The sequence below is a fragment of the Lissotriton helveticus genome, chromosome 4_2 (assembly GCF_964261635.1).
Source record: "Lissotriton helveticus chromosome 4_2, aLisHel1.1, whole genome shotgun sequence".
NCBI lineage: Eukaryota > Metazoa > Chordata > Amphibia > Caudata > Salamandridae > Lissotriton > Lissotriton helveticus.
The window spans coordinates 118,772,776-118,844,864 of record NC_136064.1 but is presented as its reverse complement, the minus strand read 5'-3'; positions in this window follow the sequence as shown (position 1 = coordinate 118,844,864).

The following is a 72,089-nucleotide window of genomic DNA, read 5'->3' as shown; positions in this document are numbered from 1 at the left end:
CTTGTTTATGGGGATAATGGCAGGCATAGGCACCAGAAGGGCGCACGTGCGGAGGGGGCTTACCGTGAGCTTGCCTATGTTGCTCCAGATGCTGGTCCTAATGCAACCGCTGGGGGCGTCCTCTGGGGCTCTGCAGCATCAACCGTGGCTTGAGGACCGCACTCCGCAGGGGACAGAGACACCTTGCTCCCTTCACCTTGCTCCCCCTGCTAGCCGCTCACAGCTCACTGATGAAAATTCTGCCGCGTACAGGTCAGTGGGAGCGTCAGGAAGGTAGGCTGTGGGTCAGGGGGTTCTGAGACTTCGGTGGGGTCTCCCTCGTGCGTTGCAGTCAGAGTGAGAGGGAATGTGAAACCACGGACTGGAACACTGCTCACTTTAGAGGCTGTCAGTTTCGAACAGCTCCACGGAGCAGCACTTGGGCAGGATTGAGGCGAATCTCCTCGGCAGTGAATGATTGCAAGGACCACCCTTGATGCTGGTTCATGAGGCACGCTTAATTTCGGACCAATAGACCACATTGGGTCATCTTTTTCTTTTGACAGGGCCTACTCAAGCCCTAGTACAAAATAGAGTGGCCTATTTTTGTTAATCTATTTTAGGACAATAGGCATACTACATTTAGTGAGTTACCTGAGTTTTTCTAGTAGGGACTAACGAAGGTCCTGATGAGTAAGCAGTAGGGGACTGCTTATGAAACATGTCGATCAAGTATGGTGCATTCCAGCCCTACCACACCCTTTTTTAACATTTCCAGCAAGAGAAGCTAATAAATCATTTTTTTCTACTAGCCAGGACATTTTTTAAGTTCATTTATATTCACACACTTATGTCCCTACACATTCCTAATCACGTATACAACCATCACACCACACATAGCCTATTCTCAATAAAACCGAGTGCTCCCGCGTAGTTCGTAGATCGCAGCACGCCCGCCCCGTAGAGGGACGGGAAGACCCCATGATGAAGCATGACACTAAGGGATTCTTAGTGTGTGAGGGGTATTTTAAAAACACATAGTTCTTTCCTTTGCCTTCAGCAAATATTAGCCCTCCACTCCCCATTTGTTTTGTATAAATAAAATTCATTAATAAAAAAAAATATTTTCTGCATGCATCGATAGAATCCCATTGTTTGTATACATATTTCAGGAGGGTGATTCTATCACCAATACCTCTACACTTCCCTATCTGTTTATTCGGACTTTATAAATCTTCAGCAGGGATTCCCAGTACTGCTATCTTTGTTTTTGAGTTGTACACATGCTAGGCTTTAAGGGTGCCTGGAGAAGATTGAACTCAAGCTCTGCAGAAAGAAAAGTCATTCTTCTCAGTTGTTGCAGATATTGCTGGGATGCAAAAATGAAATCATATTATATGTTGTAGGGTTTATTGATGGATGCGCAGTAGTTTCCGTAGACAATGTGTTTGTTATGTGTACATGTTAAAATCTGTGAACCTATCAGGGTATGAAGGAAATGGGTACTGGCAGTCCCCTTGCAGATCACGACATGGAATTTGTTATTTTTAATTTTACTTCAAACCTGTCGATGAGCAGTTGAAAGTGATACTTCCTTTTCGGCTTCAGCAATTCCCAGTAGTGCTATCTGTGTTTTAGGGTTGTTCCCAAGCTGGGCTTTAAGAGTGTCTGGAGACTATCGGGCACACGCTCTGTAAAAAAACAGATAACCTTTTTCAGTTGTTTCAGATATTGCTGTGATGCCTACATGAAATCCTCTTTTATGTGTGTCTATCAGGGTAAGATGAAAATGGGTGCCAGCAGTCCACCTGAAGATGACTACATAAACTCTGTTGCATTCTCAGTTTCTTCTCATAAAGACCCCTGAATATGAAAACCACCCTTACAAAGTCTGAAGCCAGCAGATGAAGCAGCTCATTTTCTTGCCAGTGACTTAATCTTGTTGTGGCAATGCTCATAATGGGGTCAGATTGTCCTCGCAGTCATGCTAATGCTGTCATACATTGTGATAGTTCTATTTCTAATTTTACTTTAAATACTTCAAACATGTTCACAAGGGCAAGAGAATTCATCCTTTCCACAAGAGTGACTCAGAATAGATTCTCCAGCCTTGTGGAGCATAGCCTTTCTCTGCTACATCTCCATTGAAAGGAAGTGTACTGGAGCGTGTAAGTGTCAATGGCTACCATTTTCTTGCCTTGGCTCTCAGGTCTGCTGCCTGAGATGACCATGACCTGAATTACCAGATTCTTCTTCTCATGGTGCAGTCCATATATATTTTGTATTTGTTTCCTAATAGCTAAGGTTCATCAGCCGAAGAGGTCATACACTGAAGGAGCATCTCATGAATCTCAGCACAGAGACACAGAACAGCAAACAAAGATCTAAATGTACAAGTAGGTTTAGGTTGATTAGATTATGATAAGTTCAAAAACTTGTCTTTGTAGTTAAGATGAAAGAAGCAGTCTATACACCGCCCGGAGCAAAGCCTATGGTGTTGAGGCCAAATTACAATGTCTTGCAGTCAAGATCTACAATACAAGCTCAACATTGTCTGTAGAATATGTTAATTACAGTTAAACAAACATGTGCCTTATATGGTGCATAGGAGTGCCACAGTTCTTTATTAAGTACCAAACAGTGCCACTTTAAGCTTTTTAAAGATTATGCAAAAAACAAGACCTAAATGGTTAGTTGGTCATCTGACTCAGAAACATGTGTCCTGACAGATGTTCCAAAGATATGTCTATGGAGCAGATGTTCCCTTTAAATGAACTAGATTGTCCACATTTTTTGTATTTTTAACATTAAACATCACTAGTGAGTGGAAGAGTGCGTTTTGCTTCCATGTCTGATGTATCATTATATCCTTTAACTTTAACATGTCACTATCTTGACTCAGGCAGTGGTAATAAAGGTTAACAAAATAGCAGATGTTGTATTTGATTTTACAATGAAGTTAATATAGGCCTCAGCTATCTCGGATGGAGTAACATGACCTTGTACAGGCACTCTGGAAAATCAGTCATCTGGGTTCTGATCCTTTCCTGGATGATGGACAGTGATAAAATCATACTCCTTTAACCATAGTCGCCATTGGTCAATATGAGCGGGCATTTTGGCCTTTTGATTTCCAAAAATAATTTGAAACATGCCATTTCAGCAGCATTCTCAATGGCTTGTTTAATTTTCCTAAATCTTTTCTCATATTTATGTGATCATACCAAGAAATGAACAGACCATGGAAACATCTTGCGGGGGTTCAGCATTTGACTGTGTTTGTACTTTAAAACACACAAGATGATGGATGGAAGGTTGAACATTGGTAAAACAGTCACCTCCAGTCACAGATCTGGGTTTAATCCATCGTTATTTTGCTCACCACGCCACCCCAGTTCAGACATGGCCATATCAGTCTTGACCCTGTGCCTCATGGGAACAGTCTATCCCGAACTGCCAAGCCATGTCTTCCCTGGACCGGAATCAAGCATCCTAGGACCGGTTTCTGGCTATCAGTCGTCATCAGCCAGGATAGCTTGACTCCAGTGGCGTAGTGAACACGGGAACCACGTCTGGGCATACTTTTCCCACATAGGGTCAACAGCAAAACACACAAGATGATGGACGGAATGTTGCACATTGGCAAAACATACACCCAGAGTAACAGATCTGGGTTTAATCCATCGTTATTTTGCTCACCACGCCACCCCAGTTCAGACGTGAGTACTGTGCTCTCTATACCACTGGAATCAAGCTATCGTGGCTGAAGAGGGCTGAAATCCCGAAACCGGTACTAGGATGCCTGTTTCTAGTCCAGGGAAGACCTAGCTTGGCAGTTTGGGCTGGACTGTTCCCATGGAGCACAGGGTCGAGAGTGATTTGCATATGGCTGGGTTCAAACTGGAATGACACGGTGAGCAAAAAAACTACGGATTTAGGCCCAGATCTCTGTACTGGGATGAATGAATGACATTGTTCTGCATTCTGTCCATCAATTTTTGTTTTTGCATTTGTCACCCCGAGTGTGACGGGTATGCTCAGACGTGAGTCCCATGCTCTCCACACCACTGGAGTCAAGCTATCCTGGCTGAAGACGGCTGATAGCCAGAAACCGGTCCTAAGATCTTTGATTCCCGTCCAGGGAAGAGATGGCTTGGCAGTTCGGGCTGGACTGTTCCCATGAGGCACAGGGTCAAGGCTGATTTGCATATGGCCATGTCTGAACTGGGCTGGTGTGGAGTGCAAAAAAACAATGGATTTAGGCCCTGATCTCTGTACTGGGGTGAATGTATGACATTGTTCTGCATTCTGTCCATCAATTGCTGTTTTTGCATTTGTCACCCCGTGTGCGACGGGTATGCTCAGATGTGAGTCCCGTGCTCCACACACCACTGGAGTCAAGCTATCCAGGCTGAAGACGGCTGATAGCCAGAAACCGGTCCGAGGATGCTTGATTCCGGTCCTGGGAAGACATGGCTTGGCAGCTCGGGCTGGACTGTTCCCATGAGGCACAGTGTCAAGGCTGATTTGCATATGGCCATGTCTGAACTGGGGTGGTGTGGAGTGCAAAAAAACAATCGATTTAGGCCCAGATCTCTGTACTGGGGTGAGTGTATGACATTGTTCTGCATTCTGTCCATCCATTGTTGTTTTTGCATCTGGAAGATGAGTCACGTTGTAAAGCCCTGCGCCAGAATTAGGCGTTCCTGAGCAGGGAGGGGCGTTCCGGCGCTGGGACGCCTTCCAAAAGTGGCTGAGTGAAATCTACAAGATTTCACTCAGTCACTTTTGAGCCCATGCTGCGTCATTACCCCGTGCGTGCTTGAAGCAGGCGTAAGGATTGATGCAGCATTATAAAGATAGGGCAACCCAGAGCATTTCTGGAGCTGCGTCGTGCTTGCGACACAACTCCAGCAATGCGCCGCCTTTACGGCACAGATGTGTCATGCATCTGTGAAGTTTTTGCCCCATGGTGTGCCATATTGTAAATGTGGCGCATCCATGGTGGTGGAACCGTGGTGCACAATAACTGATGCATCCCTGTGTAGTGTAGTTCCTATATTCCCAATAGGCTCTGCGCATTGGAATAATATAAACAGCAGTGTATACGTAGGACTGAGGTCGACTAGGTCTCTACTGACTATATTAGACTTAATTAGTTTTGCCAGCTAGCTCAGAGGTCACTAGAAACTTTCTCGAATAAACAAGGCGGAGTTTAACTTCCATGGATAGACAAGAAGGGATTAGCTTCTGACAACCATAAAACATGACAACTTTGCTCCCTCAGAATAAGAGTGTATCTCTAGAGTCGTGTGAAAACAATAGACATCTATTTTACTCAGTCAATCGTGCATACTTAGTTTCACCAGAGTGCAGAGAATACAGAGACGGACGTTTTCAATACAAGGTGTTATTTATTGAGCAGTCTTCTTTCTCATGCAAGAGAAATGAATTGCCACAATTGCAATACTTATAGTAAAGTAAAGTGCCTACAGTAAAAGGAGTATTATTAAATAATACTGTAAAAGCATTGATATGGTTTCTTAGCCATTTGATACTTTAAAATAGATAAAATATATACATACATATATACATTGACTAACGAACTCAACTGGTGCTTCTAAATTAACCCTGGGCGTCCGAATCGGCTACGCCCACGGAGTAGGCGTAGTGTTGCCTTCTACGCATTTTGCGTAGACAGCGTAGCCGGCAACACTACGCCCACTCCGTGAGCGTAGCCGAGTCGGCCGCCACCCGCCTCCCTCCCGCCCTCCCCTACATACATTATTTAAGCAACTAACCTTAATAAAACAATTTTAAAGCACTTACCGTGTCCGGTGTTCGCCTGGGGCTCCCTTCTTGGAATAGCGTCCATTCCTGGATACCAATGCGCATGCGCGGCCGCCCGCGCATGCGCATTGGTATCCAGGACGACGCTATTTCAAGAGGGAGCCCCGGACGAGCCCCAGACACGGTAAGTGCTTTAAAATTGTTTTATTAAGGTTAGTTGCTTAAATACCGTATGTAGGGGAGAGCGGGAGGGAGGTGCGTAGTGGGGCTACGCGGAGTGCGGGAGTGGGCGTAGCTTCTCGCCCACTTCGCGTAGCTCCGCGGAGCCCCACTACACCCACTACGCCCAGGGTTATTCTAAATATGCCTACCCCGGTGTACCTGACCTAAGCCTAATACGTGGGAGGGAGTAAGTAAGTAGCAGTTTAAGTTAAGTTGGTTTTGCCAAGAATCTGAGTCAAGAATTCTCTTTAAGGGTTTAGTCAGCTCCGTACCTGGGTAATAGAAAGCAGGAGCGCTTGTATCTCTCTCTCAGGATTCGATATACCAGCAACCCGCAAGGGCGGCTGAAAACACCGGAGCTGGATTTTCTCGGCTGGAGAAAAAGACAGCGTCTCTCTCAGTGCGTCAAAAGGGAGGGGCGGCGTCCGTGGGCTCTCCGCATCAGCTGGGCTCTCGGGCAAGTAGTTAGCCGCTCTGCTCCAAACCACTGAGGTTCCGTGACAATTGTAAGTGATGTTTTCGACTCGCACGAATATGGTCGAGTCTGGTATCTAAGAACCGCAAATGACGAGTTTAGTAAGTATGCGCAGTTTCGCTGTGCTAACTTAAACCGTTCGTTTGATATGTGGGTTTTTCATCTGTACCCACGGGTTCCATCTTAGATACGGCATCCATTTTGTCTCTTGCCCTCAAGTAGCCAGCGAACGGACACTGTCCGCTTCGTTACCCTGGGACTTTCAAGATATTTGTGGAAGACACATGTTCTTTGTAAATATCTTTTACGATGAGGGGGATGATACTGTAAGGCAGATGGCCCCACTTGAGGCGTTTCTGCCGTGCCGGTTTATTGTCTCAGCCGTGCATCTCATTAGGCACGTCCCTTTGATGCCTGTATCTCGTGTTTCCCGATACCTCCCCTTTTACACCCTTTTCGATCTCCCCACTGTCTCCATCTTCCTCTGCACCTGTCTTTGTCCCTATTTCGATCTGTTTTACTGCCGATTGGAATTCACTAATGTTGGGAAGATGGGTTTTTACAGTTGGGAACTGCCAAATGTTTCCGCACTTATGTTCCGGACCTTATGTGTACCAAAGTGACCAAAGCGACCCCTCTGGGGGATAATTATGGGAACCAGGTTGTAAACTTTTGTGTACCATGTTGTCCTATGAATAAATTCTGTATAAAAGGAGCGCTCCACAGAACCAATTTGAAGCAGTCTCCCCAAGTTGCACGTGTTGTACTTGTTGTGACTACTGTGTTCCCTGCAGTAAATAAACCTTGAATCTTTGACGCCGAAGGAAGTGTCCCGTGTCTCTGTAATTTGTGCGCCGAAACAGGTATCCCATGAAGGTTATAGGTGTTGTTCCCTGGCACCGCTGGTACTGTTAAAAGTCCAGTCCTTCAGTTGGCGCCCAACGTGGGGCGACTTCAGCGGTACCGGTCCAAAGCCTGATGATCGTGAGGAACTTCGTGTGAAATCTCCGAGGGAAGGTGCACCCCGCTTCATCGATCCTGTTGTCGAAAAGGGTGGCCCGAAGTTTTTCCCTGCGAAGATTCCCGCCTCCTGACGGCTGCGACGGACCGATGCCCTGACTGTCGACCTGTCTTCGACGCCCGGCGTAGACCTTATGTACAAGCGAGACGATAGACGGGCCTTCCTGGTGACGCCATTGAAGTTCTGAGTTAAGTATTTGTGGGTCGCTCCCAGTCCTTGGTGGTTGTTCTAGCTTTTTGAAAGCTTTGTTGTTAACCTTTAAGGTTTTTGTTGTAATAGCTCACCGAGCTTGGTAATAGCCTCCTCAGGCTTTGTGGTTAGCTCTCCGAGCTTTGTGATAGCCTTAAGGCTTTGTTGTATTGCATGGTTCCATTGCATTTGTGGTTCTTAGTATTGGTCCTTAGTATTATTTGACAGTTGCAATTGCCAAAAACCGAGGGTTTTGACTTACACGAGGTTTTATTGCTTCGGTAATCCTTGAAGTTTGATACTAGGTTAGTGTGCACGATGCCTAGCCATAGTGGTTTGTTTCGTATTTTCAAATGTTGCGCAATGGATTCCCGGTTGGAGGACTCGTGTCCGATACCTCCAGTTGGAACTCCGATACATGATCTTTATAGTCGACATGGGGTGGGTCCTATAATATATAATGATTACTGGATCCGTTATACAAAGAAAGACGGTGACCTTAGATGGCCACCACATGGAACTTTTGAACTTTCGATTTTAGATCATCTTGAGGCTAAATTATTTTGAAAGAAAGCTAGGCCAGCTATGTTTGATTCCTTTCGGATATGGCGTAAAGAGGCCAAGCAGAAAGAAATCAAACAACTTAAAAAGGATCAAAAACAAGAGTTCGTTCCTGTAATGCAAGCTATAAAAGAGTGTAGACAAGACAAAGAAGAAAAAGACATGGAAATCGCTACTAGATTGCATCACATGAAAATAGATAAATGTTACCCAGTTTTACCGAATAAATTAGAAAAGAAAGAAGAAGATTTGAAGGAGGATTGCTTGCTGTCATATTTGATGAAATCACCACCTCCTTATGTACAGGGTGCTACTGCTCCTGTAGCTGCTCCTGTAGTACCTCCTGTTGTACCTCTTGTTGCTCCAGCGGCTGCAGGCCAGCCCGCTGTTAACCCTACGTTTGTTTCACCACCTGTTCTTGTTCCTACGGCTCCTGTACCTGTACCTTCGCAGACTGTTGTTTCTGCTACTCCGACTACCTTGTCCGTTCCTACTATGCCTTCCTTCACCTCCAGTGTTGTTGCCCCTGTTTTTCTTTCTCCTTCTGTTCGTAAGCGTGTTCCTAACTCTGTTGCTACTCTTTATTCACCTCTTTCTGGTCCGTTATTTACGTCTGATTCATCTGAAACTCCTCAGAGACGGAGTCAGATCCCTAGTGGTAGGGAGAAAGAGACGTTAGTAACAATGGCACATAGGTGGATAAGACATCCTGCTAATTACACTCCTCGTGTGGTCTTTGATACGTTTTCTCAGTTTAATGAGCCTACGCAGAGATTCGTATTTGAAGAGATGTGTAACTTTTTGAGAGAAGAATGGTACAATGATGAAATAGATAATGTACCGTCCGACATAATTGAACTTCAAAGTCACTTTTCGAACGGTATGATTATAGGAAACGATGTACGACGTGCCGTGGAACGCTTATTAGCATTCAGACCCACAGCACATTCTCGGGTGTCCTCAGATGATACCACTGAGAACTGGAAAGCGGTTCCTGGTCAGTATCCTATGAGAGAGGTCCCGCCACTGTGGGTGCCTGGAGATCCGCAGGGTAACCCTGTGGTGCTACCGCATTTTCGAAGAGTGTGGATACATCTTCCATGGAAACGATCAGAAGTTTTGCAAGTGAAGCAATCCTTACCTGATCCGCGTAAAAATCCGGCTGGTTATTATAAGGAGTTATCACAACTAGTGGAAGCTACTATTATGAATATTGCCGACATCGACATGTTGTTTGGCAATGTGGTACCGCAACCAGTTTGGGCTAAAATTCGTCAAGCCAATCACGCGGTTGAATTAGGGGGTGATTGGGCTGCACTGCTAGCAGCTGATGCATTACAAGTTGGTGGGGCCAAGCCTGAACAGCTGATTTTGGATTTGCCTCAGAAAATCATTACGCTCATGAAAACTCTCATGCCAGCGATGAAGGTGAACTGGGATAAGTTATCAGCCTGTAAGCAGAAGAAAGACGAGAGTGTCTCAGATTTCTTTACAAGGTTTGAGGAAGGGTTTGTCGACCACAGCGGTCAGGACATGGGCGCTGAGGGAGGCCAGCGGTTATTTGTTGACAAATTCGTGTCAAATTTGCTGCCTGAACTAAGCAACAAATTAAAGAATTCAGAGAGTGCGTGGGCAGTTTCAACCCCTGCGCAAATACTAGCAACGGCCCAGTATTATGAGAATAGGGAAAAGGAAGAAAGTGATCGTGTAGAAAAGAAAACGAAAGAACTCAAAACGAAGGTTTTGTTGCAGCAAGCATACCCTCCACGATCAAGCCAAAATGATTCGCAACAGCCAAAATGATTCGCAACAGCAGTATCGACCACGAGCACAGCTCGATAGGACACAGCCGCGCTCTGACAACTTTGATTCCAGATCTTCACTTGGGTATAATCAGTGCGCATATTGTAGGAAAGAGGGACACCTAAAATATGATTGTCTTGCCTTACGAGACCGTCTGAATGGTGTGTCGACACGTGGAAACCGTGGTGGTGGTCCTCAACAAACACCACGTGGTAGAGGTCGTGGTTCATTTCACAATCAGAGTGATCGTTATCAAAATCAATTGGATGCAAATAATTATTTTGACCAGCGAAATGCGGGGTCAGTTCGATCTGCACAGTATAATGTTGATGATTATTACCTAGAGCACGAGACTGTTGTAAATGACCATTACTAGGACAGCCAACGACAAAGAGAGGGAGTAGTGTCAGTTCCGGTCGATCAGAGTGGGCCTTACGTTGCAGTGGCTACATCAGGTGTAGTTGAGCCTTTTCTGTTAGACACTGGTGCAACGAAAAGTTCCATCATGCATTCAAAACTCCCTGGCGCACCTTTGTCTGGCTTAACGAACGTTTCCGTTGGATTCTCTGGCGCCCCTGTTAGTAACCCAGTCTCTAACCCTTTGCCTCTTATGATTGGACCTCGTGAGCTAACGGCTCCACTGATTCTATCTACAGGCTGCGGTGAAAATCTTTTGGGCCTGGATTTGTTGAAGCGATTATATGCAACATTGTATTGCTCCCCCGAAGGAGTGGAGCTTACATTGGGACGGAGAGTGATCTCTCCCATGTATTTATCGGTTGATAAATTCCCACCGGAATTGAGTTCTCTCCCTGCGTCCTTATGGGCCACAGGTCCCAATGACGTGGGTTTGTTAGACATTCCACCCTATGTGATTCAATTGAAACAAAATGCGCGATTACCGCGTTTACCTCAATATCGTATTTCTCTTGAGGGCGAACGAGCGCTGTTAGCAATCGTTCATGATCTCATTGGAAAGGGTGTTGTTGAAGAAACTCGTGGAAATGTATGTAATAGCCCTGTATTGCCGATTCTGAAATGAACTGACCCAACCAAACCTCCTGTATATCGTTTTGTTATAGATTTGAGAGAAGTAAATAAAATAGTGGTTCCACAATTTCCCGTGGTTCCTGACATTACGGCTTTATTAACAATGATTCCGGCATCTGCCTCCTGGTTCACAGTGATCGATCTAAAGAATGCTTTCTTTAGCATCCCGATTGCAGAGGAAAGCAGAGACCTATTTGGATTTTCATTAGGTGGTCGCAGTTTTAGGCTAAAACGCGCTCCACAGGGCTACTGTGAGAGTCCGTCAATCTACAGCCAAGCACTTAAAGGTCAGCTTGATGCTTTTATATTACCTAAAGGTGCAGCTTTGATTCAATACGTTGACGATCTTTTAGTGGCAGCTGATACGGAGGCTATTTGCAAAACGGCTACAGTATCATTATTGCACTATCTACATGACTTACACCACAAGGTGTCGCCTTCAAAGCTACAGTATTGTTGTCAAGAAGTTACCTATCTAGGTCACTTATTGTCAAAAGAAGGGAGAAGGTTGACCCCAGAGAGAATTGCAGCGATTTCCCGAATGACTGTGCCAAAAACCCAAAGAGATGTTCGCGCCTTTTTAGGTATTACGTCCTACTGCAGACAATGGATTCCAAATTTTTCATTGTTGGCGAAACCATTGATAGCCCTTACGTGCAAAGATGTTTCATCCCCAGTACCTTGGTCTGAAGAATGTCAGAAAAGTTTTTCTGAATTGCGTGATGCGTTGTGTTCGGCTCCTGTGTTGGGTACTCCTGACTACAGTAAGCCGTTTACACTATACGTTCACGAGAGGGATGGTTGCGCGTTGAGTGTTTTGACACAACCTTTTGGTGGTAAGCAACGCCCATGTGCCTATTTTTCTTCGACTTTAGACCCAGTGGCAAGAGCCTTGCCAAGTTGTTTAAGGGCAACAGCGGCAGCTGCGGCGTCCATTCGACAGTCCGCAGGTCTAGTCATGGATAATATGCTCACGGTAATGGTTCCGCATGCAGTCGACACTCTATTGAACCGAACGAAAACTCAACATCTGACGAGCGCAAGATTGTCTGGATATGAGTTGACGTTGCTGGCCAGTCACATACGGATAAAACGATGTAATGTGTTGAATCCAGCAACATTGTTGCCGATCGACACAGAATCAAGTGATGAAGCAGTACATGACTGCTATCTCAAAACTGAAGAGGAAACCAAGGGTCGCATTGACCTAAAAGATACTCCATTGACAGACCCCGATGGTACTTTGTATGTGGATGGTTCTTGTTTCAAGTTGCCGAATGGTGATGTGACAACTGCGTATGCTGTAGTTACATTGAGAACGATTGTGGAAAGCGCAAGGTTAAGTCAGAATTCGGCTCAGGCTGCTGAGTTAATTGCTTTGACGAGAGCGTGTGTGTTGTCTAAAGATAAACGGGTGAATGTGTTTACGGATAGTCAGTATGCGTTTGGTGTGGCACATAGTTTTGGACGACTGTGGAGAGAGAGAGGATTCCTTACGTCACATGGTACGAAGATTCAACATGGCCAGCTTGTAAATGATCTTTTGGATGCACTTACATTGCCTAAGCAAGTGGCGATTGTTAAATGTAGTGCGCATCGTAAGGTGACGGATGATGTTGGTCGTAGTAATGCGTTTGCGGATGAGACTGCTAAGGAGACTGCCCGGAACCTTAGCACTCGAATGTATGTGACGAGTTCGGTTAGGTGGCCTGCAGAATCAAGTATGTGTGAAAACACTATCGAGAGTGTGAAAGCAATTCAGAATGAGGCCACCGAGACTGAAAAGACGAAGTGGAAAGAAAGTACGGGAAAGTTGGATGCGAATGGTTGTTGGATTGACTTATCGGAACAGCAAAGATGGATGTTGCCTGATGCGTATGTGCTGGCTGTTGTGACTATGGCACATGGGTTAGCACATATTAGCGCGAAAGGTATCTGTAAATTGCTGTTTCCTGTGTGGAAGAATGATGGTATTACGAAATGTGCTGAACGCTTGGTTAAGAATTGTATGGTATGTATGTTGTACAATCCTGGTAAGGGAACCCCAACTCCTCCTGGTAGTTATGCTCCCCCTTCATGTCCCTTTGAGGTGATCCAATTGGACTTCATCCATATGGAGCGACGCAATAACTTGAAATACGTTTTAGTTGTTGTTTGCGCATTCTCCCGATGGGTTGAGGCCTATCCTCTCAAAGACAACACTGCTTTATCCACTGCGAAAATCCTACTGAAGGAATACTTTCCTCGGTATGGAATGCCTAGAATTGTGTGGTCAGACAACGGAAGTGAGTTTGTGGGGAGTGTGATGAAGAGTGTGTGCAAGGGCCTTGGAATTAATCAGAAATTCCATAGTGCCAATCATCCTCAGTCAGCTGGTTTGGTTGAAGGGTACAATGGCACCCTTAAACTAAAGCTAGCAAAGATTCAGGCTACGACAGGTCTTTCATGGCCTGACGCTTTACCCTTAGCATTGCTGTCAACAAGGGGGCAACTGTACACTCCCGAGTAGGGCTCAGTCCCTATGAAATAGTGTTCGGTCGTCCTGCCAATGTTTGGGGGGTCCCTAGACCGGGTGCCTTTTGTGATCTTGAGTATCCAATGTTGATCGATTATCTTCATGACTTGACTGCTAAACTGAGGTTAATTCACCAACAGGTTCACGAAGCATTGCCGACGCAGACGGAGGGTCCAGGCCACCAGCTCCAGCCCGGAGATTGGGTGGTAACGCGAAATTTTTCGCGCAAGAACAATTTGGATCCGAGGTTCACTGGACCCTATCAGGTCCTCCTTGCCACGAGAACTGCAGTTCGTCTCGAGGGGCGGAAAAATTGGGTGCATGCCACCCATACCAAGAAAGTCCCCATCCCGTTGCCAGCAGACTCGTGGGTGAGGAAAGGCATTGCATCAACTGAAACCGAAGGATTGCCGGCGTTTGTACCTTTCAGCGACGCACAACCTGTCGGAGAATCCTCAGTGCAGCAAAAAGGCATTGTTGAACGCTTGACATCAGAAGACTCAAGACCAGAACATTCAGCTGATCAACAGGGCGTTGTCCCTTCGACGGATCTTTTGTTTAACGAACAGACACGTCCTGGGAAAACCCGATATTTTCTGCGATCCAGCACTAAAGACTAATAAAAAACCCCGTTCTGTCCTTTGACAAGTGCATTATCCCGTTTTCCATGATCAGTTTGAACACTCATACTATTGTAATTATTTTGTACATATTCATTGAGCTTCGTTCCTTACACTTTTTGTTTCCACAGCTGAGAGACATTGTTTTCACATATATATATATTTGTGAAATAAAGGCCGTAGGGCCGCGCGTGTACTTCCTTCTGGTTAGTAGGTCTTGACGCTAGGTTAAAGACCGTCGGTTCCTGGGAACTCCTAGGAATTGACTATTGCTACACAGAACGAAGTGCGTCAAGAAACGTTGCGGGCGGTCATAGGGAATGGCATTTTCAAAGCTGATGGACTTGGAAAGAGCTCAAGCACAAAGATTCAAGCTGCAGCAACTCAGTCGTACCAAATGTTTTGTGTTCCAAATGTTCATACTGTTTGTGACTGTTTCTGCGTTATTGGTGGGTGGAGTATATTACACGATGTCTTACTTCTTGCCTTTTACCATACCTACTCCTACCCCTGACCTTAAACTCACCTCCACTGTTTCTCCTCATTCTTTTCACATTTTACCTGAACACGAGCAGGCTAGACGTGCAGAATTCCGCAACAATTCCTTTATTCAGCTCCTTCATCAGCATCAGTTAGTGGTTAACACTACTAATTGTTGGGTGTGTGGGTTGATGCCGCATGCTACGGATAAGGGAATTCCATATCTGGTGTTACCATATAGCTCCCAAGGGTCTGCTCGAGCATTTCAAACAATGTTTCGAAGCGCACTGGGTTTCCACCCCATTCGAGAACCACGTTCCCCCTACTCTGGTCCTACCTCGTACCAAAAATCTTTGTCTATAGCGATAGAGGATTTAGATAGCGATATCTATGATCCCTCGCTTATCCCTGAAGAAGAGGTACAAGCCTATAGGGTCCTAAGTAGAGGCGAATATAGTGTGTTCACTGGTGAAAAACAGCTTAAAAGCTCGCCTCCGATATGGGTCGTACCCCACATTGGCAATTTTTGTTTAATAGGTCGCGGCCGTAGATCGAAAGCCCGACTTGGAGAGAGTGCTTGCACTGAAAATTATATTTTGCCAATGGTCTCGTCCCCTGTGTTTTTGGCTGCCAAGGGTACATACTTTATTTGTCATGATCGTGCGTATGCATGGTTGCCCTCTGACTTCATGGGCTCATGTTTTATCGCAAACTTGTTGCCTCCGACGTTTACTGTAGATGCAGATTATCACAAAACTAGAGTTGTGAGAGACGTAATTAGCGAAGAGGATACTGCCGGTCAAGAGGCAGGAGACTTTTTCAAGGGTTTCCTCCCATTTTGGGGACCTGTGGTTAATAGTAGGAACCTGAGACAGTTGACTCGAGTGGTAGAATCGACAGCTAATATTACTGCCAGTGCCCTTGGTAATATCACCACAGAACTTCAGGCGGATAGACTTATGACGTTACAAAACCATATAGTTTTAGACGTGATCTTAGCAGATCGAGGTGGGGTATGTAAGGTGATCCATTCGAGCTGCTGTATTTTCATTCCTGATAACGCTCCGACTGTCTATCAAGCCATCTCGAAGTTGCATAAGATCTCCGAATCCATACACGTGGATGTAGGGGATTGGACGCTACTTGGATGGTTTTGGGGCCTGATGTCGACTTGGGGTTGGAAGATTCTGATGATCATTGGAGTCGTTGTAACGTTCCTGTTCACGTGTTGCCTTTGCGTGCAGTGCGGTCCTGCCTTATGTAGCCTCTGTGCTACAACGTGTATGAGACAGCCACCTGTTACCAAAGGATCTCGGTTGGACAGAGCTATGTTACAGCAACATCTCGAGGGTCTGATGAATATCGAATATGATTCCGACTAGTGCTTGCCTACATGAGGGCAAAAGGAGCGTCTGAGGTTCCGTGACAATTGTAAGTGATGTTTTCGACTCGCACGAATATGGTCGAGTCTGGTATCTAAGAACCGCAAATGACGAGTTTAGTAAGTATGCGCAGTTTCGCTGTGCTAACTTAAAGCGTTCGTTTGATATGTGGGTTTTTCATCTGTACCCACGGGTTCCATCTTAGATACGGCATCCATTTTGTCTCTTGCCCTCAAGTAGCCAGCGAACGGACACTGTCCGCTTCGTTACCCTGGGACTTTCAAGATATTTGTGGAAGACACATGTTCTTTGTAAATATCTTTTACAATGAGGGGGATGATACTGTAAGGCAGATGGCCCCGCTTGAGGCGTTTCTGCCGTGCCGGTTTATTGTCTCAGCCGTGCATCTCATTAGGCACGTCCCTTTGATGCCTGTATCTCGTGTTTCCCGATACCTCCCCTTTTACACCCTTTTCGATCTCCCCACTGTCTCCATCTTCCTCTGCACCTGTCTTTGTCCCTATTTCGATCTGTTTTACTGCCGATTGGAATTCACTAATGTTGGGAAGATGGGTTTTTACAGTTGGGAACCGCCAAATGTTTCCGCACTTATGTTCCGGACCTTATGTGTACCAAAGTGACCAAAGCGACCCCTCTGAGGGATAATTATGGGAACCAGGTTGTAAACTTTTGTGTACCATGTTGTCCTATGAATAAATTCTGTATAAAAGGAGCGCTCCACAGAACCAATTTGAAGCAGTCTCCCCAAGTTGCACGTGTTGTACTTGTTGTGACTACTGTGTTCCCTGCAGTAAATAAACCTTGAATCTTTGACGCCGAAGGAAGTGTCCCGTGTCTCTGTAATTTGTGCGCCGAAACAGGTATCCCATGAAGGTTATAGGTGTTGTTCCCTGGCACCGCTGGTACTGTTAAAAGTCCAGTCCTTCACCACCGTGTGTTTGCTTAAGGCACCGTTGGTATATTTATACCTGAAAGGTGCCGGGTTTGACGTAAGGTTGGACATACGACGTCAATAAAGATGTCACTAAGAACTGGCCATTCTTTCAGTGTTCACAGGAGTTCTAGGACAAATCAAAACAGAAGCATGGGGCAATCCCCTCTTCTGTTGTGCAAGAGTGAGTTTCCTCAGGCAAAAGTGTAAATGGCAGCAAAGACTGTACCTCATGTGGTACAATTTTCCGCTGGGAGAGTCATCCCAAATGGGAAGCAAATTGTTAATATTCTTTTTTTTTCCTGCGGACCCATATGGAATATACTACTTCAAGCTGGCGTGTTCTTTGTGAAATTTGAATGAAATGAAATTTGCTACCGACTTTCCCACAATGGCATTCAGTGTTCTTAGTATGATACCCGTGATATACAATTGTGGTTGTGCAGCTTGAGCAGTTCCTGCAGGGTTAATTCTGAGTGTTTGCATTATGAACTGTATAAGATTTGCGTAAATCTTTACTACATCTCTGTATATTGTATTCATTTCTGTATATATTTCACCTGCATTTGATTTAGCAGTGTTATGATGCAATGTTTACACAGCTAAAGCTGGCGAATTCACTCCTTCTACACTGAGCGGACCAAGTCTCACATGTTCAGTAGTTTGGGGAGTGACACCTTTAAACCACCCAATCAATCAATCAAGTAAGCTTTATTCAATTCATATAAAGAGAGGGACACAACCGATCATACTAGGAGAGTTATCTCTCTTTACAATACAGTGCAAGTGTCAGAGGACCCTATGGCTTTGTTTCTGCTCAATTTGGAAAAGGCTTTTGAAAGGGTCTGTAGAGACGATGCAGACAATGGGTATCGGACCAGGGTTTATACAGGCAATACAAGCTCTGTGCTTTTGTTTGCAATATATATTTATCCGTTCATACGAAAACGGGAGAGAAATGCAGCAATACCACTAGTTGTAGCGCAACAATATGACACTAACAGCCTGATTCATCATTCTTCCGTTTTGCGAGCCCCTAATAGCGATTCATGAGGAATCGCTATTAAGGACTTGCAAAACGGGATTCATGTAGGAATTGCAAAAAATATTGCGATTCCTACATGTTCCTTATTTGCGACTAGCAAATTGCTAATCGCAAATAAGGAATAACTCCCCATGCATTCCTACGGGTGTACAGGCCCATAGGAATGCATGGGGAGTTATTCCTTATTTGCGAGTAGCAATTACCTAATCGCAAATAAGGATGCGGTTTCAAGGGTGCAGGGGTGTCCAAAGGACACCCTGTAGCACCCCTGAAATGTAATCTACATTGGTGTTGCGCACACACATGTCCAAAGGACATGTGTGTGTGTAACATGCAACTTAGAAAAATGCATTTAAATGCATTTTTCTAAGTTTTTGCTATTTACCACGAGGTCTGACCTCTCGGTAAATAGCGGCCCAAAATTGCAATTTCGCAATTTTAAAATGATTCATGAATTGCATTTAAGGAATCTCAAATAGAGATTCCTTAAATGCAATTCTTTGCAAATGTGCGAATTCTTTAATAGCAAATTTTGCATTTGGGATGATGAATCCCAAATGCAAAAATTGCACTCGCAAAAGGCAAGATTCTGAGAATCTTGCCCTTTGTGAGTGCAATTTAGCTTGATGAATCAGGCTGTTGAATCCTAGCATATCCAGACAACAATGCTCTAGTGACTCCCAAACGAGAAATTTCCCTTAAGATAATTGGGAAGAAAACATTACAATTTGGGGAGATCTCAGGATACTCGTTGAATTAAGGCAAGATCCAGATTGTTACAAAAGATAAGATATTGATGGTAGTGGTAAAAAAGCAGTATATCTAGGGGTGAGCATTACAACCGACTCAGAAGAAACTGTTAAAGAACATTTTAATCCTCTTATTCGGAAGACCAAAAAGGAGCTTTCTAGATTAAATAATTTATACCTTACAATAGTGTGAAGATGCAACACAATCAAGCCGATTTGTTTTTTTTTAAATGTATACTGCTTTAGAGCTATTCTTTTAGAATTTTCAAATTATTAGTTGAGGATTTATTATGTTATATTCAAAATAATTCTTTGGGCTTATTCCCAACCCAGAAGGGCACTGAAATATCTTTTGCTCTCGAAAGAAAAGGGTGGGTGGGCTTTACCAAATCTCAAGCTACTTTATTTGGCTACCATGTTACAGTACAGCACTGTTCTATTTCAGGTGCCTATCAGTTGTTATTTGGTAGGGAAGCCCGGGGATGCTTAGGGAGGCAGCTTGAGCTTCACTATTAAACATTGTGCCTTCTAGGTGTTTATAAGGGATGGGCATCGGTTCGCAGACTGATGGGCATAGGAAGATTAATCTTCTATACACCTGCCTGAGATCTTAAAGGGATCAGTGGATTAAAAGGTGGATTAAAGCAGGGCAGTATATTGTATCCTCCCAGCGGAACTGTAGCATTAAATGAGGTTAAAAACGAGTTTAGTATCAGTCAATGGGAATTGTAATAGTACCTTCAAAGGTGGTGTCGCAGTATTTCTCAGAAGTAAATTGAAATAGAAATTAATAGCACACAGTAAAAGTATTATTAGGACACTATGTCATCTTTCAAAATCCGAAATGAAATAGGATCTTGGAAAGTATTCCTTAAAGTGGCAAGAGAAACTGACAATAAAGGAAACAGACATTTTTAGAGCGTTTACATTCTCTCCAATCAAATTGTTTTAATGTCAGCTAGTTTGCAAGGACAGTTTTTTAAAAACTTGTTTTCCGCTATTGGATTGGATTGGATTTGCATTTGTAAAGCGCGAATTGCTGCCCGGAGGCGTCCAAGCGCTATATTATACACAATCAAGGATTGCAAAATGGGGGTCGCTTTTTTCAGTACAAACAGAGTACATATGTTCTCTCAGCCTTTGAGAAACAAAATTACAAGCTTTTTGTATTCCATATTGGAGATTAAAGTTTCTTTAATTCAAACATTGATTCTACGTGCAATCTAAAACGAAGAAATGGTAGAGGACGCAGAGTATTGTCCCAGTGTTTCAGTGGCTGGACTGTGACCCTCCATGGCTTTAACAATGGCTGGCCCGGTTATTATCAGTTTATAATCTAGAAAAAGCAGTGTATGCTAGAAAAGGCAGTCAGGAAAGAAAGAAAGGATTACAAATCTGGGTGCCTCTAACCAAGCTGTTGAGGTGATCCATTATGTTTGTGAAAACGATCCCCTGGAGGGGATACATGGAAACTTTCACTTTATAACTATGCACTTTATACTAGTGTCCAAGGGATCCACTGATTTAAGATGTATTGTATATAAATGAAAAGAAACCATCTTTCTTGTTATTTATATGCTATGTATTAAATATCTCTGTTCTGAATGCTTAATGTGCTTCGACCAGAAAGGTAATGTCTCGACCTTTTCCAGTAATAATTTTATAGTAGCAGCATGTCTGCCGTTTTCTGTAATGTGTTGAACTTTTACTTCTTCTTCAATCTTTTCTCCATTATCTCTGTTTAAGAACATTGTTTTTAATGAAGAATGAAATTAGTAAATTGATATATGGAGTTAGGGTTTACACAATGTGATAAGCTTTTTTTCCCAACAAGCTTGAATAACCTACAGCCAATACATAGGGTATACCTAATCAGCGGAGGCAGATTTCCCTACTACAACGGATGTCTTAGGTTGGTAGGTGAATAGGGGTCTCTGGGAAAGCACAAGTGAACTACTCAGGGAGGTTGTTAAATAACAAACATCGACATTGGTGGCACCATGTTGTGTAGTTCTCACTAACCTGTTTGAGCTTTGCATTTCTTGAACAACATAAAATTTGGGTGAGTTGCATAGACTTACTTTGAGCACCTCGCACTGTAGTTTGGCCCAGAGACCAGCTAGCTCACAGTGCTTTCAGAAGTCCACCTAAACTTATCAACAAGTGAATGGTTTCTGGCAATCACTGATCATGACAACCCTGACCCTTCAGAGGTTGTGGAAACAGATCAGAACCTTTTGCTCAGTCACTTGTGATTAATTGTGCTCAGAGAAATATACAGAATAAACAATGGGACGTTTTCAATATATTTATTGAACCAATTGTATTCTTGTATATAATTCATGTGCACTAATAATCAGTAAACATAAGCAGATGATAGTGATTACAAGCACTAAAAAAGTGAATAGTAGATATAGTTCTACCATGGTGCTAAAACAGTGTGTGTATGCTGGCATATAAACAAGTCAGTAATCAGGCATACTTTTGAATTAAAATCCTACTCCACACTTACCTAGAGTGTAAGTAGGAGTGAAGCCAAGAATCCCCCCATGGGACTTTCCAGCCTCAGTTCCTGGGGGAGAGAATGTAGGAGCCCATCTTGATCACAAACTGGATACCCCCTCGCGAAGATGTCAGACCGCTGCATGGTCTAGGCCTCTAACCCGAAGTTTATGCTGTCCAACAGACATGCAGGTCCTACAGAATATTAGGAACTACACAACAGCATAGAGTAACAAACACCAATGGAGTGCCATTGATCATTTTGAAAAAAGCAATGCGGTTCAAGTAAAACTGGCTAGCAAATTATTAGGACTTTACGTTTTGCTATGCAAGGTGATTCTTGGAACGCAAACTAAGAACCCATATGGAAAATAATGTAGAAACGTATGGATTGAAACCATATTGGACCAGGTGTATTTTCAAAAATATGAATAGATATATATTTCACTTAAAACCTCAAACCACCTTTTCTCCAGGTAAAGCTAACTCTATTACTTTCCCTATTCTCTCCCCATCTCAGAATCTCTGTCCCCATAGATGCTTTCATCCTTTTTACTACTACCCATGTTTGTTTGCTGCTGCTTCTATCTTCCCATTCCTACTTTTATCCTGCTCTCTCTCTTGCTATTTCTAAATACTCTTCTTTCTTTTTGCTCAATCATCTCTCTTTGGATAGATCCTTTTCTACCTATCTTCTATCTTCTCTTTAGTCCAAAATATGTTTTATTATTTCTCGTGCTCCCTTCTTCAAAGACCCTTAGTGGCACCTGTTAGATTTGTGGTTCTCTAGTTGGTACAGGTAGGTACTTGTGACAAATAGGGACCCTCTCCTCTAGTCAGGGTAATGGGGTACACTCCTAAAATAACCCCTACTCACACCCTTGCTGTTGCATTTGTGAACACATACAGTAACCCAGCACAACACTACAGATGGACATCACACAAGTTGTATATTAAAAATAAGTATCATTTATATAGACTTATCACAAGACCACAAACGACAAAAGTCCACAATACTGTACTTAAAATGGTAGAATTAGCTTAGTTCTCTTAAGATGGTAAATGCGACACTCAGAGTTCAATGTACCTTAAGATGCGTAACACAAGACAACAAATGTGTTGCAAAGACAGTGATGAGTCGAAGATCTGGGGCAAAGAAACAAAGATGTCGCTTTGTTCTTGATGGAACATGCTTCCCGGTGATGCGGCGGTGTCTGCTGCAACATTGATCCTCTTCTCCAGCAATGAGGCGCTACAGGCTCTGCGACACGCTTCCCAGTGATGCGGCGGCGTCCGCTACGATGGCGATCCTCTCCCCTGGCAATGCAAGGCACTTTGCTGGCCCTGCAATGACTCAACGATTCTTCTGCGACCCGCTTCCTGGTGATGCAGCGGCATCTGCTGTGACGTTGATCCTCTTCTCCGGCGATGCAAGGCGCTTTGTAATGTGAAGCGGCAGCAGCAGTTCTGCGACACGCTTCCTGTTCTTGAGACGCCCTTCCAGCTCTTTGTGACACGCAGTTCCTCAGAAAGTCCAGCACAGCTGCCGATAGTTCCAAAGAACTCTCGGGGAACTGGTGGGTGAAGTCTGTTGTCCCTGAGACTTCAGCAGGGGCAAGCTCTTTTTCTCAAGCCTTTGGAGATCCTTACAAATTGAAATAAAGTTCCTCTCTCTTTTCTTTTTCATCCAGGCAACCACTGCAGGCCAATCCCCCAAGCAGCTCTTCAGCCTAGGGATAGTCTCTCCTCAGACTCTCTGGTTCCACTCCTCAGCAAAGGTTTCTTTTTGTTATCCAAATTGATGTAATTCTCTGGGGTTTGGATCCCCTCTTTTATACACAGTTTTTCTTTCTTCTCTGAAGGCAGAGAGGCCTTTGCCTAGTCCAAATCAGTTCTGGTCAGTCCTGGAGTACTCTGTTGGCATGGCTCCTTCTTTCCTTTCACAGTGCAGGGCAGAGATATCAGGCGCACCACAGGAGGTGGAGCAGCATTGTGGAGGGAAGGCCCAGTACTATTCAGGTCCCAGGTGCAACTACTCCCTCCCATCTAGATGCAGATCACTTTATTCACCACTGGGCAGACTCACCCTGTCTCCTGGAATCCCCAGCCCCTGTCACTCAAAGTCCAGACAAGGAATACACACCCTAGCGGAGGCAGGCTTGGATAGTTAGACAAGAGAATACCTACTTTCTAAAAGTGGTATTTTCAGACACAGAATGTTAAAACCAACTTCACTTAAAGACGTATTTTATCATTCTGAGTTCAGGCATACTAATCTTGAATTTCTACCTAGTTCCCTGAGTCAGTTAGGCTTATAAGATATAATAATCAAACTACCCATACTGGCCCATGGGGAATAGGTAAACTTGCAATAGTGAAAAACAAAAATGGCTGTAATTCACTATTAAGACATGCCACATACATCTGGGCTTGTCCTACCTTATACGTACATTGCACCCTGCCCTTGGGCCTACCATAGCGGTGTCTGATATGAAGAAATCGAAGGTTTTAGGACTGGCAAGTGGGTGCACTTGCCCAGTCAACATGGCAATACCAGACTGTACGCAGGCTCTGCAATGACAGACCTGAGACACACGTTTACAGGCGGCTTCTGTGGGTGACACAACTAGTGTTGCAAGCCCACTCGCAGCATTTGGTTTACAAGCCCTGGGCACACTCAGTGCACTGTACTAGGGTCTGCCAAGTAAATCAAATCAGCTAATCATGGAATCACAAATCCATATATCAATTTAAAACAGGGAGCACCCCTTCACTGTGGCACTGGACAGCAGTGGCTCAGTGCCTACAAAACCAAACACCAGCAAAAAAACATAAGGCAACAGCAAAGATGGGAGGGAGACCCACACCAACAGTGCAAGGTCTAACAGAAACCTGACACCCTTCTTTGACAACTCTATTTTCTGCTGTTTCCAGTCCCAAAAACAAACCATGCTTGGGACCTCCTGGAACAGGCGAAGCCCCCTACACCATGGAGCAACAAAGCTAGTATAATGCAGCCGTCATATCCCTGTAGCTTCATATTAATTCTTGTTAGATATGAACATCAGACTGCATTGGTTTGGTGGGGGATAACTGCTTTAGGGAAGACAACAACCACAACTATATCTCCACAGTGCAGAGGACTTCCATGGGTGGTTCACAGTTCTGGAAATAAAATGTTTCAGGTTAAAAGATCAGTAACATATTTTGTCAAAATATCAAGGATGCAAGGAAAATGCTTCCCATGAGTCCTACGCTTAATTTTTTGTATGCTCTGTTGCCCAGCACACTGTGCACACTACATATTTAAAAACAAAGCGGTAAGCAGCATCTGAAATCCTTTTGGATCCCCAAATGTCCTTTCCATGCAGTGATTCAATACTTCTCCTGATAACAATAGTACCCCACGGTATCACCAAACGTCATTTCAATGCTGTGTTTCTACACTTCTCCCAATAACAATAATTCCTCACTTATGTGAAAGGTATATCAACCATGAAATTAATGGCTTGATATTCCCTAAAACAGAAGGACACATCAACGGTTTTGATGAGCAAATTGTCAAATGCTGATGCTGTGCATACCATGTTAGAACTGGTTCTCATTCTTGAAGCACTTTAAATATGTACGAGTCCATTCTTATCCAAACTATACTTCAATTTCAGGCTATAGTATGTATGGAGCCGAAGAGAGGCAAGTTAACCCCAACAGAGGTGCAGAAAGGTCTAAAATGTACAGTAGTGAATTTTTCATTAGATGTCAAGAAAAACATTGAAACGGAAATGGTAGACAGAGATTTAGAGGAAGGGCTAGAAATAATTTTAAATGGTGTGCCTAGCAAGAACAAAAAGATATAGCAGTAGTTAGTAAATGTTAACTGAGTTAAAAAGGCAACTTTATATCAGGTACAAAATGTTTAATATAGAAATATGGAAAGCCGCCAAGATATCACACATATAGAGGATCAGACATTTGCATCAACAGGTCAGATTGAGAAGGTGGATCAGTCCAGAACAGAAGAAATTCATGAACATTATATCATCCACCCTTTGCATTTCCAAGCGGTTGTTGGTGATGTCATTGTGCTGTGTGGGTAAAAAGGTTTAGAAGCGTGAAGTTTCCCACATAATTTTCCTACTGGAGTAGGTGGCATGCACAAGCCTGCACTCATCCAGTCATGTAAGTACTCCCCATAAGCTCATCCAATCACCCAGGCACTATCCATGCTCTCAGCCATTCACCCAGGTACTATACATGAACTCATTCAATCATCCCAGCACTAACCTTGCACGCGTCCATTCACTGAGGCACTACTATTGCACCCTTCCATCATCCAGGCACCACCCTTGCACTCAACTGTCATGTATTCCTATAGGTCCTGAATCGATCCCCCTATTCCTGACCCTATTCTAGTTAAACAAACCAACAAGTTAACTAGCAGTCAGCCCATGAGGCAGAAAACCCCCATGATGCAGATACCGTTATCTGACGCAGTCACACTACGGCACAGGAACGTGTTATCTGATTAGGTCATAACGCTTGCGATCTAATTAGACAAGCGATATTCCTCCAGCCCCTGATAAGGCATACGGAGTTCTCATAACAAATCAAACCTATGACAACCTGGGCAAAACCCTGCGGCCATTGTTTTGATTTCACCGAGAACTTTAGTAAAAGAATGTGCTAACGAGCAAATCGTATGACATCTTTATTGACGTATCTATGTCCATCCTTACGTCAATCTCGGCACCTTAAAGGTATAAATATTACCGATCTTGCCATATGCAAACACACGCGTGGTGACGAGACGGAGCAGCCATACTTGCCGAAGCCGAGAGCAGAGCAGACCCCGCTGGCAGCAGCCCCGCCTTCCTGACGCGCTGAGAGACGCGCTGCTTTCTCCTGCCGAGAATCCAGCACCGGCGTTTCCGGGTAGCCCTCGCAGGCAGCCTGGAATATCGAGACCAGAGAGAGAGATACCATTCCTCATTCATCCTAAATTCCAGGTACAGAACTGAATAACCCCTCACAGAGAATTCTTTAGTTATTCACTTGGCAAAAACAAACTTAACTTAAACTGTAACTTTCTATTCCCGCCCACGTATTAGGCTTAGGTCAGGTACACGGGGTAGGCGTATCTAGAAACACCAGTTGAGTACGTTTAGTCAAATGTATATGTGTATGTAAATATATTTTATTCATTTTAAACATCTTATGGCTTAGAAACCATATCAATGTTTTTACAGTATTATTTTATACTATTGCTTTTAATGTATGCACTTTACTTAACTATAAGTATTGCCATAATATCGATCCATTTCTCTTGTATGAGAAAAGAGACTGATCAATAAATAACATCTTTTATTGAACACGCCCGTCTCTTTCTTTTCTCTACATTCTGATGAGACTAAGAATGCACGTACTGACTGAGTAAAATAATTTGCCTTTTGTTCACACGACTCTCGAGATTGACTCTTGATTAGGGGAGAGCAAAGTTGTCATGTTCTATGGTTGTCAGAAACTAAATCCCTTCTTGTCTAATCAGGGAAGTTAATTCCTCCTTGAACATTCAAGAAAGTTTCTAGCGAACTCGGAGCTACGCTGGCAAACCCAAAACTTTAAGTCTAGTATCGACAGTAGTAGACCTAGTTAACGTCTGGCCTAGGCCTTTACTGCTGTAGGTATTATTCCAATGCGCAGAGCCTATTGGGAAGATAGGAACTACACTACATGGCGCCCAACGCGTTTGGAAAGGGCGATAAAACTAACGTAAGACATTTAGAGTAACTCAGTCGTGCTTTCTCACTCAGACCCCTTTTCCCACATACTCCAAAGACGTCTGGAGTGGGTGAAAGGTTATATCCGCCAGACCTCGCAGGAGGGAACTCCTATGTATGGTTCTTGGTATAGTCAACGTTGAAGGATAAACAGTTCCAAAATATTGTGCATCTAACCTTTGTTTCCATAAGAAACCTGATCTGCAAACAAAAGACATAAGCTTCCTGTCGGTAAAATGGCAGAGAGTGATGATGAAAGAGAGGCAGTTAGATTAGCAGCTGAAATAGCAGAAGCTGATACTGCACTACAAAATGCAGACCCGGAGATAATACTCATCCCGGTCATCAAAAGGAGATCTATAACCCTTAAACTTCTAGAAAATGGACTGACACCTAGAGGTGGTACAGTCATATTCGTAATTGAGGCACACGAATATCGGCAGACAGAGGTATACTATTCATGGATACATTTTCCAGCAGCAAATGCTGTAACAAAGTACTTCCACTATTACAAAATAGAGGAACCTCCTAATGAGTACACTCCTTTCGAGGAGGTGGAAGTACCACTCAAATTCCAAGAGCATTTGCTCTTATTTGATGGCGCCCTAAAACATAATAATCACATCACCAGGCTCGGTCCTTTAGGTAGACCAGGAGCAACGTGGCCGGTCCTAGCCGGATACACACCACATCCAGACATCAATGGGATGTCTGCAGCAGAACTGTTAACACAGCTAAAACAATTAATAAAAATTCATAGACAATTAGTTCAGTATGTGATGCGGACATCAACAATTCAGCCAGCGATTAAACTTCCACAGCTGACCCCTCACCAGGGGAACACAAATAAAATTACACCACAGAACATCCAGTCCTGCCTAGGTAAGGTACCGGCTAAACGGGAACAAATACCATTCTGGTTGGCACAGAAAATTACCCAAATAGAGGCGGTGTTTCCTGACACCACCCCATTAGAAAAACACAGGATTCTGACTATCTGTCTTCCAATGGGAATCGCACCACACATTGAGGACTGTGACACTTGGGGTACAGTCTTTGCTTCCATCTACACAAAAACGCACGGTGTTCCATCCATTTCGGTAATACCAGATGTGCTAAAACAAATTCAAGACGAATACGGTCCAGAGCCCGCTTTAACTCTTGGTATGAAATTACTGAAAGACTTCAAGCAGGTCTCGGCTATATTACTAGCCAACATAAAAGGTGAAGCAGCAAACGTGGCGATCCGCCAGAGGTTAAAGGAGACAGATATAGCAGACCAACCAGCTGAAATTGCCAGAATCATAGAAAAATCCTATGAGGAACTAGGTAGAGATAGTTTAGGTGGAATACCAGTAAAACCGCAACTGACTGAAAGTCCAGAAAAAATATTTTTTAATAATAATTCACCAAAAAAGAACTGGGATGGAAACAAACAATCCAATCCTAAAGAAAAGAAATTCCAGTCCAGAGGAAGGTCTCCTAGGCGAAGGGAGAAATCTCCGAACCAGAGACACAGGTCACCCCAGAGTGACCCCTCTGGGAAAAGATATAACCTTAGAAATAGGGATAATATAAAAAAGCCTGATAGATATCAAGACATTGATACACGATCCTCTCAATCTTTTCAGAATTCCTCGCAGAAATCGGAAAGAAGAGGACGATCAGAACAAAGAGAAGAGCACGCCAAGTCCAAAGACAAGGAACCTGCTCAACTAAAAAAGAAATTACAATTTCCAAAAAAGAAGGTAGCCAGTATCAAGGTAGTTAACAATGCCGAGAATACTGAGGACACAACTGAAAAACGGAGAGTGGGCTCAGACAATGCTAGACAGCGCAGCAGAAGTGAGCATAGCTCGCAAAGTCCTTATGAATCATCTGGAGACAGTGGACACGAATGAATATCTTCAAGTGGAAACTGCAGACACCAGGGTTAGCAAACCCCACAAGATATACGAGATAACATTACGTATAGAGGGAGATAAGACTAGGAAAATAAGGGGACTATTTTGGGATAATCTCTCCAAGGGCTATGATATCCTTCTAGCTGAAAAAGACTGGCCACCAGAGTTTGTCAGGGAGTGCCCTCATGGCGAAGAAGTAATTATGCCTGCCTTCTCAAATCAAATTCCAATTCATAAAAAATACACACTTGCTAGAAAGTGGGCAGTGGCTCTAGCTCCTGCTTTATATAAAAATCACGTAGGATGGGATGAGGACTCTCCTCCTCACAAAATCCAGTTAAAATCACAACCTACTGCACAAAGGCAGTACCCAATTAAGCAAGAAGCTAAAAAACAGGTAAATGAAATACTAGATCAGCTAGAATACCACAGGGTGATTGAAACTTGCACCTCACAAATGAACAATCCTTTGTTTCCGGTCTCCAAACCAGACAATTCATATCGTCTAGTTTTGGATTACCGACACCTTAACACATGTTGCAAAACTTTTGCAGTGCAAAACTCACACAGTGCTGCACTAATGAATAACATAGTGCGCAAAAAATACAAAACAACCTTGGACATCTCCAATGGATTCTTTTGTCAAAACATAGCACCAGAGAGCAGATATTTAACTGCATTCTCAGTAAATGGCACTCAAAAGCAATTCTGTCGGTTAGCCCAGGGGTACAAGAACAGCCCGGGGGTATTCTCAGCGAGAGTAACAGAATTACTACAACTATATGATGATGAAGCATTATCTTATGTCGATGACATTTACTTAACGGATGATGACTTGGATACTCACTTGAAAAGAGTGAACACCATAATACTTGGGTTCGCCGCAGAGGGTTACAAATTCAACTTTAAAAAGTCCAGAATTGCCCATCTGACAGTCCTGTTCTTAGGATATGAATTATCAAGTGAAGGCAAAAGCCTGGCTGACAATTTCCTAGAGAAATGTGCCGTACTCCAAGCACCTAGAACACTAAGAAACTTACAGTCAATTCTAGGCTTCCTAAATTTCGGAAGAACATACATTGCAAATTACGCAGAAAGGGTCAAACCCCTTTATGATCTAATTAAACCAGATTTTAAAAGATCCAATTGGACTCAAATACACACAGAAATTTTGAGATCCTTACAAACAGACATGCTAATTAAAACAAAATTAGAAACACGTGATAACACACGCAATCTTGTGATTCGAGTCATCCCAGGGAGATGCGGATTCACATACCTGACCTCTAATGAGGGAGAAAAGGTACCGATTGCATTCAAATCACACTTGTACACTAAGGCTGAGATGAAATTTAGCCCAACGGAAAAAAGTCTTACAGCAACACAGACAGCTATAGCAAAAGAACGAGCCCTGGCACAAGGTAAACGAATAATAATCGTGACACCAATACCAGCCCTAGAGGCGGTAACAAAGGCAAGCATTCCAAATGCTAAAGCACTGCATCCGAGATGGATACAATGGGCTAATTCTCTTGCTGCAACAGACGTGTTGTACAAATTTGATCCTTACTTAAAAACACAAGAATTTCTCCAATATGAATTTGAATGTCCTCCGCCAACCGAAATTCTGCCTCTAGACCACTACGGCTGTATAATATATACAGACGGATCAGCACAACCCGCAGTGGGGGGTAAGCAAGCTTACAGTGCTGCGTGCGCGATCGTTAAAGGTCGCTGGCACGAAGAAAAATTTAAACCAGCAATCACTAAAACACAATCTTTAGGAGATTGTACAGCTCAGCGAGCTGAACTACTAGCATTCAAGATGGCGCTTGAAAATACCGATCGAGAATTCCCCACACTCATAGTGTGCGATTCGTATTATTGCGTTCAATCTTACAATGAATACTTGCAGATCTGGCTTCAGAATGGTTTCAAGGATGCGAAAGGTGGCACAATCAAGCATAGAATGCTCTGGGAACAAGTAGTTCTTTTACAAAAAGAACTACCAAAGACTCACGTGATACATACACTGAGTCATCAACGTGATGGCGTTCACGTTGCAGGGAATTCATTGGCTGATGAGGCCGCGAAGGCAGCTGTGCAAACGGCTTCCGTAGCTGCCGTCACCCGGTCAAAAACAAAAATAGACAGCGAAATATTACAAGCTGTCAGCGCTTCAGAAAAGGATTCGATAGAACCACTCCCTAAAGGCTTTCCAGTAAAATACTCATACATAACTGATGCAAACAATGTTCCTTTTGCTCGAATCCCTGGAGTGGGGGATAGGGCAATTCCAAACATGGAACATAGGTTAGGACTAATAATAGCGGCACATGAAGGGCTTGCTTCTATTCATGCTGGCGTCTCAGCCACAGTATCATTATTAAAGCAGAGATACTGGTGGCCACAAATGAGAAGACAAAAAAGGAACTATGTTCTAGAATGTGAAATATGTCAAAAAATGAAAGTATCAACGGTGAGACGTCCAGCGCAGACGCCCCTTCTAATCTCGGATAAACCATTAGTCTGTGTTTATCTAGACCACTGCGGTCCCTTACAAAGGGATGGTAACTATAAATATATCTTGGTCGCAGTGGATTCATGCACGAGATTCACATGGATGTGGCCCCAGCGAACGGCTGACGCCAGAACTGTTATAAAAGATTTGCGAGTCTTTATCGGCACATACGCAATTGGCATGCTGCATTCGGACAATGGTCCTGCTTTTAGCTCTCGGGCTTATAAGGAGGCCATGGTCAGCATGGGCGTGCAATTGCGGTCTTGACAATGATTTACCGCCACCTTGGTTGGCTAGCTATTCTATACAGATAGTCATTACAGATGTCAGCCTGAGTGACGATTGAGGGGAGTAGACCATAGCCCTTCATCATAACATCCAGACATATGAGAACATGACAGGGTTACGTCACAATGTAGGGTGAATATAGTACACCAGTGTGAACTAGGTCACATCTTAGCACCCTTGAGTGATGCGGCTTTTGGCTAAACAGCAACTCTCCCCGTCTTCATCCAACATACATCTTTAGGTTGAAACCCCATTGTCCCTTTCCTACCTATCCTCCTTCAAGACACAAGTGCCCTCATCCATATAGGTCTCAGTCCTTACTGATTATAGGGCATCATTGGTCACTGGTCTACAACTGTAAATACCTTCACGCATTGATTTTCAGACCATGAGATCACTATGTTGAGAGGGGTTTATTTCCACCCTCCGACCTTCATGCAATGTAAATTTGTAATTGTGTATTAGAGTAATGATGTCATGTTACACTAAGGAGTGGCTAGTGATCCCTTCATCAAGCAAACTGGTCGGTGTAATCACAGCCTCCTACCTCGAGCCTTGGCATCTTTCCCGACTGCTAGATTGCCTGAGACAGACCTTCCCTGTCTATTTACTAACCCCTATAAGATGGCCGCCACAATAGTGTATTCATGTCCCTCTTCAGTTGCCTGACGCACGCTCAAGCCACTGCGCATGCGCAGTCGAGGATGTTTTGGCCACGCCCACCATCAGAGCGCGACGCGGCAAAGTCGCGGTTCAACAGCATATAGCCCTGCCGATCCCGCCGGGACGGTACCAGCTGTTTCGCGCTACCGGTCGGAGCGCCGTGCGTGGGGGGTAGGTCTTTCCACCTCTGCTGTCCGACGCCAAGGTAAGAGCTTGTGTGTCTGTGTGCAAACTTGTGGAGCGTCATGTTTAGGACATGGTGCTTGCGTGATCGGTCTCACCTCTGAGAGCGCAATCTCGGGTCTCCCCACCGCTCTATGACCAATGGATAATGACTTGGCGGTCGGTTGCCCGACGGGGACGACAGGCATTGGGATCTACGGGGGCATGGCCCTCCCGGGCCTCTGTGATGGGGTGCGGGCGGGGACCACCGGTCCGGTCCCACACCGGCCCCGTATGCGGAGGCGGGGATTGGCCGTTCTCCGTGACCTATGGCTGCGTCGCATGTTTGGCCGCCCACTGGCAGGACAGGCCGACCAGTCTAGAGTGAGGGAGGGGGGTTTGAGATGGCTCTCCCGGGCCCTCCCCGTCACTCAATCACAGTCCTGGCAGTCAGGCCCAGTGTCCGGTTACCAACCTGGCCTGGCTGCACTTAACCACGTTATTTCATTCCTATTTACAAATAAACCCCTTGGGTTCCTGTATTTGTTCTTCCTGTCACAGGTATTAACCTCCTCGAACAGCCCCACGGGAACAGACTGCGGGGCCCTCCAGGGTTATTTTGTAGGGTAAGCTCTTAAAACCAGTCAATCATTACTGAGTGTTGTGAATACCTCTTCTTCGGTTTTTAATGAATTTTTTACTTAATTTTCGTACAATTATGATCGGTCTAATCCTTCATCACACTGCCACAAAATTCATTGAATGGACATGCTAATTTAATCATGCCTATCATTGTGCTTTAGGGATTTAGACCTCATAGAACATGGGTGTATGGGTTATGGAGCACCTCTTTGGATCCTAGGTTTATTATGGATTGTATCCACCTAATGCTAAAGTGGTATCCCTGTATATATTTCTTCCAGGTTCCCCCATAGAGTAGGACCTGTTGGCTTGCTCCCTGATTGACCCAGTGAGGTTGTATCTTTTTAATTTTTCCTTATTATTTTGCACTGTGTAGTACATTTGTTTGAGGTCCTGAAGAATTGCCATACAGGCATGAAACATGTCGACCTTCTAGAGGGTTGAGTCAGTCCGCTGTCAATCATACAGTTTCTTTCTCCCCTCTCACCCTTTTAATAAGGGAGTCAGCCACCCGAATAAAATCCGTTGTGGACTGCCTCACCTTCTTTTAAACCTCACTTTCCCTTCACGACTACACCACCACCAGACCCCTCACACGCATACAAACTTTTGGCTGGAACAAAAGATCTCCAACAAAGCGCGCCTACGGCGCCCGTCAGACATTGCAGCGCCAGTCTGACGAGGAGCAGGGGACCAGTGATGAAGCTTGACACCTAGTTTACTGGGTGTGTGAGGTCCCTTAGTTCCAACAAGGGAACTCCCAGTTCCCTGACTATAGTTTAGTTCTGTCTCCTACCTCCCATACCCCCCCTTTGGATCCCCGGGGAACTCAGTATCCTTCTTTGGTTACACGTGCAATTGCGGTACTCTTGTCCATTTCACCCTGAGGGGAACAGAATTGTTGAAAGAAAAAACCGTGACATAAAGCAATCTATAACGGCAAAGGTATTAGGTTCGGGAGCTGGGTGGGTCAAACATCTAATAAGTGTCCAACGTAGTCTCAATAACTTGCCAAGAAATTCTCTGAAGGGATTCAGTGCGTACGAATTATTATTTGGAACTAGGATGATGATCTCTGACATTGATAGTCAGACTTCAGTGGTGAAAAAAAAAAGCTTTGATATCAAAGACAGTTTGGCTATTTTGCAGGACTTAAACAAAACAAGAAAAGACCTGAGCAACATTAAGTTGAAACAACAGCCAACAACCACTGAAGAACCACCACCTGTCCCAGCAAGACCTGTCTGGATTCCAAAAGTCGGGGATCTAGTCAGGGAAAAGATCGCGGTAAAGAAGGAATTTGGGCCTTCTTACAGAAAAGCAGTTCCTGTCTTGTCTGTCAACGGGACAAGATCAGTTGTACTACCGCCACTTGCTGGTAAAAAGGAGAACCGAGTTGTATCCATCGACCTGGTAAAACCACAACATGTGGCCGATAACAAACAGTAGGCCAAGTGGACTCCCAATAAGTAGCAGAACACCAAGGTTTGCTACCAGTACAGAGGTCCTATCGAGGAGGATAATCACATTTGAAACGCCTACAGAAGAACAACAAGGACTATGCAAAAATGCAATAGAACTCAGACCTCTGAAAACCCAAATAAAAACATTTAGCAGAGACACACCAATCTATAATGAAGTACCAAGTGACAATGCAAGAAACAAAAATCCTGAACCAATTGGAACAATTGACAGAACTGCATCCGGCTACTTCATAAACTTCGATGATTCCTCTGAAGGCTTCAGTGAATCAAAGACACAGCCATCATCAAAAACCTTTAAAGACAAAGCTAAGGAACTTTTGAGACAACTGAAAGAAACATATCTGATTTCTCCATGGATTGAATTTTGGGTGGGTTTTGGTGCATTTATCCTCATACTTTGGCTCATCATGGTACTTACTTTGGGACGCTTCATTGAGGGAAAATATGCTAAAATGGACACAGCAAGTCAGAAAATCAACTTGATCCTCAAACCACACACATCTTCACACGTCGAGAAAAGAGAACTTTCTTCAGCCAACTTCACAGCCAATCCAATACCTGGTGGGGTAGCCTGGGACAACACTGACTATGAAATTTATGGTCCGGTCGAGATCCTGAAATATCCACACCAAATTAAGATCTCATTGAGTGACTTTGCAAAACCAAACTCATTTGCTGATGATTGGGACTTCGAAAGCATTAATAACATGATGTCTGACTTAGTAATGTCTGCTAAATTTACCAAACATGATTATTTGCAGGGTTCTACAAATTATGACAGTATGTATTGCTATAACCACTATGGTAATCACTTTTTACATAGATCTGCACAACCTAGAAATGTTTTAAATTATAATCAATGGGAACATTGTGCAACACCTCCAAAAGGGAGCTCAAGAACCGTTTATGACAAATATTCATACTTTTCAGGTTTTAACACAAGTAATGCTGAAACATTTTATTTTAAATTGTCAAACAAGACAGGGATGAAAACCATGATAACCAACACAAAATTGTTATATTCAGACTCATTTTTTGAACAAATGAATACTTTTGGATTTGATTATTGGGACAAAAATGTTGAATTGAAAAGTGTTTGGGGTACAAAAGAATGGCAAGTACAGGGTATAGAAGCTTTGTTTAGAGCCTGCATGATCCCAGAACAAATGATATTTTTAAATGACACTGTTCAACAAACCACCTGTCTTGGCTTAGCCAAAATCAAAGATTTAAATAAACCGTCTATTCCAAAGCCAATAATGTTTAGCAATAACTCTGATACAGATGAAGAGATAGACGTAAACCAAATATTAAACCAAAACAGAACACATCCTGATTGGAAACAGTGGTTGATCTGGCCCACAGATACTAATAACTGTCAAGACAGATTCCTGAACAAAACACAAGGTTTCAAAATGACCAGGCCAGACCCTAGATATCCCCAAAGACATCACCCAGGGATAATTACCACCTACAGTGTGGGCAAATTATGCCTTCAATGGCTACAAACTTCCACACTGCCTGAAATTAAGCAACACCTAACTTTACTTACTGATGGTGCTGACTTGCGTGATTTCACTTTGGGACCACGCAAACAGCGTCAAAAGCGTTTCATAGCAGCCTCTGTATATGCAGCATACAATGAGGCCTGGAAGGTTACTCAAATTGAAACAGCAGAGAGAATACGGGAAATTGACCGTATCAATTTGGAAAAATCACTTTCTGTAGTGGACAATGGGTTAATGACTCTGTCCTCCAGAATTTTTTCTTTGGACAGCATTGTGTCTTCAGCAATCGATATATTATCTCAAGACTTACTGTTATTACAACATGGTCAGTCACAATTGCGTTCTATTGTACAGCTTGGCTGGACGTTACAAAATCTGCGTTCAGGCTATGTGCCTTGGCGTCTAATCAACACAACGTCACTATTCCAAATCTTTAACCTTACTGATAGACAAATCGGTATGGCGCAAAAGGGTGCTGATTATACAATCTTGAGCATTGAAAAACTAGAAAGATTACCAATGACAATAACAGAACGACCTGTCAGTGAATGGATAATACACGGAATCATAAATATTCCAATCTCAACCTTCAGATTTCAATACTGCCAAAAATATATACAGGCTGGCATGTACGAGAAATTGGGAAAGGGGTACCTTAAAACAACATGGAACCTGCCCTATTCACATGCATGTGTCAGTAATAAAGGCCAGAAAGTGTTTCTTAGTGGCAACAATTGTGCGATGTCACTAAGCGGCACGCTTCTGTGTAACGGAATTAGTTTGCATGGAGCCTGTGAAGGGAATTCATACAACCTTTCATGTCACCAGCAAGGCGCACCTGCAACAGAAATAGAACCATTCTTTCAAAGACTCTATAATGGGAGTTACATTCTTATTGTAGACCGCAGATGTTGTAGTCTTATGCCCGGGACTCCTTATCTAGTAACTACTACTGCGAAGGTCAAGTGCTGTGGACGCACATTGTTCCCCAGCTCCTTCCCAGACAGGGAGGCAAGGGCATGGCCCGATTTGAAAATTACTTCTATTCGAATAGATACTTTAAGCAGAATGAAAACAGTCCTTCTTCAGACGCCTACCAGGCTCTCGTCATCAAAAGAAACGTATGATCTACAAGTCGCAAGGACGACTGCAGAGATACATACATTATTATCAACTAATTCCCCCGTACATTTCGCGGAAATCCTGAATGAAATCTTAAATATTTCTGATACCAATGGGATCTCAGGGGTATTTAAGACAGTATTTTCGATGGCATTAACACCATTCAAAGCCATACTGGGTATTTTTCCAGATTTCGTCCATTCGATTTTTGGCGGACTTCCCCTGATCCTGGGACTAATTGCAGGAATCCTATTCTTAGTCCTTATTTTTCGTTATGGCAACCCATGTCACAGACAAAACTCTTGCGACAAGGGAAGAAACAATCCTAGCCATTGGATACCGGGACCGGATATCAAAAATCCTGGGACTCTCCCGGCTTAGAGACCTGAACATGACTTGGTTTCTATCATTTCGACCAATGTGGCAAAGATGTGTTTTACCTGTATTGAGGTGTCTGCTATGCGGAGAAGAATGCGTGTTAGACACCTGTCTGACGCTACAATCGGATGCGCCGATGGATGCAGAAACATTGTTGAGCCCGATTAAGGTTCATGCTTTGTGCTGCCCTCAAAGGCTACCAATCCTGATGACGGCATTCGTGGAAGCTTCACCACTACGATTGATGGGTAGTGAAGTTCAAGATGAAAGCAGCATCGAACAGGTACGACCTTCTGTCAGCAATGCGAATCAGAATGTCAATGGAGACAATCATGCACAAGAATGCATGATTACACCTATTTCCGAGTTAGTGGAACTTTCCCAGGAAGCTGTTGACAGTTTTTTCGAAAACCTAAATGATATGATGTTCTCACCCGAACAGAAATAGAGACTTTTGAGCAATCTCGCACACGGCGTTCCCTGAATTCGGCCTTCAACTTTAAAAATAAAGTCACATGAACATTTTCGCTCCAGTTCACGGACAGCAGTTTTTTCAGCAGCCCCAAATATTTTTGCATATTTTTCGGGACATTATCTTCTGCTTAAAGTAAGAACTATTCTTAGAGAACTAAGGTTTCTAAATTTTAGATAGCTTATAGACATTAGCTGCCCGCTGGCATGTTCATAAAGATATTTTATTCTGTGATGGAATGGTCTCGAAACTTTTTTCTGTCAGAAACCATTTCATGTGTAATTCTCATATACCAAACGAGCAATAATGTATACAAATGCGATTACTTTGGCATTTTTCTACAGCTTGAGTGCATACCATATATATATGTCTGCAATTTTTTTTCAGTATATTTGAAAATTTCAAAATGCATTTATGTATTTTGGGGTGGTAAGGTATACACACTACTCTATAGTATGTTGTACTATGTTATACTATGCCTAGATTAGTAAATATGTCCATAGTTAGCGTGGAGTGGGTGTCATGTATTCCTATAGGTCCTGAATCGATCCCCCTATTCCTGACCCTATTCTAGTTAAACAAACCAACAAGTTAACTAGCAGTCAGCCCATGAGGCAGAAAACCCCCATGATGCAGATACCGTTATCTGACGCAGTCACACTACGGCACAGGAACGTGTTATCTGATTAGGTCATAACGCTTGCGATCTAATTAGACAAGCGATATTCCTCCAGCCCCTGATAAGGCATACGGAGTTCTCATAACAAATCAAACCTATGACAACCTGGGCAAAACCCTGCGGCCATTGTTTTGATTTCACCGAGAACTTTAGTAAAAGAATGTGCTAACGAGCAAATCGTATGACATCTTTATTGACGTATCTATGTCCATCCTTACGTCAATCTCGGCACCTTAAAGGTATAAATATTACCGATCTTGCCATATGCAAACACACGCGTGGTGACGAGATGGAGCAGCCATACTTGCCGAAGCCGAGAGCAGAGCAGACCCCGCTGGCAGCAGCCCCGCCTTCCTGACGCGCTGAGAGACGCGCTGCTTTCTCCTGCCGAGAATCCAGCACCGGCGTTTCCGGGTAGCCCTCGCAGGCAGCCTGGAATATCGAGACCAGAGAGAGAGATACCATTCCTCATTCATCCTAAATTCCAGGTACAGAACTGAATAACCCCTCACAGAGAATTCTTTAGTTATTCACTTGGCAAAAACAAACTTAACTTAAACTGTAACTTTCTATTCCCGCCCACGTATTAGGCTTAGGTCAGGTACACGGGGTAGGCGTATCTAGAAACACCAGTTGAGTACGTTTAGTCAAATGTATATGTGTATGTAAATATATTTTATTCATTTTAAACATCTTATGGCTTAGAAACCATATCAATGTTTTTACAGTATTATTTTATACTATTGCTTTTAATGTATGCACTTTACTTAACTATAAGTATTGCCATAATATCGATCCATTTCTCTTGTATGAGAAAAGAGACTGATCAATAAATAACATCTTTTATTGAACACGCCCGTCTCTTCCTTTTCTCTACATTCTGATGAGACTAAGAATGCACGTACTGGCTGAGTAAAATAATTTGCCTTTTGTTCACACGACTCTCGAGATTGACTCTTGATTAGGGGAGAGCAAAGTTGTCATGTTCTATGGTTGTCAGAAACTAAATCCCTTCTTGTCTAATCAGGGAAGTTAATTCCTCCTTGAACATTCGAGAAAGTTTCTAGCGAACTCTGAGCTACGCTGGCAAACCCAAAACTTTAAGTCTAGTATCGACAGTAGTAGACCTAGTTAACGTCTGGCCTAGGCCTTTACTGCTGTAGGTATTATTCCAATGCGCAGAGCCTATTGGGAAGATAGGAACTACACTACACAACAATCACCCATGCACTATCTATGCATTTACCCAATCACCCAAGCACTATCCATACACTCACCCAATCACCCAGGCGCTACCATTGTAGTCACCCAGGCACAACCTTGCACTCATCCAATCACTTAGGTATTATCCTTGCACTTATCCATTCACTGAGGCCCGACCCATGTACTCATCCATTCACCCAGGCACTACGCATTGTTGCAGTGATTCTACCCAAAAACAGAGCTCGGCATACGATTATAGGACCTTGGTGTATAGGGACTGAGTCCTCCTATCACCATAGTACCTATTAGCCTAGGACCAACTAGGTATAGACTCTCACTTGCTCTCCTACTCACTCACAGAGAAACAAAATGTTAGATACCCCAGAACACAACACTCCCAGATCTCTCAGGAATCAAGGTAACAAGACTGATCCTTTTGCAATCACTATTGTACTTGTCCACAATAAGATCAGACAGAGACATGAAAGAGTTTAAAATATTTATTTTAACTAACGTGTCCTAACATGCAGTATTCGGGCAGCAACAAGCAGGGAAATTAATAGTACAAATACAATCCGCATAGCAGCTAGTAAATAAATCATGAAGTGAGATGTCATAATGGAGAGACAACTGAGCCTAACCTGCTTCCCCTTGCTACGAAATTGTATTATTATATATTAGAAGATCTCTGGGCTCTGTCAGCAGACCCCATACCTTAGCCTATAGGTGCTGTCTCACTCTTCTCCCTGAAAAGGTCCCTCTCCAAGTGTGTGCTACTTATTTGTGCAGTCTAATGAAAGCAAAGTACGTTGTCCAAACAACAGCTGCATCAGTATGTTTCATCTAAGGGCTAAGGTCTGGCCAGAAAAAAATAACAAGGGGAAATGTTGTTGGACCTTGCTCATAATTTTCAGTGAAAATCCCAGGAACCTGCAGAGAGTGAACATAGCAATGAGTTCCCAGGTGAAAACAGCCTTTGAAATTATTGCAAAAAAATATATAGTTGTGTAGTAACATGTGCAAAGCAGCAGACAGGCTGCAACGTGCTAACTTAGTGAAGGCGACGATGTCCATATGGGCCACGTGACACACTCCCCTTAGCCAGGTATTAGCACTATGCTAAAACAAAAATTAGAGGTAAACAGAGACAAAGCGTCCCAGTGGTTTCCCACCTAGAATTTAGGTTGGGCAACATAAAAAATTCTGTAAAATCAAAAATGCAGCCAATGTGGTGTCAAAAAATATATTAATTCATAGCGAATCTTCTGAGCCAAAAATAGTGCGAGAACAGTGAAATGCCATGAATTCCAGTATGTTGGGGAGTATTTGAAGAAACAGAAGCCATCCGATTAAGTGTAAGATCCAGGAGAGGAACGCTTGGAGTCATATTATTCAGTATTGGCCATATGGTGTAGCGGGACATGCTTAATTGAAATGTGACGATTGTATTTACGACCTGGTAGTGGAGGTAGAATCCCATTATGGGTGCCTTTCAGACCAAGGACTCTGACTGGTGCAAGGTATGATGGGCAACATTCTTTTTCTTCCACCTTCTCTTGGACCAGGAAGTAAGCCTAAAACCAAAATCAGCACCACTGCATCCAGTGCTGTCCTGTAACATAGCAGAATGGTTATCTATGTCAAACGTTGCGGCTGGTGCCTCAACGTCTAGACCATCAAGGTCTGGCACAAACATTTTAATGCCCAAGAGCATTTTGTTTGGGGTCTGCCCAGAGACGTTCTAGGGAGATTATTAAGTGCAAGTAGAGCTCCACATAAATGAGTCATCCCCGACCAGTACCTAAAAGATCCTAAGGATTGCTTTGAGTCATGGTTCATCAGCTCCACAACAGAATTGCCTTCAACAAGGAAGGAAAGATTAAGCAAGGAGAAGCAAGGACGAATATAGGGGTGAAGGACTAAGGTGAATTCAAAGGAACAAACCAAACCAACACCATGTGCATCTTAAAAAGAGATATCTCAGTATGGTCGCCATTAGTTTCAAACAGATTTCATAGTACATAGAGACCAACCGTTCAAAGGTGGTTGAAGACACCCCACATTTTCATAAATGTATACGGGCCTTGTCAGTATAAATACTTGGTATCAGCTTATGGAGAATGACCTACAAATAACATGAGCAATAGCCATCAGCCTATAGTTCTCAGTTATAACAGAGAAGTCAAACTTAAAAAATAGAATAAACACATACCAGGGGATTTTTGGGAAAAAGGGAGTACTGGAGGTACTTCATTTAGTGTGATTCCAGTGGTTACAGTGGTATTCATGTACTATTCATTTACAATTAAAATATAGTATTTATTTAGTATGCTCAAAGACTGAGTGTAGTGTAGTTCCTATATTCCCAATAGGCTCTGCGAATTGGAATAACATAAACGATAGTTTAGATGTAGGACTGAGGTCAACTAGGTCTCTACTGAAGATGTTAGACTTAATTATGAATGCTAGCTAGCTCAGAGGTCACTAGAAACTTTCTCGAGTAAACAAGAAGGTGTTAACTTTCCTGAATAGACAAGAAGGGATAAGTTTCTGACAACCGAATAAACATGACAACTTTGCTCCCTCCAGAATAAGGTGTATATCTCCAGAGTCGCGGAAACAATAGACAGCTATTTCACTCAGTCAATCGTGCATGCTTAGTTTCACCAGGAACGCAGAGAAATAGAGAGACAGGCGTTTTAAATAAAAGTGGTTATTTATTGAACAGTCTTCTTTCTCATGCAAGAGAAGTGAATTGCCACAATTGCAATACTTGTCATAAAGTAAAGTGCATACAGTAAAAATATTATTATGAAATAATACTGTAAAAGCATTGATATGGTTTCTAAGCCATAAGATACTTAAAATGGATAAAATACATACAATGATAAAAGTTGACTAAACATACTCAACTGGTGCTTCTAAAGTACGCCTACCCCGGTGTACCTAACCTAAGTCTAGTACGTGGGAAGGAGTAAGTGAGATATAGTTTGAGTTAAGATAGTTTATGCCAAGAATCTGAATCAAGAATTCTCTAAGGGTCTAATCAGCTCCGTACCTTAGTTATAGAATGAAGGAGGTCTTGTATCTCTCTCTCAGGACTCGATCTTCCAGCAACCCACAAGGGTGACTGGAAACACTGGAGCTGGATTTCTCGGCAGGAGAAAAGACAGCGTCTCTCTCAGTGCATCAATGGGAGGGTCGGCTTCCTTCAGCACTCGTTTCAGCAGGGCGTCGGGTAAGTAGATAGCCGATCTGCTCCAAACCCCTGTGTGTTTGCTAAGGCAGATGCTGGTATATTTATACCTGGAAGGTGCGAGTTTGACGTAAGGTTGGACATAAGACGTCACTAAGAACTCGCAGTTCTTTCAGGACTCCAGGAGTTCTTGGACAAATCAAAACAGAAGCAGGGGGAATTCCCGGACTGCTGGAGGCTTGGTTTGTTTAAGAACGCATTGTACTTTCTAGGAGTCTATGGGAGTAGCCTTGCCGTATTTGGACTGCATTGGCTATGACTAAATATGGATATGATTCTTATGCCTTTATAAGGATATGATTTGTTATAACCACCTAGGGGCATGAATCAGGAATATTTAAATAGGGTCCTACATACATTCACAACATAAGTAGTATGCCCACAAGCCGAAGTATGCAAATGAGGAATACTAGTACTACTCAACTATGCTTCAAATACACAATGAACACTTCAATTGAATGCTAAAAGAAGACTAGTAGTATTCTAGATGAATCGTATTTGAAGCTCAGTAGTATTCTGTTAGGGTGTATTTGCAGCTCTTGTGCTATTTCAAGAGCAAAATGAAGGCTAGTCTCATTGATTGTGACCACTATTTGAAGACTAGTGGTATTCATGGTGAGCAATATCTGAAGACTAACGGCAGTGCGCGGGGAGGGGTTGCGGGGGGGGTCGAGCAGGGGGTCACGCGGGGGGGGTCACGCAGGGGGGTCGTGCAGGGGGGTTGCACGGGGGGTCACGCGGGGGGGTAATGCGGGGGTGGTCACTCGGGGGTGGTCGCGTGGGGGCGAGATTGCGGGTGGGAGGTCGCGGGGGAGGTCACGGTGTGATGTATTCCTATAGGTTCTGTATCGATCCCCCTATTCCTGACCCTATTCTGGTTAACAAGTTAACTAGCAGCCATCCCATGAGGCAGAAAACCCCCATGATGCAGGAGCGTTATCTGATTAAGCCACACTACGGCACAGGAACGTGTTATCTGATTAGGTCATAACGCTTGCCATCTAATTAGACAAGCGATATTCCTCCAGCCCCTGATAAGGCATACGGAGTTCTCAAAACAAATCAAACCTATGACAACCTGGGAAAAACCCTGCGGCCATTGTTTTGATTTCACCCAGAACTTCAGCAAAAGAATGTGCTAACGACCAGGTCGTATGACATCCTTATTGACGTATCTATGTCCATCCTTACGTCAATCTCGGCACCTTAAAGGTATAAATATTACCGATATTGCCCTATGCAAACACACGCGGTGGTGACGAGATTGGAGCAGCCAGACTTGCCGAAGCCCAGAGCAGAGCAGACCCCGCTGGCGCAGCCCCGCCTTCCTGACGCGCTGAGAACGAGACGCTGCTTTCTCCTGCCGAGAAATCCAGCTCCGGCGCTTCCGGGTAGCCCTCGCAGGCAGCCTGGAATATCGAGACCAGAGACGAGAGATACCATCCCTCATTCATCCTAGACTCCAGGTACAGAACTGAATAACCCCTTGCAGAGAATTCTTGAGTCAGTCACTTGGCAAAACAAGCTTAACTTAAACTGCTACTTTCTATTCCCGCCCACGTATTAGGCTTAGGTCAGGTACATCTGGGGTAGGCGTAGTTAGAAACACCAGTTGAGTACGATTAGTCAAATGTATATGTGTATGTATCTATTTTATCCATTTTAACCCATCATATGGCTTAGAAACCATATCAATGTTTTTACAGTATTATTTTATACTTCTGCTTTTAATGTATGCACTTTACTTAACCATAAGTATTGCAAAAATATCGATCCATTTCTCTTGTATGAGAAAAGAGACTGATCAATAAATACCATCTTTTATTGAACACGCCCGTCTCTTCCTTTTCTCTACAATCTGGTGAGACTAAGAATGCACGTACTGACTGAGTAAAATAAGTCGTCTTTTGTTTTCACACGACTCTAGAGATACACTCTTGATTAGGGGAGAACAAAGTTGTCATGTTCTATGGTTGTCAGAAACTAAATCCCTTCTTGTCTATCCAGGGAGGTTCAACTCCTCCTTGCCTATTCTCGAAAGTTTCTAGTGAACTCTGAGCTAGCTGGCAAACCCAAAACTTAAAAGTCTAATATCGACAATAGAAGACCTAGTTAACGTCTGGTCTAGGCCTATACTATTGAAGGTATTATTCCAATGCGCAGAGCCTATTGGGATAATAGGAACTACACTACATGGCGCCCAACACGTTAGGATAGGCGATAAAACTAACGTAAGACATTTAGAGTAACTCAGTCGTGCTTTTTCACTCAGACCCCCTTTTTTCCCATAATACTCCAAAGACGTCTGGAGTGGGTGAAAGGTAATATCCGCCAGACCTCGCAGGAGGAAACTCCTATGTATGGTCCTTGGTTTAGTCAACGTTGAAGGATACACTGTTCCAAAATATTGTGCATCTAATCTTTGTTTCCATATGAACCTGATCTGCAAAACAAACTAAATAACCTTCTGGACAGTACAATATCAGACACTGAAGGAGAAAGAGAGGCAGTTAGAATAATAACTGAACTCGCAGCAGCTGATAATGCACTGCAAGACGCTGACCCGGATATAATACTCATCGCGGTCAACATAAGAAAATCTATAACTTTAAAACTTATAGAAAATGGACTGACACCTAGAGGTGGCACAGTCATATTCGTAATTGAGGCACACGAATATCGGCAGACAGAGGTATTCTATTCATGGATACACTTTCCAGCAGCAAATGCTGTAACAAAGGTCTTCCACTATTACAAAACAGAGGAACCTCCTAATGAGTACACTCCTTTCGAGGAGGTGGAAGTACCACTTAAATTACAAGAGCATCTGCTCTTATTTAATGGCGCCCTAAAACATAATAATCACATCACCAGGCTCGGTCCATTAGGTAGACCAGGAGCAACGTGGCCGGTCCTAGCCGGATACACACCACATCCAGACATCGATGGGATGTCTGCAGCAGAGCTTTTAACACAGCTAAAACAATTAATACAATTACATAGACAATTAGTCCAATATGTGATGCGGACTTCAACAATTCAACCAGCAATTAAAATTCCAGAGCTGACCCCTCATCAGGGGAACACAAATAAAATTACACCACAGAACATACAGTCCTGCCTAGGTAAAGTACCAGCTAAAAGGGAACAAATACCATTCTGGTTAGCACAAAAAATCACCCAAATAGAGGCAGTGTTTCCAGACACCACCCCTGTGGATAAACACAGGATTCTGACTATCTGTGTTCCAATGGGAATCGCACCACACGTGGAGGACTGTGACACTTGGGGTACAGTCTTTGCTTCCATCTACACAAAAACGCACAGTGTTCCATCCATTTCGGTAATACCAGATGTGCTAAAACAAATTCAAGACGAATACGGTCCAGAACCCGCTTTAACTCTTGGTATGAAATTACTAAAAGACTTCAAGCAGGTCTCGGCTATATTATTAGCCAACATAAAGGGAGAAGCAGCAAACGTGGCGATCCGCCAGATGTTAAAGGAGACAGATATAGCAGACCAACCAGCTGAAATTGCCAGAATTATAGAAAAATCCTATGAGGAACTAGGTAGAGATAGTTTAGGTGGAATACCAGTAAAACCACAACTGATTGAAAGTCCTGGAAAAATATTTTTTAATAATAATTCAACATCACAAAAAAAGAGCTGGGATGGAAACAAACAATCCAATCCTAAAGAAAAGAAATTCCAGTCCAGAGGAAGGTCTCCTCGGCGGAGAGAAAAATCTCCGAACCAAAGACACAGGTCACCCCAAAGTGACCCCTCTGGGAAAAGATATAACCTTAGAAATAGGGATAATATAAAGAAGCCTGATAGATATCAAGACATTGATACACGTCCCTCTCAATCTTTTCAGACTTCCTCGCAGAAATCGGAAAGAAGAGGACGATCAGAACAAAGAGAAGAGCACGCCAAGTCCAAAGACAAGGAATCTGCTCATCTAAAAAAGAAACTACAATTTCCAAAAAAGAAGGTAGCCAGTATCAAGGTAGTTAACAATGCCGAGAATACTGAGGACACAACTGAAAAACGGAGAATGGGCTCAGACAATGCTAGACAGCGCAGCAGAAGTGAGCATAGCTCGCAAAGTCCTTATGAATCTTCTGGAGACAGTGGACACGAATGAATATCTTCAAGTGGAAATTGCAGACACCAGAGTTAGCAAACCTCACAAAATATATGAAATAACTTTACGTATAGAAGGGGATAAGACTAGAAAAATAAGGGGACTATTTTGGGATAATCTCTCCAAGGGCTATGACATCCTTCTAGCTGAAAAAGACTGGCCACCAGAGTTTGTCAGGGAGTGCCCTCATGGCGAAGAAATAATTATGCCTGCCTTCTCAAATCATATCCCAATTCATAAAAAATACACACTTGCCAGAAAGTGGCAGTAGCTCAAGCTCCTGCTTTATATAGAAATCATGTAGGATGGGATGAGGACTCTCCTCCTCACAAAATCCAGTTAAAATCACAACCTACTGCACAAAGACAGTACCCAATTAAGCAAGAAGCTAAAAAACAGGTAAAAGAAATCCTAGATCAACTAGAATACCAGGGGGTGATTGAAACTTGCACCTCACAAATGAACAACCCTTTGTTTCCGGTCTCCAAACCAGACAATTCATATCGTCTAGTTTTGGATTACCGACACCTTAACTCATGTTGCAAAACTTTTGCAGTACAAAACTCGCATAGTGCTGCACTAATGAACAACATAGTGCGCAAAAAATACAAAACAACATTAGACATCTCTAATGGATTCTTTTGTCAAAACATAGCACCAGAGAGCAGATATTTGTCTGCATTCTCAATAAATGGCACTCAAAAACAATTCTGTCGGTTAGCCCAGGGGTACAAGAATAGCCCAGGGGTATTCTCAGCGAGAGTAACAGAATTACTACAAACATATGATGACGAGGCATTATCTTATGTCGACGACATATACCTAACAGATGATGACTTGGATACTCACTTGAAGAGAGTGAACACCATAATACTTAGGTTCGCAGCAGAGGGTTACAAATTCAACTTTAAAAAATCTAGAATTGCCCATCTAACAGTCCTGTTCTTAGGATACGAATTATCAAGTGAAGGCAAAAGCCTGGCTGACAATTTCCTAGAGAAATGTGCCGTACTCCAAGCACCTAGAACACTAAAAAACCTACAGTCAATTCTAGGCTTCCTGAATTTCGGAAGAACATACATTGCAAATTACGCAGAAAGGGTCAAACCCCTTTACGATCTAATAAAACCAGATTTTAAAAGAACCAATTGGACTCAAATACACACAGAAATTTTGAGATCCTTACAAATAGACATGTTAATTAAAACAAAATTAGAAACACATGATAACACACGCAATCTAGTGATTCGAGTCATCCCAGGAAGATGCGGATTCACATACCTGACCTCTAATGAGGGAGAAAAGGTACCAATTGCATTCAAATCACACTTGTACACTAAGGCTGAAATGAAATTTAGCCCAACGGAAAAAATTCTTACTGCAACACAGACAGCTATAGCAAAAGAACGAGCCCTGGCACAAGGAAAACGAATAATAATCGTGACACCGATACCAGCCCTAGAGGCTGTAACAAAAGCAAGCATTCCAAATGCTAAAGCACTCCATCCGAGATGGATACAATGGGCTAATTCTCTTGCTGCAACAGACGTGGCATACGAATTTGATCCTAACTTAAAAACACAAGAATTTCTCCAATATGAATTTGAATGTCCTCCGCCGACCGAAATTCTGCCTCTAGAACATTACGGCTGTATAATATATACAGACGGATCAGCACAACCCGCAGTAGGGGGTAAACAAGCTTACAGTGCTGCGTGCGCGATTGTTAAAGGTCGCTGGCACGAAGGAAAATTCAAACCAGCTATCACTAAGACACAATCTCTAGGAGATTGTACAGCTCAGCGAGCTGAACTACTGGCGTTTAAGATGGCGCTTGAAAATACCGATCGAGAATTCCCCACACTCATAGTGTGCGATTCGTATTACTGCGTTCAGTCTTACAATGAATACTTGCAGATCTGGCTTCAGAATGGCTTTAAGGATGCAAAAGGAGGCACAATCAAGCATAAGATGCTCTGGGAACAAGTAGTTCTATTACAAAAAGAACTACCAAAGACTCACGTGATACATACGCTGAGTCATCAACGTGATGGCGTTCACGTTGCAGGGAATTCATTGGCTGATGAGGCCGCGAAGGCAGCTGTGCTAACGGCTTCCGTAGCTGCCATCACACGGACAAAAACAAAAATAGACAGCGAAATATTACAGGCTGTCAGCGCTACAGAAAAGGATTCGATAGAAACACTCCCGAAATGCTTTCCAGTAAAATACTCATACATAACTGATGCAAACAATGTTCCTTTTGCTCGAATCCCTGGAGTGGGGGATAGGGCAATTCCAAACATGGAACATAGGTTAGGACTGATAATAGCGGCACACGAAGGGCTTGCTTCTATACATGCTGGCGTCTCAGCCACAGTATCATTATTAAAACAGAGATACTGGTGGCCACAAATGAGAAGACAAACAAGGAACTATGTTTTAGAATGTGAAATATGTCAAAGAATGAAAGTATCAACGGTGAGACGTCCAGCGCAGACGCCCCTTCTAATCTCGGATAAACCATTAGCCTGTGTTTACCTAGACCACTGTGGTCCCTTACAAAGGGATGGTAACTATAAATATATCTTGGTTGCAGTGGACTCATGCACGAGATTCATATGGATGTGGCCCCAGCGAACGGCTGACGCCAGAACTGTTATAAAAGATTTGTGAGTCTTTATCGGCACATACGCAATTGGCATGCTGCATTCGGACCATGGTCCTGCTTTTAGCTCTAGAGCTTATAAGGAGGCCATGGTCAGCATGGGCGTTACATTGCAGTACTCTTGTCCATTTCACCCTGAGGGGAACGGAATTGTTGAAAGAAAAAACCGTGACATAAAGCAATCTATAACGGCAAAGGTATTAGGTTCGGGAGCTGGGTGGGTCAAACATCTAATAAGTGTCCAACGTAGTCTAAATAACCTGCCAAGAAATTCTCTGAAGGGATTCAGTCCGTATGAATTATTGTTTGGAACTAGGATGTTAGTCTTAGACCTCGACAGTCAGACTTCAGTGGTGAAGGAAAAAAGCTTTGATATCAAAGATCGTTTGGCTATTTTGCAGGACTTAAACGAAACAAGAAAAGACCTGAGCAACATAAAGTTGAAACAGCAGCCAACAACCACTGAAGAACCACCACCTGTCCCAGCAAGACCTGTCTGGATTCCAAAAGTCGGGGATCTAGTCAGAGAAAAGATCGCGGTAAAGAAGGAATTTGGGCCTTCTTACAGAAAAGCAGTTCCTGTCTTGTCCATCAACGGGACAAGATCAGTTGTACTACCGCCGCTTGCTGGTAAAAAGGAGAACCGAGTTGTATCCATCGACCTGGTAAAACCACAATCATGTGGCCGATAACAAATAGTAGGCCAAGTGGACTCCCGATAAGTAGTAGAACACCAAGATTTGCTACAAACACAGAGGTTCAATCTAAGAGGCTAATCACATTTGAAACGCCTACAGAACTACAACAAGGACTATGCAACAACGCAATGGTACTTAGACCTCTGAAAACCCAAATAAAAACATTTAGCAGAGACACACCAATCTATAATGAAGTAACAAACGACTATGCAAGAAACAGTAATCCTGAAGCAATTGGAACAATTGACAGAACTGCATCCGGCTACTTCATAAACTTCGATGATTCCTCTGAAGGCTTCACTGAATCAAAAACACAGCCATCAACAAAAACCTTAAAAAAGATAAAGTTAAAGTACTTTTGAAACAACTGAAAGAAACATATCTGATTTCTCCATGGATTGAATTTTGGGTGGGTTTTGGTGCATTTATCCTCATACTTTGGCTCATCATGGTACTAACTTTGGGACGCTTCATTGAGTGAAAATATGCTAAAATGGACACAGCAAGTCAGAAAATCAACTTGATCCTCAAACCACACACATCTTCACACGTCGAGAAAAGAGAACTTTCATCAGTCAACTTCACAGCCAATCCTATACCGGGTGGGGTAGCATGGGACAACACTGACTACGAAATTCATGGTCCGGTTGAAATCCTGAAATATCCACACCAAATTAAGATCTCGTTGAGTGACTTTGTAAAACCAAGCTCATTTGCTGATGATTGGGACTTTGAAAGTATAAATAATATGATGTCTGACTTAGTGATGTCTGCTAAATTTACCAAACATGATTATTTGCAGGGTTCGACAAATTATGATAGTATGTACTGTTATAACCACTATGGTAACCATTTTCTACATAGATCTGCACAACCTAGAAATGTTTTAAATTATAATCAATGGGAACATTGTGCAACCCCTCCAAAAGGAAGCTCAAGAACCGTTTATGACAAATATTCATACTTTTCAGGTTTTAACACAAGTAATGCTGAAACATTTTATTTCAAATTGTCAAATAAGACAGCGACAAAGACCATGATAACTAACACGAAATTGATATATTCAGACTCATTCTTTGAACAAATGAATACTTTTGGTTTTGATTATTGGGACAAAAATGTTGAAGTAAAGAGTGTTTGGGGTACAAAAGAATGGCAAGTACAGGGTATAGAATCTTTGTTTAGAGCCTGCATGATCCCAGAACAAATTATATTTTTAAATGACACTGTTCAACAAACTACCTGTCTTGGCCTAGCCAAAATCAAAGACTTAAATAAACCGTCTTTTCCAAAACCAACAATGAACAGCAATAGCTCTACAGATGAAGAGATAGACGTAAATTATGTATTAAACCAAAACAGAACACATCCTGATTGGAAAAAGTGGTTGATCTGGCCCACAGATACTAATAATTGTCAAGACAGATTCCTGAACAAAACACAGGGGTTCAAAATGACCAGGCCAGACCCTAGATATTCCCAAAGACAACACCCAGGGATAATAACCACCTACAGTGTGGGCAAATTATGCCTTCAGTGGCTACAAACTTCCACACTGGCAGAAATTAAGCAACACCTAACTTTACTTACTGATGGTGCTGACTTGCGTGATTTCATTATGGGACCCCGCAAACAGCGTCAGAAACGTTTCATAGCAGCCTCTGTATATGCAGCATACAACGAGGCCTGGAAGGTGACTCAAATTGAGACAGCAGAAAGTATACGGGAAATTGACCGTATTAATTTGGAAAAATCACTTTCTGTAGTGGACAATGGGTTAATGACTCTGTCCTCCAGAATTTTTTCTCTGGACAGCATTGTGTCTTCAGCAATCGACATATTATCGCAAGACTTACTGTTGTTACAACACGGTCAGTCCGAATTGCGTTCTATTGTACAGCTTGGCTGGACGTTACAAAATCTGCGTTCAGGCTATGTGCCTTGGCGTTTAATCAACACAACGTCACTATTCAATATCTTTAACCTCACTGATAAACAAATCAGTATGTCACAAAAGGGTGCTGATTATACAATCCTGAGCATTGAGAAACTCGAGAGATTACCAGTGACAATGTCAGAACGACCTGTCAGTGAATGGATAATACATGGGATAATTAATATTCCAATATCAACCTTCAGGTTTCAATACTGCCAAAAATATATACAGGCTGGCATGTACGAAAAATTGGGAAAAGGGTACATTAAAACAACATGGAACTTGCCCTATTCACATGCATGTGTCAGTAATAAAGGACAGAAAGTGTTTCTTAGTGGCAATAATTGTGCGATGTCACTGAGCGGTACACTTCTGTGTAATGGAATTAGTTTGCATGGAGCCTTTGAAGGGAACTCAAATAACCTTTCATGTCACCAGCTAGGCGCACCTGCAACAGAGATAGAACCAATCTTTCAAAGACTCTATAATGGGAGTTACGTTCTAATTGTGGACCGCAGATGCTGTAGTCTTATGCCCGGGACTCCTTATCTCGTAACTACGACTGCGAAGGTCAAGTGCTGTGGACGCTTATTGTTCCCCAGCTCCCTTCCAGACAGGGAGGCAAGGGCATGGCCCAACTTGAAAATTACTTCTATTCGAATAGATACTTTAAGCAGAATGAAAACAGTGCTTCTTCAGACGCCGACCAGGCTCACGTCATCAAAAGAAACGTATGATCTCCTAGTCGCAAGGACGACTGCAGAGATTCACTCATTGTTATCAACTAATTCCCCCATACATTTCGCAGAAATCCTGAATGAAATCTTAAATATTTCTGATACCAGTGGAGTCTCAAAAGTATTTAAGACAGTATTTTCGATGGCATTAACACCATTCAAAGCCATACTGGGTATTTTTCCAGATTTCGTCCATTCGATTTTTGGCGGACTTCCCCTCATTTTGGGACTAATTGCAGGAATACTATTCTTAGTCCTTATATTTCGTTATGGCAAACCATGTCACAGACAAAACACCTGCGACAAGGGAAGAAACAATCCTAGCCATTGGATACCGGGACCGGATATCAAAAATCCTGGGACTATCCCGGCTTAGAGACCTGAACATGACTTGGTTTCTTTCATTTCGACCAATGTGGCATCGATGTGTTTTACCTGTATTAAGGTGCTTGCTATGCGGAGAAGAATGCGTGTTAGACACCTGTCTGACGCTACAATCAGATGCGCCAATGGATGCAGAAACATTGTTGAGTCCAATAAAGGCTCATGCTTTGTGCTGCCCTCAACGGCTACCAATCCTGATGACGGCATTCGTGGAAGCTTCACCACTACGATTGAGGGGTAGTGAAGTTCAAGATGAAAGCAGCATTGATCAGGTACGACCTTCTGTCAGCAATACTAATCAAAACGTCAAAGGAGACAATCATGCGCACGAATGCATGGTTACATCCTTTCCGAGTTAGTGGAACTCTCCCAGGAAGCTGTTGATAGCTTTTTCGACAGTCTAAATGATATGATGTTCTCACCAGAGCAGAAATAGAGACTTTTGAGCAAGCTCGCACACGGCGTTCCCTGAATTTGGCCTTCAACTAGAATAGCAAAATACCATGAACAATTTTCCTTCCAGTTCACGGACAGCGATTTTTTCAGCAGCCCCAAAATATTTTTAGATATTTTTCGGGACACTTATCTTCTGCTTAAAGTAAGAACTATTCTTAGAGAAATAAAACTTCTAATTTTAGATAGTTTATAGACATTAGCTGCCCGCTGGTATGTTCATAATTATTTTATTCTGTGATGGAATGGTCTCGAAACTTTTTTCTGTATTAAGAGCCATTTCATGTGTAAATTCTCATATACAAATTAGTGATAATGTATAGATATGCGTGATTACTTTAGCATTATTCTACAGCTTGAGTGCATATATTACATGTGACTGTTTTTTCCGTATATTTGATAATTTCAAAATGCATTTATGTATTTTGGGGTGGTAAGGTATACACAATACTCTACAGTATGTTTTACTATGCATAGATTCGTAAATATGTCCATAGTTAGCGTGGAGTGGGTGTGATGTATTCCTATAGGTTCTGTATCGATCCCCCTATTCCTGACCCTATTCTGGTTAACAAGTTAACTAGCAGCCATCCCATGAGGCAGAAAACCCCCATGATGCAGGAACCGTTATCTGATTAAGCCACACTACGGCACAGGAACGTGTTATCTGATTAGGTCATAACGCTTGCCATCTAATTAGACAAGCGATATTCCTCCAGCCCCTGATAAGGCATACGGAGTTCTCAAAACAAATCAAACCTATGACAACCTGGGAAAAACCCTGCGGCCATAGTTTTGATTTCACCGAGAACTTCAGCAAAAGAATGTGCTAACGACCAGGTCGTATGACATCCTTATTGACGTATCTATGTCCATCCTTACGTCAATCTCGGCACCTTAAAGGTATAAATATTACCGATATTGCCCTATGCAAACACACGCGGTGGTGACGAGATCGGAGCAGCGAGACTTGCCGAAGCCCAGAGCAGAGCAGACCCCGCTGGCGCAGCCCCGCCTTCCTGACGTGCTGAGAACGAGACGCTGCTTTCTCCTGCTGAGAAATCCAGCTCCGGCGCTTCCGGGTAGCCCTCGCAGGCAGCCTGGAATATCGAGACCAGAGACGAGAGATACCATCCCTCATTCATCCTAGACTCCAGGTACAGAACTGAATAACCCCTTGCAGAGATTTCTTGAGTCAGTCACTTGGCAAAACAAACTTAACTTAAACTGCTACTTTCTATTCCCGCCCACGTATTAGGCTTAGGTCAGGTACATCTGGGGTAGGCGTAGTTAGAAACACCAGTTGAGTACGATTAGTCAAATGTATATGTGTATGTATCTATTTTATCCATTTTAACCCATCATATGGCTTAGAAACCATATCAATGTTTTTACAGTATTATTTTATACTTCTGCTTTTAATGTATGCACTTTACTTAACCATAAGTATTGCAATAATATCGATCCATTTCTCTTGTATGAGAATAGAGACTGATCAATAAATACCATCTTTTATTGAACACGCCCGTCTCTTCCTTTTCTCTACAATCTGGTGAGACTAAGAATGCACGTACTGACTGAGTAAAATAAGTCGTCTTTTGTTTTCACACAACTCTAGAGATACACTCTTGATTAGGGGAGAGCAAAGTTGTCATGTTCTATGGTTGTCAGAAAGTAAATCCCTTCTTGTCTATCCAGGGAGGTTCAACTCCTCCTTGCCTATTCGAGAAAGTTTCTAGTGAACTCTGAGCTAGCTGGCAAACCCAAAACTTTAAGTCTAATATCGACAGTAGTAGACCTAGTTAACGTCTGGTCTAGGCCTATACTATTGAAGGTATTATTCCAATGCGTAGAGCCTATTGGGATAATAGGAACTACACTACAACGGGGGGAGATCGTGGGAGGGAGGTCACGGGGGAGGTCGAACAAGGGGGGGTCGTGCAGGGGGGACATGCGGGGGGGTGCACGGGGGGTCACGCGGAGGGGTCACATAGGGGGGTCGTGCGGGGGGGTCACAGGGGTCAAGTGGTAGGGGGGGTCACCTGGGGGGGTCGCGCAGGGGGTTTGCGCAGTGTGGGGGTCACGCAGGGTGGGGGTCGCGCAGGGGGAGTTTATGTTTGAGTGTGTGTCGACCATGGAACACAGCCTTCGCCTCCTCCAATGCTTATGTGTCTTGCATTGGCTGAGGAGTCCTGAGGGGTGGAGTCCAGCAGTTTTCGATCCGAACCTCCAAAGTCAATGAGTGCTGCAGTGGATGTCCTCTGTCGTCGTAGCAGAGCTGCTCCTCGTCGTCCGTTAGCCGGTCGCCTCTTTTAAAGGAAAATGGGTTGCAATCGATTGGTTAGTCTATGAAGTACTCCAAAGGACGTATACAATGTAAAAGTTAAACAGGCCTTGGGATATATGCAGACACTCAATATTGCACTCGAACCCGGACGGGCACAAGCACTGAGACCCTAATTCACACTGTGCTCTACTTCAAAGCAGGTGTTTTCTAAAACTTCAGTTTGTTTAGTAATGTTTATTCATCCAGACTAGTATGCATTATCAATCCATGCAGTCCCTGGTCAACTCACTTACAACCTGCCATCCTACACATCAGCCCGAATACTTCCTCGATCCCCTTAGTGATATCTAACACCCTTCGGTTGCCCACTTACTGACAGTTCCAAACGTACTTATAAAAACCTACTTCTTACACTAACGCTCACATTCTACGTCTCTCCACCCTTTCCGTAAACTCCTTCTCACTGCCTACTACTTGAACGATCTACTCACCGACTCACTCACTGAATCCCCCACTGACTTCCTACCAACCCATCACCTACTAAGCCCAGCTCCCCCTGTGGTACTTTTACCCACCGCTGCATGCTGCACACTGCTGCACGCCTCACACTGCTGCACGCCTCACACTGCTGCATTACTCATACTGCTGCATGCTGCACACTGCCACATGCCTCACACTGCTGCCCGCATCACACTGCTGCCCGCCTCTCACTGCTGCACACTGCTGCATTACTCACACTGCTGCATGCTGCATACTGCTGCACGCCTCACACTGCTGCACGCTTCACACTGCTGCACGCCTCACACTGCTGCATGCCTCACACTGCTGCATGCCTCACACTGCTGTACACCTCACACTACTGCACCTCTCACACTGCTCCACGCCACACACTGCTGCACGCCTCACACTGCTGCACGCCTCACACTGCTGCACGCCTCATACTGCTGTACGCCACACACTGTTGCACGCCTCACACTGCTGCACGCCTCACACTGCTGCATGCTGCACACTACTGCACGACTCACACTGCTGCACACCTCACAACACCACCACATCACTCACGGAACACCACCATATCACTCAGGAACACCACCACATCACTCTGGGACACCACCACATCACTCTGGGGCATCACTCAGGGGCACCACCACATCACTCAGGGGCACCACCACATCACTCAGGGGCACCACCACTTCACTCTGGGACACCACCACATCACTCAGCCCAACCACAACAGCATCACTCAGCCCAAAAACAACAGCATCACTCAGCACCACAACAGCACTGTCCTTGCTTGCTACCAACAAACATTGCCATAGCTAATAGGACTCGCATTAGGAAAGTCTAAGCTATTGGCTTTATAAATAATAATTCTATTGATTTATATATTTCCAAAGCCAACGCATATTTTCAAAAAATGTCATTTACAATACCAATAGCTCACACTTTCCTAATGCGAGACCTATTGCATTGCAAATGCTTGTTCGCACTATCCTCCCTCACACCTCAGTCTCCACCGTATCACTCTCCCATTCCTCTGTCCTCCTCTCCCTTCCCTCTCTTACCAGTTTAGGATTTAAAGAGTAACAGCAGTACTATAATCAGGGTCACTGGAATTATGTAACACAGAAGGACCTAATTATGCAGGCTAATAAGTGTTAGTATTACTGTATTATTTAGTCACTTTTTCACATGTTACAACTGTCGAGAATGATTAGTACTGGGATAAAATGCAGCAATCTGGATTAGCAGCTGAAAGGTGATGAATAAACGTTTGCGAAGGACCTTCCACTGTGCAGGAATATGTCAGTGCTATTTTAGTCATAGTTGGTCCATTTAAAATAGCTTTTTGTGAAAATAGGCAAATTATGCAGCAGATCATGGAATATATGGAAAATATGAGACATCCATAACTTAGGGTAAATTGTTGAAACTGCTGAACCGCATAATTCCAGTGGCCCTGCTTATATGCAGTTCTGACTATTCATGTGACAAAAAGAGAAAATAACTTGAGAGTGAATAAATGAACAGTCACTGGCGCTCCAAGGTGGGGTGTCTGGTCTTTAACCCCATGCGCGCTACGCGTTTTCTCGCTGTGCGCCGACTTTTGCGAAAACTCGCGGTTAGCGTACGAGAGGCGTAACTCATGACGAGCTGAGCTCGTGATGAGCGTCAAAGGGGTTAAGGTGCTGCTAATTATATTAGTGAGCTCTGCCTCCTGCAAGCACCTCGGGAGATGGAGACTAGAGAGGATAGTTGCCTCACATGGTACCAGCGCCATCATGGAATTGTTGCCAGTGCTTTCCTGCGCATAATAGACACACGTACAACTCCTTCCCATTCTGGACATTTGTATTGTTGTCTTGCATCGGCCATGATAGTGATAAAAACATATTTAAATGAAGCATACACAAAGTATGTGCCTTGCTGGGCCGGTGCAGATTTTACAAATAAAAACAAATAGTAACATATTCTCTTACCTACTTCTTGTGTCACAGCTGTTGTGTTTCTGGGGGCCAGTGACAGCTAGGGGCCAACGCTAGTGGGGGCCTACTCTCAGGGGGCACCTGGGGATTTAAACGGAGGCCGAACACGTGGCCAATCATTAATAATTGCTCGGACACTAATTGATGCTTGTGGCTCTGCGCACCGCCGCCAAATGACGAGCGTGCGTGCGGGCCCCTCTTTATTAAACCAGGTCATGTGTGACTTACACTGCACGCCTGTTACATCACAGGCGTGCATAAGCTGGAACACAACATCCCTCCTAAAATATAAAAGAAACAAAACATGCAAACGCAGAAAGGCACTTCAGTGCAGTCTTTGAGTTAACTGTTAAGATCTTTGGATGAGACTGCAATGTTCAGATTCACAATTAGCACACATGGTAAGCCGGTATAAAGGTACACATATATATTGGAACAGTCTTACATGAAATGGTCACGAAGTCGACAGGAAGGTTCTTGGTTGCTTCTCAGTTTGTATTTAGAGGTCCCACGAGTCTTGGGGACATCACCCCCAGCCTGGAGGTTGGACATCGGCTGGCAGGATCACACTCAGGACCTTCTTGTTCCGCGCTGGAGCTCTCAGCGTCATCTGGGCCTTCACTTGCAATGGCAGGAGAAGGGGTCCTCCGAGGGTCGGTTCGAGATTCCGGGATTCCCTCGGCCACTGGATTCGCAGTCACTCGAGAAGCAGGACACTCCGGACGTATGGCCGTCTCCGCCTCCGGGTGAAATAGCTTGAAGTGGGACGCATTCCGGGTCACTACTTCGCGACCTCTGGCAGCAATGATGCAAGTGCCCTTCACACTAATAACCTTCCATGGTCTCTTTTCATATGTTAGTCTAAACTTTCCACTGGTTATTCTGTTCTTCAGCAACACGAGATCACCTCGTTCGATTCGGGTCGGGACAACTCTTCTCCTCCGGCTTGCCTGTGCACATGACTTTTTTCGCTTTGCCTCAATTTTGCTTTCATTGATCATTGCAGGTGTCCACTGGGGATGATGGGGAATGGAGTCTGCCACCACCCGTCCCATGAGAACATGTGCCGGAGCTACCCCTGTGGTGGTGTGGAGTGTCTGTCAGTAGCTTCTCAGGAATGTAAATATCGCCATTTCCAGTGACTGGCTTTTGTCGTGTGCGATCCGGATTACCTTGTTGAGAGTCCGCATGAAGCGCTCAGCTTCGCCATTGGCTTGTGGCCAACGAGGGGTAATGCGTCGGTGTCGGGTTCCTAGGGCACTTAAGTAGTTGGCTAATTCCTGGCCTTGAAACGGCGGGCCATTGTCCGTTCTTAGTTCTCGCATTACTCCGTGTGCTGCTATGATTTTCTCCAGTTTGGGTATTACTTCGGTGGCACTGGTGGTAGTTATTATCTCTACTTCAGGATATTTTGAGTGATCATCTATTACAACCATGGTGTGTCGCCCATCGGGAAGGCTTCCAAAGTCCATACTGACACACTCCCATGGTTGTTGAGGTCGAGGCTCGACTATAACTGGTGCTTCTCGCGGGACATCCCCCGTAACTTGGCAGGCTGCACAGGATCTCACGGTAGTTTCAACTAAGTCATCCATGAGTGGAAACCACACTTTGGTCCTCAGCCTTGCTTTGGTTTTAACCATTCCTTGATGGCCGACATGGGCCAATTGCACCACCTGATCTGTCAAGGCAGAGGGTATCACCAGCCGGTGACCCCGTAGCAGGCATCCTGTATTATCTTCATTCAGCTCTTCTCTCACACGGTACAGGCTCTCCATAATGTGTTGGGCATCCGGTGTGAGTATTTTCCATTCCTCCTTAGCCCGGCGCCAATTTCCGCTCTGAAGGGCATTCCGCGCTCTTTGTAGACAGTCATCCTTCAGAGTAGCCTCCGCGACGTTGCTGATGGATAGGGGCCGCGGGCATGATTGCGCAGTGACACACCTGACATATGCTTCCGTATCCTCGGCATCCTCCATTTCCGCCGGCGTGGCTGCCCTTGGATGCCGTGAGAGGTAGTCTGCCGGATTACGTGACCCTGGTTGGTATTCCACCTGGCAGTTGTAGTCTTGGAGTTGTAGCATCCATTTTTCTATGCGAGGTGGGGGTTTCGTCGAGGTACCCGAGAAAAGGGCAACCAGTGGTTTGTGATCTGTGACGACTGTAAATGGCTTCCCGTACAGATATAGGTGAAAATGTCTGCACCCCCAGTGTATGGCTATTGCTTCTTTTTCAATCTGGGAGTACCGTTGTTCAGTGTCTGTGAGTGAACGGCTAGCAAATGCGACCGGAGCCCAGTCCATTTCGTCACGCTGCTTTTGCATGAGCACCGCGCCTAGTCCTGCTGGACCAGCGTCCACCGCCACTAGGGTGAGCTTCCGGGGGTCAAAGAATGCCAAGGTGGTGGTGTCTGAATGGGCTGCTTTTATGTCCTTGATTGCCTTTTCTTGCTCCGGTCCCCATGTCCAGGGCGTGGGGTCTTTCGTGAGTTCTCTCAATGGTTGTGTAAGGTTGGCGAGATCTCGGATGAATCTCCCACAGTAGTTGACCATTCCCAGGAAACTGCGGACTTCAGTGACGGTGGTGGGGGGAGCAGCTTCTTTGACGTCCTTTAACTTCTCGGGGTCAGGGTTGACTCCTTCAGCGGAGAACGTGTACCCGAAGAATCCTAGTTTCTGCCTCAGGAATTCACATTTCTCCCGGTGTAAGGTGAGACCAGCTTCCCTCAGTTTCCGGAACACTTGTGCCAGCCGCTGGTTGTGCTCTGTTATGGTGCGGGCGTGTATCATGATATCGTCACTGACATTGATTATACCTGGTATGTCAGCAATCAGTTCTTGGATCACGTTCTGGAAGACCTCTGCGGCGCTGGACACGCCGAAGCTGAGTCGGGTGTACCTCCGGAGTCCCACGTGGGACGAGAATGTTGTTGTATTCCGTGACTCCTCATCGAGTACCAACTGGTGGTATCCCGACCGGAGGTCCAGTTTCGAAAACCAGCATGCTCTCGCCATTTCTCCGATGAGGTCATCAATGGTGGGCGTGATGTGGTGTTCCCGTTTGATGGCAACGTTGGGGAGATGCATATCCACACAAATCTGGACAGCTCCCGGTTGTTTCGGCTTCCGGGTGACCACAATGGGCGATACCCACGGCGTGGAGCCCGTCACTTTTTCTATAATGCCCGCTGCCTCTAGCTTCTTGAGTTCCTCTTCTACAAGGGGTCTGAGGTGGAAGGCGATGCGACGATGTCTCAAGGCTACTGGCTGAACCGCCTGGTCAATGTGTAGATGTATTTTGCGACCTGTGAATTTTCCGATGCCCTTGAAAATGTCCGAGAAGTCCTCTATGAGTTGCTGTATCGATTCCTGGTGAACTCCGAATGCAAATGTAACGACTCCAAGATATTCCGCGGCCCGGCACCCGAGTAGCATGCCCTGCCCATCCTCCGACACTAAGACGTTAGTGGTGACAGTCCTGTCGCCATGGTTGATTGCCGTCCTGAATTTTCCTCTGATTTTGAGAGGAGTGTCCTGAACGTATGCGAATACGGTGATGGGAGAGGGACTCAATGTTGGTGGACGATCCATTGTCCGGTATAGGGCTGCACTCATGAGGTTGATAGTTGCTCCTGTGTGGACCACAGCCATGATCTCTTGTTCCGCTACTCTGATACAGCACTGGGGAAGCTTCCTGGCTCGCCTAGTAGCCGTGCCAATCATGTGCACTTTATGCACCGTCCTTTCTTCTTCTTCATCGTCATCCATATCACTCTGGCTGGGGTCAGCTTCTGGTACGGCGTTCACCACTTGCCGTGGCTTGCAGAACTTCTTTGAGCGACATACTTTTTTGAAGTGATTAAACCGACCACATCCTGAACACCGCTTCCCTCTGGCTGGGCATTCCGATGCTTGATGGGGTGGGCCTCCGCAGTATCCACAGGACTTCCCTGTTGCTCCCGCCGAGTTCCCAGGGGCCTTCTTGTTCCACTTTGCCGGTGATTTTATCTGAATCTTGTCAACCGGTTCAGCTTTTACCGGCGCTTGGAGAGCCGCCTCCATGTGAGCTGCTCGGGCTTTGGACAGTTCTTTCAACCGTTTCAGCCTGGCGTGATACGTGTCCAGCGACTCCTCCAGCAGTTGTCTGGCTTGCCTGAAAATGAATCTCTCATAGTCCTGATTGGCCATTGGCTCGAAGTACGCATTCAGGGCATTGATGAGTGAATGATGAGTCTTTGGCGTGGCCTCAACCAACGTTTTGGCAATATTGTGAACGTCCTTGCCTCCTAAGTGGAGCACCATGGCCGTCTTTTGTTCTTTATGAACCTTTGTGGCTTCGAAAAATATGAGTAGGCGGTCTACCCAGTCTTTCCATTTAGGGGCTAGCGACGATGGCGAACCTTCCACCACGAATGGTTCAATGGGGGGTATCGTAGCCATGACCTAGGTGTAGGATCACTGTGTCCGGGGTGCCAAATGATAGATCGTGGGCTCTCTTGGTTGCAACACTCGATGTGATGATAGCTTGCGCAGCAACCAGTGCTTGTTTGGTGCTGAAAAGTGACTGCACAACTTGTGAGTGTCGCTTCTGGGGCTGACCTGTTCTTCGTCCTCCCAGCAATGCCCACAGACCTGTGAGTTCCTCTTCCTGCCCCCCCTGGGGCACACCAATCCGACTGCGCTTCCCCTGTGGAGGTCGGCCGTGTCCGCCACCACGTGCAGTCGCGTCCGCGCGATGCGTGGGATATGGTAGGCCGCGCCCCGCCCGCGCGATGGCGAGGGGCGTGGTCAAGGTCTGTACGCACCGCGGCGCCGCTTCACCCGGGCAGCGCGATTCACGCACCGGCAAGCTGCTCGTGTGCAGCGCTGCACGGGACTCGGATGGCGGCGCGGGGGAGGTCCGGCAGGCGGCAGGGATGGGGGTCGGCTCAGGGCAAATGCCGCAGCACGCGCCGGCAGTGGGAGCAGCCGTGGGTCGTCTTGCGCGTGAGCGAGGTGCAGGGAGTGACAGCAGCTCACCTGTGGCACCAGCGGGAGGCTGAGGGCTTCTCTCTCCTGCACGCAGCGTGTGCGGCGATGGGGCACGAGCACTACAAGCATAGGCTGGAGGCTCGCAGCTGCCCCGGACCAGGGTGCACGCCACACACACGCAGCGAGGGCACGACCACCCTCGTCGCCAGCTGTTGTGTTTCTGGGGGCCAGTGACAGCTAGGGGCCAACGCTAGTGGGGGCCTACTCTCAGGGGGCACCTGGGGATTTAAACGGAGGCCGAACACGTGGCCAATCATGAATAATTGCTCGGACACTAATTGATGCTTGTGGCTCTGCACACCGCCGCCAAGTGACGAGCGTGCGTGCGGGGCCCCTCTTTATTAAACCAAGTCACGTGTGACTTACGCTGCACACCTGTTACATCACAGGCGTGCATAAGCTGGAACACAACAACAGCCTGATCTGATAAGCAGCTGCAGGAGTCAGGAATGGTGGATCAGAATAAACAAACTTATTTTCTCCACTGCAGAACAGAAATGGAAATATCCACACAGCACAGGATGGTAGGCAAAAGTTACTTGGTGTCAAATAAAGAATGTGTGCCCTTCGCCGTGCCCCTATTGTACTTGCACGACACAGCCCAGCGGTGGGGTGAGGGAACCGAAATCATGGCTGCGCAAAAATGCGCCCAGTCTGCTGTCGAAGAGCCTGGTGGGACTCCATGCCTAAAAACTGGCACTTCTGCACAAAAGGACTGTTCATTCGCATCCAAGACTCACTCTTTTGATGCCTCGTTGTGAGCAGCTACGCTCTCCACTAATGCAAGTGCAAACAGAGTTTGAAATATGCTGGCCTCTTTGCCCCGGAAAGGGCAGCTCTAAGGTATGGAAGTCGTGGTGTGAAAGTGGACTAATGCAAAGATTTTCGGCCCGGTTCATGCAGGCATTTATGAGTCCAAGAAGTAATACTACAGGCGAGCTCATTACGTACCATTACACCATCTCAGAACCGACCCTAAACAATCCAACTCCCTATTAGTAAGAGTGCAAAGAGGGCACAGTCCTTTCGGTTTGTATGCTCATTTTAATAACATACCGCCTGATTCATCAAGCTAAATTGCACTCGCAAAGGGCAAGATTCTCAGAATCTGGCCCTTTGCGAGTGCAATTATTGCATTTGGGATTCATCATCCCAAATGCAAAATTCGCTATTTAAGAATTCGCACATTTGCGAAGAATTGAATTTAAGGAATTTCTATTTGAGATTCCTTAAATGCCATTCATGAAGCATTTTAAAATTGCGAAATTGCAATTTAGGGCCGCTATTTACCGAGAGGTCAGACCTCTCGGTAAATAGCAAAAACTTAGAAAAATGCACTTAAATGCATTTTTCTAAATTGCATGTTACACACACACATGTTCTTTGGACATGTGTGTGCGCAACAGCAATGTAGATTACATTTCAGGGGTGCTACAGGGTGTCCTTTGGACACCCCTGCACCCTTGAAATCGCATCCTTATTTGCGATTAGCTAATTGCTAATAGGCCCATAGGAATGCATGGGGAGTTATTCCTTATTAGCGATTAGCAATTAGCTAATCGCAAATAAGGAACATGTAGGAATCGCAATATTTATTGCAATTCCTACATGAATCCCGTTTTGCAAGTCCTTAATAGCGATTCGTTATGAATCGCTATTAGGGGCTCGCAAAACGTGAGAATGATGAATCAGGCTGTTAATCCCTGCACGTTTCTTTTTTATTCCCATTTCTGATGTTTTGGGGGCATGTAAGAATACATAGGAGTATTGTAGGACTACTACTTTACGTATGCCCAAACTTTTTTGTTTATGTGGTAAATGTGGCCTTTCCCAGCCATCTGGAGTACGCTGCCCTAGTGCTTTACCTGCCAGTGTATTAGTCTCCGCCAGAACTCGACCTGATGTTGATCCAATAATATTTGTGTACAGCACGTTTTAAACTGTGCATCTCTCGTTAATTACTTGGTAACGTCACCTCTTGGAGGCGTGGAAACACGTGAGCCCTCATAACAGAATCCACCCTAATACCACATAACTAAAAGGGGGTGGGTGGCGCGTACCTAAGTTGTGCATTCAGCGATGGAAGTAGCTAGCGTACAGCAGTAAGGCTGGGGAGGAAAGACATTTCTGGTGGCAGTTTGGAGGCTGAAAAGCTAGGAGGTTACTTGTGGTTTTTTCGAGTTGGGGATGTGATTTTTGGAGAGGTGAGGCCATCCTGAACGCACAATGCCTTTGATTGACTTGCTATGCTTTTGCAGGTTTCGATTTCCAACAATCTCTTCTGCATAATTGTGACTTGAAACACAGCATGCTCTCCGGGGGCCTTAAGGCTTCTGTGCCGCGTTGAGCCACGTGCATTCCCAAATAAACAGCGAACAAAAAAGTATCCGGCTCGGTATGCAGAAAGCGTAGGCTCGGGTGAAATATAAAAAAAAACCATCAAATGTGAAGATTACACTATTTATAATAATAAAACGGTACTGGTGCAACTATTTTACCTATACTTGCAGTGGCGGCACAGTACAACTGCACGCACCGCCTGCAGTGGGCCACCGTCCATGACCTGGTGAAGGTGGCCCTCGTGAAAGCCTTGGGCCTCATTTATGAAAAGTGACGCATCGCTGCGTGAAAACAGCGTTGCGTCACTTTTCACTGCGCCCTCCTTGCGAGACCAATGATGCGTCATATTTACAGTATGACGCATCATGTCGCAAGGAGTTACAGATACGTCAGTATTTCTGATGTATCTGTAAGCGCAGAAGTGACGCATTGCTGGAGTGTGTCACAAAAGTGACGCAACTCCAGCAATGCGTCCTTTCACATGGGGAAAGCCCCATGTGAAAGTGCCTGCGTCAATCTTACGCCTGCTGTGAGGCAGGCGTAAGATTGTGACGCAACAGCGTCCTAGAAGTGACGCAGTGAAATCTCATAGATTTCACTGCGTCACTTCTACGAGGCTTTTTGCGGGGGAACGCCCCCCCTTCATACATTATACCTGACGCAGGCATAATGTAGCGCAGGGGTTTACAAAGTGACGCATCTGCTTAGATGCGTCACTTTGTAAATAGTGCGCAACAGGAGGGATGTTTTACGCCGCCGATGCGTCACAAAAAGTGACGCATCGGAAGCGCAAAACTCACGCAAGGGCTCATAAATGAGGCCCCTTGTATTTATGGTAAGGAAAAACTAACCCGCAGGGAGCAAAATGCAAAGGCTACAAAAACAGGGCAGGATCTGGTACACTTCTTCTCCAAAGTAGCTTTAATCACAGTCTCATTGAGAAGAAATGTCAGGTTGCAGTCTTGTGTTTAACCACTTGGATGCTAAGGCTATTTTAGATCTTTAATGCAATTTCCATTGAAATCAATGGAAACTCCATGACGAGCTGGGCTCGTTATGAGCGTCGAAGGGGTTAAAGAAGACGCACCCTCATAAACACGCGCCGTCTGCGATTCATCTGCTCCTGTCAGTTACCATGATCTCCAAACTTCTCCTTACTGTTTGAAAATTACTGGGTGGGATTGCTGGGTCAACCAAGATGAGAGAGAAATGCAGTTGGAGGAATTGTCTTTCACGCAACTTTGTGGTTGCAAACAGGGCGTTTGGTGTGCGCAGGCATTTTTTGGCACACAAATGCACGTTTGCACATATGTACAGATTTGAAAATACACACTCGCCTTGGGCTCCAAGATGTGCCATTTTTTTTGTATACAAAATAATGTGTGTGAGTGCTTGTATACAGGACTGCATTTCCCCTCCAAGCCACGGGAACAGGTCTCTTTACAGTTTCTTTTTATGGTGGAAATTAAGCCAACGAAGTTGACGGGACCCCCAGACGTTTCCTTATTAAATAGTGATTGTCGGAGAACGTGATGTGTGCCTTCCATCATGTGAAAGGATACGTAAACCACTGAGAAGCGGCGAGTGCATGCCTGTAGGCGGAGCCGTAGAATAGTGCAGCGAAGGCAGTTCTGTTACAGCTGAAGCGCTGTAAAAGAGCGTGCCTTCCATTTTCCAAAGCTGTGCAGATTTTCTCTATAAATACTGGGGCCTATAGTGTTGCATGCACCAAAGATCCAGTGAAAGGGGCTTAGAGTGAAGTTACTAGTCTGTACCGTAGCTTAGTCGGTAATGTGCACCACACTTAGGCCAACAAGATCACCACCCCAACCCTCCCGCGTAAACGTCCCCTACCTTCGACTGGTGCCAGTGGATCAGGGGGGGTTAGTCTTAACCCTTTCTATGCTGATGACGGAACCGCTCCGTCATCAGCTGCGGTGTTATGTTATGTTATGTTATAACAAATTTCTTGAGCGCAATGTCACCATAGGTTTCCTGGCGCTAATCGGAATGAAAAGAGAGGAGGAGGGACAGGGGAGGAAAAAAGAAGAAAATTAGTGCGGGAAAAGTAGTGTTTTTAGGGATTTCCTGAAAGAAATGAGGGAACAAGATGACTTGAGGGGAAGGGGGAGGGAGTTCCACAGCTTAGGGGCTAGACAAGAGAAGCTGCGGCCACCCGATCTAGAGAGTTTGAAACGGGGGACGACAAGGAGCTGGAGGTGGGTGGACCTCAAGGTACGTGGAGGGCAGTAGGAGGAGAATAGGGACTTGAGAAACGCAGGGGCGGGACCAGTGAGGGCTTTGAAAACCAGACAGTGAACCTTGAAAGTGATTCTTTCATTCACTGGTAACCAGTGAAGGTGGCGTAGTAAAGGTTGGGCCGACTGCCATTTGGGGATTTTAAAGACCAGCCGAGCAGCCTGGTTTTGGACGATCTGCAATCTAGACAGCTGAGATTTAGGAAGACCGTAGTAAATTGAATTCGAGAAGTCCAACCGGGACATCACCAGGGCTATTAAAACCTGCAGCAAGGCTTCAGGTGATAGGAGGTGAGCGACTTTCCGTATCCTGTACAGCTGGAACATGCAGGAAGATGTTACTGCGCTCACCTGTGCCTTGAGGGTGAGTCCGGAGTCAATCAGGACTCCGAGGCTTTTAACACATCCAGCAGGAGAGGGAGGTGTTCCGAGCTCCGTCGGCCAGTACTGAGGGCCCCAAAAAGGGGCGCTTCTCCCCGGGAGAAGGAGCTCAGTCTTGCCTGGATTGAGCTTGAGTTGGTTTTGGTTCATCCAGTGCTGGATGTGTGTCATGGCAGTCTGGAAGTTGGTGACAGCATCAGGAGAAGTGAGGGGAAAAATAATTTGTAAATCATCCGCGTAATTGAACACGGTGATATCCCACTTACCTAGGGAGTGAAGGAGGGGTTGGAGGTATAAATTAAAAAGGAGGGGAGACAGAGAAGATCCCTGAGGAACTCCACAGGATGAAGAGACGCTGGTGGCGCGGAAAGGACCCATGCTAACTGCCTGGGACCTCTCCTCCAGAAAGGATTTAATCCAAGACAGGGCAACCCCACAGACTCCGGCGGATTCGACACGGTGGATTAAGATGTTATGGTCCACCGTGTCGAATGCTGCCAATAGATCGAGTAGGACTAATGCCTGGGGTAGTCCTCTGTCCTCATTGCGTCTAAGGTTGTCCAGCACAGCGAGAATCACAGCCTCGGTGGAATGAGCTGGTCTGAACCCAGCCTGGTTGGGCGCCAGGAAGTTAGACTCCTCAATGAAGTGTGAGAGGCAGGTCGTGACATGGGCCTCGAGGATTTTAGATAGAAAGGGCAGGAGGGAAATAGGGCGATAGTTAGCCAGGGCAGCTGGATCGGCATCTGGCTTTTTCAGGAGAGGCACCGATACGGCCTCTTTAAATGATCTGGGAACTATGCCTGAGTTAAGGGAAGAATTAAGTAAAGGGAGGATACAGTGGGGGAGGGTGTGACAAATATCGCGAAGCACGAAGGGAGGGCAACAGTCCTTAGGGGATCCAGATTTCACACGGGTGGACAGTTTGGCAAGAGATTCCAGGTCGAGCGCGGGGAACTGAGAGAAAGTGAATGTGTTAACAGGAGGTGGGACTGTTGTAACAGAGAAATGTGAGTGAGGAATGGAGTTCTTGATGGTAGTAATCTTATCGATAAAGAAGGAATTTAAAGTGGTGCAAGATTCTAAGGAAGACGGCGGATTCGGGAGTGTCCTGGCGTCCGATGTCAGTTCGCCAAGGACTTTGAAAATCTCCTTAGACCTGTTGGGGGCTGATAAAATTCTGTTGGAGATGAAAGTGGTTTTGGTAGTGGTGATTGCGACTTTGTAGGCTTTGCGCGCAGACACGTATGCTTCCCTGTCGGGGCCAAGGTAATGGCGCTCCAATCGGCGCAGCTCCAGATGTTGTTGTTTTAAAATGGAGTTGTACCATTTGTGGGATTTATTAGGGTGGGAGCGAGAAAAGCGGGTTAAAGGTGCACATGCGTCGCTAGCCGTCGTTAGCCAGTGTGAAATATTGGCATCCATACTATTGACATCTGAGGACTCAAGAAGGGGAGGCGGAGTTTTGGCGAGTAAAGAGAAGAAGGCAAGTGAATCGAAAGTCTTCCAGTTTCGAGCGGACCCTCCATGCTGGAGGGTAGGCCTGACCAGGCCCTTTATAAGAATAGATGACTCAATCAATAGATGGTCTGACCAGACACAGGGGGAGATAGTCGGACCAAGGAGCGATATGCCCTGAGTCCAAATGTGATCTAAGATGTTACCCCCAGTGTGAGTGGGAGAAGTAACATGCTGTGTCAGGTGGAGGCTAGAAAGTGCCTCAAACAGTTCGATAGCGTGGGGACCAGCATCAGCGTGGTTAAACCAGTAGTTAAAGTCGCCATATATGGCAACACGGGCTGAGGAGGTCATTAGGGCAATGAGCTGTTCACAGAGAGTGGTAGGGAACAGCGGCATGGGGGTAGGGGGGCGGTATAAGACAATGAGGGTCAAGGCCCCCGCTCCGGTTGGCAAGCTGATTACCAGATTTTCGACATCAGGGAGACATAAAGAGGAAGACTTGATGAGAGGTAGGTCTTTACGGATGATTGCTGCGACCCCGCCGCGGCGGCGGCCGTGAGGCCGGTTGGCGTTCAGCAGGTAATAGTTGGGGGGTAGAGCAGCCAAGATGTCAGGGAGGGAAAGATCAGTCAACCAGGTCTCAGTGAGCAGCAGGATGTCTGGATCTTCCGCGGTAAGCAGGAGGAAAATATCGGTGTGGTGTTGGGGGAGAGACCGAGTATTGAGGTATAATATGCGGATGCGAGTTTCTGACGGTGCAGGAAGCGACTCCGGTGCGTGGAAGAGTCTGGGAGAGGGCACGTCGGCCGCAATGCCGAGAGATGCCAAGCGGTCCCAGATTGTAGATGAGAGGGCGCAAGAAGGCTGCTGCAGAGTTCTAAGTGCAGCAGATGAGTATGATATTAAAAGGGCAGCATCTCGGGGCCCAGGGCCCGTCTGGGCGCGGACGGGCGCAGACGGGCTTGCCTTAGGCGCGCCTTCGGCGCGCAAACGGCGCGCCCGCTGCGCCCGTCCGCTGCGCGTACGGTGAAAGCACATGCTTTATGGGGTTGTTTTTGGGCGTGGCCGATAACAGTGGGCGTGGCCGGGGGAGCGGCCGCTGAAGGCGGCAAGCAGGGATTTCAATGGCCGCTGCAGCGTCACTTTGGGCTGCGCGGCGACAACAGAGGCAAGGGAGAGTCCCAGGAGGCAGGTAGGCAAGTTTAAGATAAAGCGCGAGCGAGCGCTGTGTAAATGAAATAAAGTTTTAAAAGAGGGTTTGTCTAAGCTGTGGCTCCCGCGGAAGGCAGGGGAGCAGTCCGATGCACTGAGCTAGTAATCAGCTCCTTTTAAAGCCCCAAGTGGGTGTGGCCGATAACAGTGGGCGTGGCCGGGGGAGCGGCCGCTGAAGGCGGCAAGCAGGGATTTCAATGGCCGCTGCAGCGTC